This window comes from Myotis daubentonii, chromosome 2, assembly GCF_963259705.1.
Source record: "Myotis daubentonii chromosome 2, mMyoDau2.1, whole genome shotgun sequence".
In the NCBI taxonomy this organism is placed as follows: domain Eukaryota; kingdom Metazoa; phylum Chordata; class Mammalia; order Chiroptera; family Vespertilionidae; genus Myotis; species Myotis daubentonii.
Window position 1 is genome coordinate 83,656,371 of NC_081841.1, and position 60,948 is coordinate 83,717,318.

At 38.5% G+C, this 60,948-nt stretch overlaps 1 protein-coding gene across 1 annotated transcript; it reads right to left on the minus strand.

The window, feature by feature from the left end:
- Window positions 1-28,566: 28,566 nt before the first annotated feature.
- On the minus strand, window positions 28,567-60,526 carry RASSF9 (Ras association domain family member 9). Its single transcript, XM_059683730.1, has 2 exons — window positions 60,243-60,526; window positions 28,567-31,873 (listed from the first exon to the last, which is right to left on the minus strand). Exons 1-2 carry the CDS (start codon window positions 60,287-60,289, stop codon window positions 30,613-30,615), a joined length of 1,308 nt encoding a protein of 435 aa, XP_059539713.1. The 5' UTR covers window positions 60,290-60,526; the 3' UTR covers window positions 28,567-30,612.
- Window positions 60,527-60,948: the final 422 nt, after the last annotated feature.

A 60,948-nucleotide genomic window follows, 5' to 3' on the forward strand; every position in this document is an offset into this window, starting at 1 on the left:
TAATAGATACAGAGGCAGAGCTGCCTCAAACTGATTGTCAAACTGCAGCAGGAAGGCCGGGGAGGGTTGGGGGGCAGGAGGTAGGGGGGTAAGAGATCAACTGAAGGGCTTGTATGCATGCATATAAGCATAGCCAATGGACATAAGACACTGGGGGGTAGGGGAGGCCAGTGGATTGTCAAGGGCGGGGGGAAAAAAAGGACACATGTGTAATACACTTTGTAATACTTTAAGCAATAAAACAATAAAAAAATCCATTCAGCTCTTGAAAATATTTTTTAAAAAATGAGAAATCATTAATAAGAGAAATGGGCCCTATCCAGTGTTGCTCAGTGATGAGAACATCAGCCCATGGACTGAAAGGTCTCAGGTTCAATTCTGGTCAAGGGCACATACTGTGGTTGTGCCTCAATCCCAGGCCCCAGTCAGGGCGGGTGCAGAAGGCAACCAATCGATATGTCTCTCTCACATTGATGTTTTTCTCTCTCAGTCTCTTCCCCTTCCTTCCACTCTCTTTAAAAATCAATGGAAAAAATATCCTCACCAACAAAACAAAAAAAAAAGAAGAGAGATAGTAGAAAGTCATCTTTCTTCTTTGCCTGGAGATGGGAATTTTGATTTATTGTAGACTTAAAGTACACTAGAAATTTCAAGAAAGCTTGGCAACAATCAAGAGGTATCAAATTATTTGATTCAGATCACACATTTATTTTCAGGGATGAAATTTTACTCCACTTCTCATGAGCCAAGACTAGTAGTTTCTTATGTCATGAAATAAAAGAATGGACTTAGCTGATCACATTATTGTGTATACATCACTTACTTTCTTATATATTTTAAAGAAAGAGGGAAAATCCACCTCTTTTATTAAATTCATGCAATTAAAAATTGATAGCTAATCATATTTGGTATGGCTTTATAAATATTCTTATCTCTCTTTTGCTTTTTGTTTTTTCTTGCTTGACCTTAAAAAACAGCAAAAACCTCAGGCTATCTGATATTCTAACAATAAAGGACAGCTTGGACACAATACTGTCTCTGTAATTAAAACTTTAATTAGCAATATTAAGGAATCTTCAACATTACTTGCCACACTTAATATATAGTGTACATAAACCATTGTAATAGAAATTTAATTTCATTAGAACCTAATAACTATTTTGTATAAATCACTTTCATTTCTATCTGCTTCTTTATGTATATTGTATTTTCATTTAATTTTATACTTGATAAGATACTGGACCAAGAAAATGAAATTAGGGACAAGAGCAGAATAAATGAGTCAAGAATGACAATGGTTATAGCTTTGGTAACAAAGTCTTTTAGGCTTAGAGATTGGAAAGGGACAAAGTAGATGAGTTAGGAGAAACAGAGATAGGAGGGATATAGGCATATCATATTTTATAGCATTTGCTTTATAGTGCTTTGCAGATACTGCACTTTTAAAAATTGAAGGCAAGATCCTTCGACAGATAAAAAAGTTATGACTTGCTGAAGGCTTCTATGATGGTTAGCATTTTTTAGAAATAAAGATTTTTTAGATTAATGTGTACACACTTTTTAGACATGTTATTGCACACTTAATAGACTACAATACACTAGTAACATATAACTTACATGCCCTGGGAAACTTAACATTTTGTGTAACTCCCTTTACTCTGATTTTCACTGTATTGCAGTGGTCTGGACAGTAGCCGCAATATCTCCAAGGTATCCCTGAGGTAGGTTTACAGGTGAATTATAATGGGAACGGATTTGTATTCTTAAGCTTCCAGTGCCCCCATGACTGTCAGGTGGTAATGGCTAATAGGTAGTAAAAAATATAGATGTAGCAAGGAGAGGGAGCATGATGAAATAAATATGGTAAAACCTGGTATTTGAAGTTATTAGATTGTATTAAATTCTTTGCAGGAATCTTAAAAAGGGAGAGAGAAAGAAAAAAAAGAAAGTGAGGAAGAAAGAAAAAAAGAATGGAAAAAGCAAAGAAAGAAAAAAAGGAAGGAAGGAAGGAAGGAAGAGAGGGAGGAAGGAAGGAAGGGAGAACAAAATGGTTTAGGAGTCAGACTAAGATTAGGAGTCAGTTATTTTAAGATTAGGCCTAAAGGAGGACACAATATAAGAAATTTAATGCATGAAAATAAAATAAATGATTCATAATTTGTAAACAGAATCTGAGACTCAAGTTTTCTAGCAAAGAATATAGAAGAAGCAGTTCACAGGATTCATAGAAGTTTTGATGAACCACTGGAATGATCAAGCTTAATTTACAAGAATTGCAACTGTAAAATTTTAAAATCAGGATTCACATATTTCAACTAATGAATAGACTTAGGAAGATAAGAAATTGAGCCAAAAATGAGTTTAGAAAATAAGGAGCATAAAGATATTTATCAGAGAAATTAAGTTTCACCTTAGGGATTTAGTTAAAACAACAAAACAAAAAACAACTCTAGTGCAAATACAAAGTAAGCCCCTGTAAAGCCCCCCTAAGGTTCTCAATATTTTCCATTTTGTTTACAGTGAGGCTCTTTAAAGCAGAGATAAATATAGTTAAGTCATTTCAGCTGACAAATCTATAGAAGTGGGAAGTTGGGCTTAAGCACTCAGTCACAGACAGCTGGGGAACACAGACATGCCCAAAAGGAAAAATATTGGACCCAAACTTAAGGTGTAGGGCCTCAGGCTCGTCTTCTCTCAGGTTCTCTGCCGGGGTCCAGCCCCAGCAGGTCCAGGGGTCCCTATAGGTGTGGACGGAGTCGGCGAAGAAGGAATGACACAGGGACAGCATTCAGTTGATCAGCAGCCTAGCCAGGATCTCCAGCCAAGTTCTGGTCTCGATCTCCAGAGAGGTTCTGCTTAGGATCTCCAGCCAGGTTCTGTCCAGGCTCTCCAGTCAGGTTCAGTGTCCAGGTTCCAGTCAGGTTCTCCTGCCAATCTCTGTAGTCAGGTTCAGTCCAGGATTCCTTGCCATGTTCTCCCGCTAGGCTCTGTCTCTAGGCTCCGAGGCCAGTCCCTCTCCAGGATCCTCTGGCATGCTCTCTCCAGCGAAGTCCTTCTGCCTCTAGAGAACGTTCTGTGTAGGTTCTGTGCCTAGGCTCTGTCTCTCTTGGTCCTGTCTTCCAAGCCCTGTGTTCTGAGTTCTGTGTTCTGAGTTCTGTCTGTTTCTGTCTTGTTACAACTGTATTTATACCAGTTGATTCAATCCTATCAATCTCTATTACAAAGGTTAGGGCGTTTCTTATCTCCATTCCAGGGAGAAAAGATTATGTAGTTTAAGCATGATTGTTCGTAGTTAAAGGGATTAATTACCCGCCTGGCACTTAGTTGAGGGGTTTTATTCCCTCCCTAACTTCAGGGGAAAATCCCTACCTGGGGATTCAACCTTTCTCGGAGAGGTGACCTTGGTTAAAACACAGCACCAAGAAGGTGAGCAAACATATTAAGAACAGTATGCCATATATGCCAGGTCCCTTGAAACAGCAAGCATGGACCGGCTCCCGGCAGTTCTCCACTCAGATTAGTCATTCTTTTCCCATGGGTAGGATTAAAAGTCAAAAAGCACATTCCCAAGGAAGTCCCTCCACAGAAGAACAAGAGAATTGAGCACAAATCATTCTCCCCTAACAGAATACTAGAGGCTCTTCTTACAGAAGGAGTTACTGCTAAAGATAATGAGAAAATTCGATCATTTCCCCATATCCCTCTTTTAAAAGCTCCCCCACCACCACTACAAGCAGCTATGTGTGATTGAACAATGATTCCTCCCTTTTTGTACTGTTCCACCCAAAGCAGGAAGAGTGGGGTGCATGCTGCCTTCCACACTAGAGCTGAGGAAGAGCAAGGCAGTTAGGATTTTGATAAGAGGCTACATCTTGCTACCCTGCAAGTCACCAAGAGGCCACAGAGGGGGTTAGTAATAGCAAGAGGAGTATTTATTTTATAGTTGTTTCATTCTGATAGTAGGACAGAATCTGAGACTCAAGCTTCTAGCCAAGGTAGTAGGGCAGGATATTTCTCTTCTTCATCACCGGCTTCTAGGCACAAAATTTGAAGAAACATATATAACTTCCTCAATAAAGGTGGAAAGTGAGTGTAAGTAGATGACTGAGGGCCTGCCTTAGAGGAGAAACGAGCTAGGGATTTCCTATTTTCCCCCCAAAATCTTCCAGGTTCTATTTAAGTTGTTTATATTTACGTCTATAAAATATCCTCTCACCAGAAAAATATTATGTCCACTACCTATCCTGTAATGTTTTTTGATTCTGAGTTTTTGACTAAGACATCACTGTAGCCATTTTGCTGGCATCGGCCTCTTCCTAACCTGGGCTTTGGGCGATTTCAATCCACCATGGGGTATTTATCATATCTATCTCTGTGAGTTCCTTCCGCACCCTCTCAGCCACTGTGCATTTTACAGACAAAAGAACATTGTGAAACGATTTTAAAAATTAAATTTATTGGAATTCAATCCAGTATTTTTTTTTTTTTTTTTTTTAGTTTCCATGTGTAGCATTACATTCAAAAGTCCCTGGTAAATTAAATCAAATGGGCTTTTAATACTTCAAGATATTAAATCAAAGCCTCAGACATTTTCTCCTGCCACATTTTGCTACAGTTAGTTCTTTATCGGCTTCATAATTTATACTATTATTCTTTCAAGCAGTCTTCAACAATTTTTATTTAGAACGTTAGTTTCCTTCTTTGTAAAGTTAGCTTTTTTTCTTTTCATTTTTAAAAATATAATTTGCCTTTGGTGTTTTGGAATGACTTCATACCAATCAAGAGTATTGTATTTATACAAGAAGATAAAAATAGCACACATCTTATTGTAAGTTGTTGAAAAGATTCATTGTCACATGAAAAAGATAAGCAGAAGTTTATAATTTTTACACTCTGTTTTTTAAGTTCCGCAAAGGAGATAATGAAAATTAAATGAATAGTGATAGGCTAATTTCTAAAGAATTAAATGGATAAAAATATATAAAATTAAATAATCTAGACACTTTTATTCCACATTCATGTATTGATAGTAAATTCATTTACTTTTCACCCAACTCAGTCCTTTGCTATGATATCCTCTGTTGTTTCAGTATTACATTTGTGTCTGTATCAATGAGGAAATTTTTGTGTGTGGTTAAAGCAAATAGGATTTTTTGCGGGGGGGGGGGTGGTGGACTAGTAATAAAAGTCAAGAAGTAGATAATTGAGGTCCAGGCATTTAATTAAGGAAATCATCAAGGACCAAGACTCACACTGGCTTCCTGATCTGCCATCGTTAGCATCTAATTTTGGACACTTGCAGAGTTCTCGACCACACTGCAGGCAGAAAGAAGGGCAACCAGCAGTCTGTCTCAGCAAGGGACTTCCACTCATAACATTGGCTAGAACACAGCAACCCTCAATGAAATGATTTTTACATGTATGTTTTAACCAAATAAAAAAATGGCTTTCTTAGTAAGAAAATGATGTATCTATCATTGTACTGCTTTTTGACAGAAATGGGTTGCCACATTTTATAATGATTGCAGAATTTTTCAAACTTCAGAATGATTTAAATTCATCTGGAGAGTTTATCAAAGTTGTGGAGTTCAAGTCCTCAAAAGGACTGATTTTTATTCAGTGGGGCAGAGAAGGATCCAGAATTTCATATTTTAAACTATCATCACAGTTCATTCTGATGCAGATGGTTCATGGAGCATCCTTTGAGAAATAATGGCAAACTCTTGTAAAGTTCATTGAAGATCTTCTCCATTATGATTAGTGAAGTTCAAAGATAATTGGTGCTTCCCACTTATTTGAATGTTATGCTTCAACTTCTGGTAATTTTACTTGCTTACTTCCTCCAAATTTTTTCCATTTCTTTTTCTTCTTTCTCTATTTTTATATGTGAGACTATCTGACTCTTGCCCTTTGCAAACCTTGCCATTTCTAAAAATAACAATACTGATTAGGTGAATGTAAAAATTATTTTCTATCTCTATTGATTCTTAAGTCATAGTCAGTCTGGAAACTGTTATATACTTTTGGAAATAAACTCGTGATCCATTACTTAAATTTTCAGACATATTTGAAGATGTCAACATCTTGAGAATTTTTCAAGTTTGAGAGTATGCAAACATCAACTCCTCAGAATTGCTGGTGAAAGAAAACTCCTTTTCTATATCTTCCTTTTGATTTTGGTACTTTTGGGGGGCTCCTGGCAAGGCACAAGGGGCGTTCTTAAAAATATTGTCAACTGAACCCAGGGCGCAGGCAGAGCCATGCCCTGGAGGTGGTCCTAGCCCAAAGGCAAGGATGTCAATCAGTCTGACCTTTCCAGCCCAGGTGCTAGGGGGTGGATCTCACCATGTCACCAGAAACTCAAGGCCTACCCAGGTGTGATGTAACTTCCTGTTACTTCGAGTATAAATTAAACTTACTTCCGGTGCTGGGGACTCTGTTCATATATCAGAGGGCAGACGCCACACCCAGGCCTAGCTTTTCCCTTTATTTCTGTCTCAGTCTCATTTTTCATTCTTCCTTAGCCCTCATCGCATTCTACTCCAGATTCTTGAACCCCCGTGTTCTCTCTTTCCACGCTGGTCGCGGGAAGAGAGAACGTACCCCATAGTACTTATTTTAGAAAATAGCTTTCTTGGCTTTCTAATGAACAGAATGCGGTCTACCCTAAAGGAAGCAAAGGGGCTTAGTAGTTATAAATTACTAAGCAAATCCACCCCTCCTTGCTCATATTCAGTAATATGCTAGAGCAGGCTCCTGTCAGCTAGTTAAAAGAAATTGTTAGCATTTATTGCCAATTCCATGTCCAGTGATATCAGGTTGGCCTTGGAGGGTATATTTTACACCACAGAAATAAGCAAATGCTACAAACCAGGCTTCTGATTTGCTTTGTTTTTACTAGAATATCACTGCCTATAAAGTTACTTGTCTTTCTTCACCTTTAGAATTAATCTTGTTTTAGATAGCTAAGGAAGGTTGAAGGGAGAAAGTAAAGAAAGAGAGAAAGAGAGAGACAGAGAGAGGGAGAGAGAGATGGGGAGAGAGAGAGAGAGAGAGAGAGAGAGAGAGAGAGAGAGAGAGAGAAAAGGAGAGGAGAGGAAGGGAAGAAGAAAAGAAAGGAATAAAGTAAGAAAAGAAGACAGTGAAATCAATTAAAATCTGGACCTGCCTTGTTTTCAATTTTATTCATTTTAAAACAAAACAAAAAGAGGAAACATCAATTAGAGTCTGAAGATCTAAAATAGAAGTCTTCTTGATAAAATAAAAATAAAATTATTTTAATACAAATAACTAGTTTCTACTTAAAAGGTTCTGGTTACATTAAAATTGTTTTACTCATCCTTCTCCAAATAAAGAATCCAGGCATTTTTGAAGGATGGGGTATGCCCCAGGGAATAAAGGCATGGAATAACTCTAGAACAAAGTGAGTTATATAAATAAATGATTTACGATATTCTGTAGGATCATGGATTACTGAGATCATCACAATGGAAAATATTGATTTGCTTATAACAAAGTAGAAGGTCAGAATGACTCAAACCTCAAAGAATACTCCATTGATGCCCTATAAAATCCTACAAAGACAAGCTGCATTGTTTGTGCCTCCATACAACCTTGTTTTGCAAGATGCTCTTGACTGATTCATGGAGTCAGCTATCCTTAAATCAACACAGTGCATTATTAGCGAAGAAATAATTTTTAATTGCTTTAGTTAGTGGAAATTCTATGAAATTTCCAAGGCAAATTGCATATTGCAAAAGGGGTTAACTTATTAAATCAGTACTTCAAGATTATAGTCAAGAGGTGAATGATAAATGAGCTGTAATACATAAACTCTAGTTAAAAGTTTGTACCTTATAAGTCAATCTAAATAAGTACGGCAGTCCTAGCTGGTTTGGCTCAGTGGACAGAGTGTTGGCCTGTAGACTGAAGGGTCCCAGGTTCGATTCCAGTCAAGGGCATATCCCTAGGTTGCAGGCTCAATCCCGAGTAGGGAGCGTGCAGGAGGCAGCTAGTCAATGATTCTCTCTCATCATTGATGTTTCTATCTCTCTCTCCTTCTTCCTTCCTCTCTTAAATCAATAAAAAAAATATATTTAACTAACTAAATAACTAACTAAATATATAAATAAGTATGGCACACAAGATGTGAAAAATACCATCTCAACTAAGGCTATGCATTAGAAAGGCACACATACTAAGGAGACATTGAAAAAATAAAGTCACCACCCCTTCCGACATAATCGAAGGTTATTCTTAGAGTATCTAAATTGATAAATTGCAATATGAGTCAATAATTTCAAAATCAGAGAAAGCCTGAAATAGATATTTCGAGAACACATGGTTTTTCCTGTTCATTTCATGGAAGAGAATCACAAAGCCATGAGATTAAGACTTTGTTAAAAAATAATGGGAACAAGAATGCTCACCAGCAATGTTTTGTCCTAGAGAAAAAAGGAGTTATACCAACTGGAACTAGATTGGAGAATAGTTGATCAAACTCAGTTCTGGGAAGAAGGAGAAGTCGTTCTGTAGATAAGCAACTATTTGTTGATCAATTCAAATTTATGAAGAAAGGTGGAGGAGGAAAATTTATGGGCTAAGGTCATGTGTAAGTTAAGTGGGAAGGAATAGCTGTAGGAGGCAAGGACACGCAAAAACCACAGTGGAAAATCATGTCTTTCAAGGTTTCTTGCAATTTGATTCTACTTTATGGAGTATGGACTCATCTCTTATCACTTATGTTTGGGTAACATTGTTTAGTTTACATATCAATATAACATCTTATTTACTTACAAGAAGGACTAGCATTTTGGATTCTTTTCAAAAATAAATAATTTGAATTTAGCCTGATCAAAACACAAATCCTAACCAAAACACAACAAACATTAAAAACCTTCTTTTACTTTTTGTTACAAAAAATTAATAAGTATGTAAATAAATAAATAAGCAAATCCTTGATAGTTTTACTCTGTATTCTAGTGTAATATATAATTAGATAATGAAAAGTATGTAGGGCTTGTTTAATGTATTAGTACAATCTACACGAATAAAAGACAAAGATGCTAATTGACCGTACCTTTGCTATGCCCAAGCCACACCCACCAGCCAATCAGAGCACCTATATGCAAATTAACCAAACCAAGATGGCGGCTGACAGCCACTGAGCTGGAGCAAGCAGGAGGCTTGGTTGACCTAGCGATGAAGGAAGCCAAGCTTCCCACCTGCCCTGGCCGGCTGTGGCCTCTGCAAAAGGCAACAAAGTTTCAATTATAGAAGCTAAATAAATCCCAGATACCTGCTTCTAGCCAGCCTCCACTGGGAGTTTGGGTGGCTGGGGGCTGTGGCCAGCCTGCAAACAGCCATCAGCCCCTCACCCAGGATGTCCACACCCTCATGGGGTGAGGTCCCTGCTGGGGGGCTTGGCCAGCCTGCAAACAGCCATCAGCCCCTCACCCAGGCTGGCCATGCACCCCAGCAGAACCTCCCTCCCTGAAGGGAGTGTGGCCAGACTAAAAACGGCCCTCAGCCCCCTACCCAGGCTGTCCAGGCACTCCAGCGGGACCCAACCCTGACCTGGGACACCCTTCAGGGAAAACCAGCTGACCCCCATCCATGCACCAGGCCTCTATCTACACTAATAAAGGAAAAATGCAAATTGGTGTCACTCCGCTACCGTTCCCATTGGCTAATCAGAGAGATATGCAAATTAACTGCCAGCCAAGATGGCGGCCGACAGCCAGGCAGCTTGAACCGAACATGAGACTTGCCTGCTTCAGTGACAGAGGAAGACAACTTTCCCTGCCTGCAGCTGCCGGCCTCTGAGCTTGAGTTTGAAACATTGTCACAAATATAGAAGCTAAACAAAACCCCAGAAACCTGTTTTCAGCCAGCCGGGCTTCAGCCAGCAGGACCGCAACATTGTTTCAATTATAGAACAAACGCAGATCCCTGCTGGGATCTCAGAGCTGGAGTTGAAACAGTGTTTCGAATATAGAACCCAAACAAACCAGATACCTGCTTTCAGCAGCCGAGGCATCAGAGCTAGAGCCAAGCCTCAGAGCTAAAGCTGGCCCAGAATAAAAAAAAAAAAAAGAAAAAAAGGAGCAGTTGGGAGCTTCAGTCACCCTCCAGCCTGAAAACAGCCCTCAGCCCCTTACCTCGACGGGCCAGGCACCCCAGTGGGCACCCCTACCCTGAAGGGTGTGTGACCAGCTGCAAACAGCCATCAGCCCCTCACCTAGGCTGGCCAGGCACCCAGGGGGACCCCCACCCTGATCCAGGACACCCTTCAGGGCAAACCAGCCGGACCCCACCCGTGCACCAAGCCTCTATCCTATATAGTAAAAGGGTAATATGCCTCCCAGCACCGGGATCAGTGGAGCCGCAAGGCCTCCCGGCACCGGGATCAGCGTGATGGGGGCAGCGCCCAAACCCCCTGATCACCCTGCAGCTCTGTGTGTGACAGGGGGAGGGGCCACAGCCTACAGATCCTCCCTGCTCTGTGCCTGATAGGGGGGAGCTCCCCAACCCCCTGATCACCCTGCGGCTCTCTGTGTGACAGGGTGCAGCACCCCAACCCCTTGATCGGCCCAGCTCTGTGTGTGACAGGGTGTGGTGCCCCAAACCCCCCCCCCCCCCACAGGCCCTGCTCTGTGTGTGATGGGGTAGAGCCATAACCTCCCCATTGGCCATTCCCTGAGTGTGACAGTGGAGGCGCCACAACCCCCTGATCAGCCCTGCTCTGAGGGTGATAGAGGGTGGTGCCCCAACCCCCCCCCCCATGGGCCCTGCTCTGTGTGTGATGGGGTAGAGCCATAACCTCCCCATCGGCCATGCCCTGAGTGTGACAGGGTGCAGTGCCCCAACCCCCTGATCTGCTCTGCTCTGTGTGTGACAGGAGGTGGTGCCCCAACTCCCCTATCGGCCCTACTCTGTGAGGGACAGGGGGGAGCTCCTCAACCCCCTGATTGGCCCTGCTCTGTGCATGACAGGGGGGAGCTCCTGAACCCCTTGATTGGCCCTGCTTTGTGCGTGATAGGGTACGGAGCCCCAACCCCCCTGATGGGCCTTGCTCTGTGAGTGACAGAGGGCAGTGCCCCAACCCCCTGATTGGCCCTGCTCTGTGAATGACAGGGGGTGGCGCCGCAACCTCCCCATCAACCCTGCCTTGAGTGTGACAGGGGGCGGTGCCCCAACCCCCCAATCGGCCCTACCCTAAGTGTGACTGGGGGTGGCATTGTAACCTCCCAATCCACCCTGCTCTGTGCATGACAGGGGGCGGCGCCCCAATTCCCCAATCAGCCCTGCTCTGAGCCCAACCAGGGGCTGCACCTAGGGATTGGGCCTGCCCTCTGCCACCTGGGAGCAGGCCTAAACCAGCAGGTCATTATCTCCCAAGGGGTCCCAGACTGCGAGAGGGCACAGGCCGGGCTGAGGGGCCCCTCCTCCCCCCCCCCCCCGAGTGCACAAATTTTTGTGCACTGGGCCTCTAGTCCTATATAATAAAAGCCTAATATGCTAAGTGTCTGGTCATCCGGTCGGCTGTTCAACCAATCAAAGCATAATATGCTAATAATATGCTAAGGCCATTCAGCTGCTCGCTATGATGTGCACTGACCACCAGAGGGCAGACGCTCCAACCAGCAGGTTAATTTGCTGCTGGGGTCCGGCAGATCAGAACTGAGCCAGATGGGCCAGACATGCCCTGGAGCCTCCCAAGGTCCCTCCCCTGCTGGCCAACCTCTCATGTCCCTCCCCAACCTCGATCGTGCACCGGTGAGGTCCCTTGGCTTGGCCTGCTTCCTCTTGCAATCTGGGACACCTCGGGGGATGTCGGAGAGCCAGTTTCAGCCTGATGGTGGAACGACCAGTTGCTATGACATGCACTGACCACCGGGGGGCAAATGCTCAACGCAAGAGCTGCCCTCTGGTGGTCAGTGTGTTCCCACAAGGGGAGCGCTGCTCAGCCTGAAGCTGGGCTCACGGCTTGCGAGGGAACCACCTCCATAGCAGCGCTAAAGATGTCTGACTGCCGGCTTAGGCCCGCTCCCAAGGACATCCTCTGAGGGCCTCTGGAGAGGGCGCAGGCTGGGCTGAGGAACCCCCCACCTGAGTGCATGAATTTTGTGCACTGGGCCCTTAGAATATAATGTAATACAATAGTTAAAAGAATGAATTAATTTACCAATTTAATGCTAATTCATTTGATATCTATGTTACCTTTAAAATATATTACATGAAAAATAATATCAATAATTCTGTTCTTTGGAAACCACACAAAACCCTGAAAATGTATGAGAGCTGAATCACATTCATTTTGGAAATTTGTTTTTTAATACGGTATTAAAGTAGTGCTATTCATCATAAAATAGTCTCAATTGATGTACAGTGGGCTTTCTTGCATAATAATTATTGGGTAATACATAGATAACAACTAATAGCTGTCTACCAATGGTCATTGGTGCCAATTCAAAGCCAACAGGAACCCCCAGTTTGGGGTCTGAGTGATACAGCTTGGCTGGGCTGTGAAAACAGCATGGCTGTGTGACAGCTCTGGACCCAGGTGGCCCTGGGGCCAGGCTCTACTCCAGGTAGACAGTTCTACTCTGCTCCTCACTGGTCTGCTCTGTCTGCTCTGTTCCTGCAGGCATCTTTGGTATTTCAGCTTAGCCAGGGTAAGTGTGCTCCCCCAGCCCAAGGGAAGCTGACTTACATAGATCTAAGTCTCCACCCCTGGTCCCTGATTGCTCTGTCCTCATGGGAATGAAGACTCCAAATCTCCACAGTTTGATTGATCCAAAGGCACTGTTCTCATTGGTCAGAACGGAACTCTTCTGATTGGTTGGTGAAAACATTGACGGGAGCTGTGGCTGCACAGTTGGACTGGATGGGAAAAGCCTCCATCCTATGGTTGAAATAGGATTCCAGGAGCTTCTTCTAAAGAGCTGGATCAGATGACAGAAACAGTGCAGGCAGGCAGTTTAGGGAAGAGGCAGGCAGTTCAATGCCGACTTCTCCCTGAAGTACAGTTTGCATGAGAGACTCCTGTGTAGCAATGTCTGCTTGGCTCTGTCTTTTAAAAATGTGAGCCCAGTGAGCCACCAGAAGCCCTTCTTAGTAGGTGTCTTCTGTGTCCACACAGCCTAATTTGAAACTATTGATTGCTTTATTCTTGTGATTAAAATACAGTGGGGCCTTGACTTACGAGTGTCCTGACTAACGAGTTTTTCGAGTTACGAGCCGTCTCTCTCAGCCGATTTTTTGCTTTGAGTTGCGAGCTAAAATTCGGGTTACGAGCCAGCTTCAGATACCCCACTGCTAGTTGGCGCAGCGAACGTCACAGTGAACGCCACAACATCAGCCCAGCATCACGTGTCTCACTCGTTCACTGTTGATTTGACATACGAGTAATTTGAGTTATGAGCTCCATCACAGAACGAATTAAACTCGTAAGTCAAGGCCCCACTGTATGTCCAATCTGCTGTGTATTTAAATGTATCAATATGGTGACAAAACAGGTTTAGCTGACTTTTAAAGGTTCCCAGTCATCATCACAAAACAGCATGAAAAGAAAAGCAAAAAGCAGGACTGCCTTAGACACACAATGTGTTGATTTGACCCACTTATCTTGAGGTCAGAATGGTTTTGAAAACAGACCATTTGTATAAATAATAAACACAGTTGCCACAATAGATAATCTCTCTGTTATAAAAATAAATAAATGAAATATACTAGTTACCTCATTTCTCCCACAACATAATCTGGTGAGTATAAATGCTTCATCTCCCAATATTTCATTGACTATACGTATTTTAAATGAACATTAATATAATGTAGTGCCATTGTGCCAATCATACATAGGAAACTGTTTTCATAATTTCTGTAATTAAGGTTCACTCAAGCACAGCTGCCTGCCAGTGGATTAAACTGAAGATGTATAATAAAAATTATCTGAAGTAGGAAGTTTGTGACCAAATAGCTAATTTCTTGTAAGAGTAAATGTAAATGTTATCTTCTCTCCTAGCTGTGAGCCTGTCAGAAATAAATGCAGCAGGTCGAGTAATGTTAATTGCTTCACCTCAAAATAAACATTTTAAATGTGTCAAAGGCACAGGACACCCTTTGCACAGCCTTCTCCATCCTGCAGAAACCCACTGGCTTTACATTTCTGCCTGTAAAGAGGAAAATCCCATAGTGATTAGACAAATGGGTTTAGAGACAGCAACCTGGATTCAAACCTCAGCTTTACCACTAACTACCATTAGAACTTTTGACAAATCACTTAAACTATCTGCCTTTTTGTACTGACCTTTTCAAAAAAACAGAAATAAAATTCTAACTCAAAGTACAGCTTGATGTTTAAGTTGTTGGATATGTGCAAAACACTTTAGTTTGTGTTACAATATTATATTAGCTTCAGGTGTACAACATAGTAATTATACATTTATATAACTTATGAAGTCATCAACATGATGAGTCAAGCTCCTGACACCACACACAGTTATTACAATATTATTGACCATATTCCCTATGCTGTGCTCTACTCCGCGATTGTTTTTATCGCTGGAAATTTGTGTATTTTAATCCCTTCCCTCTTTTTACCTATCCCCTACCCACCCACCCCCAATCTGGCAGCCATCGAAATGTTCTCTGTGTCTATGAGTTGTTTCTGTTTCATTTGTTCACTTTTTTTTAATTCCACATGTGAGGTCATATGGTATTGTCTTTCTCCATCTGACTTATTTCCCTCAGCGTAATGCTCCCTAGGTCCATGCATTTTGTTGCAAATGGCAAGATTTTCTTCTTCACTAAAACCCTACACAACTGTTTGCCTTACTCCAGAAATGCTACATGTTCTCATGCCTTTAGTATCCTTTCTTCCTCCTCTTCATTCCTTAAGCTAAGATTCAAATACTTTCTCCCCTGAATTTGCATATTCTGGGTTAGCCAGTGGGGTAATTATTATTTTGTTTTTATCTGCTCAGATCCCTTTTCTCACCTCTCGCAAAAGTAGGAGGACAGCTCCTTATTCCACTGGCAATAATTACTGGCCTAGGACTGACTTAGCCTGTTCACTCAGAGTCCCTTGCAGATATATGTTTCACTGTACTACAGGAAAACTCTCTATTTTCTTCCCAGCACATAGAACAGGAAATGTGAGCCTAGATCAGCTAGTAGCCATATTCCCATCACTTGGAAAAGTCCCTCTGTAAGATAAAGAATGTTACCAAGTAGAGAAGAAAGAATAGTAGATAATATTGGCACAGTTGAATTCTTCTTCTAAAACCTGAGGATCCCAGAGATACCAAGGTTTCTATAGAACTTCGTTGAATTGTGATAATTTTTTTTAATCTTTTCAACATACCTCTGTTTTTGTATAACAAATTATTAGGTTTCTGTCACTGACAACCACTCCTAACCAATAAAAGTATCCACCCTAAACCACATATATCAGAGCACTCTTATTTTCTATTGCATTTCATTTGTTTATTTTATTCCCCAAATAGACCGCTTGCAGTCCCCCTGGAGCACAAGGGTCAAATTGCTTGCATGTCTCTGAAGTCAAGGGAGGTCCAGTCATACATTTCAAGCCCCAGAACAACAGCTTTCTACATGTATTAATTACCAAGCCTATTAATTATATATCTAAAGCTAAAAAAATGTTAACTTCTTGAGTTTCCTATTATTCCTTTTTAAATTCTTGAGTTCCCCATCACTAGGACTAATCCTCTGCATAGATTTTGCAGCTCACCATTTCTTACTTTCTCCTAAACACAATTTCTCAGTGTTTTATATACATCTTCAATCTGTCTCACAATCCTACTTCTTTTCGTTTAGTTTAAAATACTCATATGTCTACCATAACATGTTATCAAATTTCTTCAATTCATTTCTTTCTCTTCCTCAGCTCTCAGACCACTTCTTTTTCAAAGTGTTAATTTACATGAACTCCTTTTTTCAACACCTGTTCTCTCTGTCAATTGTAATATGACCTTTCCTAAATTCCTGAAACTGATTCTTCAATCAGGAGGTAACTTCCTTATCATAAACCTGAAACCTTTTTTCAGTCCTCTTTCTAATTGTGTCTGAACAGTTGGCCCATTGATTATGTCTTCTTATGTGACTTCATTACTTGGCCTTTGGGTTCTTGCACTATCAGCTGTGTCCTACCTGTGGCCATTTCTGTATCATTTGCTGACTCAGCATTCTCCTGGGTGAGTATTTACTCACCATGTGGTGTTCTCATCCATATTCACAACTTCAAATCTCATCCTCTATGGTGGTGCTTCTCAACCTTGGTTGCACATGGAAATATTTAAAAATGATTGAAGTTTAGCTGCACCCCCAATTATTATGATTTCATCCTTGCATATATATTGCGATCTTTAGAATCTTCTAAAAGTCATTACAACAAATAGCTAAGTTAAGGCCACTGCTCTGTGGATTTTCTCTTAGTTATAGCCACTAATTTTTAAATTCTAACAATATCTCAAAATCAGTGACTCAGAATCTTTATTCTTATCTGTTCTTAATTATTACTAAGTCCCAATCAATTTATAATTTTATATATTTTCTCTCCTTCTTCAATCATAACCCAAATTTTAAAATACTTCCCTACAAATAACGTTAAACATCTTTTATTCTTTTCCTCTATAATCCCATTTAGTCTCCCTTTTGTGCTTTATTGTCTCTTGCCGACTGTTGTAATAGCATCTCTTCATATACCCTTCCAGAATAATGTTCTCCAAAAATTATTGATCATGTTATTGATCATTTATTGACTATTTATATTCAAAACAAGCAAATGCAACATTTTTTATCACTTTTCTTTTTTTTTTAATCTTCATTGTTGAAAACATTACATAGGACTTCCTTTTCCCCTCATTAACCTCTTCCATCCTGCTCCTATTCCCTCCCCACCCCCCCCCCACCCCCCGCACCCTTTTATCACTTTTCTTGTCTGTTTCCTTTAGCCAGACTATAGTTCTAAGGTCTTTTGCTTATTCATTTATCATTTTATTCCTTTGCTAATGATGATCTTTTTCTCTCTACTTATAACTTTCCAAGTTCTTCATATTCCAAATTAAGATCTTTGACATCATGCATTTAGTTTCAGATCTCACTTTATTATCATGGGAACTTTGCTCCACTCTTTTTGTCTGTTTTTAAAATAGGTTTGTTGGAGATGATAACATCTCTCAGAGTTGTAAAACTGAAATAAATTAATCATTGTAAAGTCCCTTGTTAAATATATATTCTCAAAAATATTGGTTCCTTTCCTAGATAATTTTCCCTTCCATTTAGACCAGACTACACCCCTATCTTGAATCACACTTCTTATCTGTTCACCATAGTATTTACCCTGTATTATATTCATGATTGACATCATGAAACTTTTCTTGAATGGATTTTGCTAAGTAAATGATGAAATTTTCTATTGAAGTACAAATCAAACTCTTGCAAGTTTTAATTATGAAAAATTTCTCAGGAGTTCCTAATATTTAGATTTAAAAAGCCATGTACATTTCGGTATTTAACAAGAAAGAAAGAGGAAGAACAAAACATAAATGGAAATCTTATTGTTGAAAATAAAATGCATATACAGTTGAAGATTAGATACTGATACAAGTGAGCCAGAAAACTAGTTTTATTCCCTGCCTACAATGTTAATTATATGGTAGTGCTGGGAGGCAAATACTCTGATCTGCTTTTGTTTCAACATCACTAAAATGTAGGTAAATACACATTTAACCTCATCCATGTGAGTTGTGATGGTAAGACAATATCATATATGGAAAAATTAAGGGTTGTTTTTGTATAGCTTCAAAGAGCTACATATATAAAGTAAGATCATTGTTGCATATACTAGTACTATAGGTATTGTATAGGTGTGTTTCTTCACAGATATAGAATTTTTGATTTATTTTTATAATTTCTTCTTATTAGTCATGATTTTGTGTTTACATGTCATTCACTATACATCTGATCTATTCTTACTCCCCTGTCTCTCTTGCCAATTGTGCTACCTGAAGCTCAGACCTATTCAAATTCAGCTTCCTCACCCATCCTAGGGTTGTGTACATTAAGTTTCAGGATAACACCCAAGATATCTTTATTGTAATTACACTACTGTAAACTCTTGACTATCTACGATGATGGATGTCTGGGAGAGCCTGAATAAACAAATTGGTTTGGAGATTTGTCACCTTGAGTGACCTCTCCCATGCTGGTCCTTGGGAGTGGCAGAAAGGGTGAGAAAACAGGCACAGTGGCTGAAATTCCAGAGGGTTAGCTCACAGATAATTCTGGAATGTCCCTTGTCATTCCCCTCTGAAGGATGAAAAGACCCACAGAACTGAAGGCTTTTAGCGACAAAATTTGTTGAGTAAATAAATGAATGAGAGAGTCACTTAGTGTCTTCCACAGAGGACTCTTCTTCCACTCCTTCACAAGCTTGGAGTAAATAAATGAACTCAATAAACAAAGATTGTGGTACTGCACACTCTTAATTAAGGAAGCTGTACTTAGATGAGAGACATATCTCTCAAGTGTTCTATAAAATATGCTCAAACTATATTGCAATAAAGCAACATATAATGTAACATTTAAAAATAAATGCTAACTATAGAATAACATTTCCTTACAGATTGTCAGATATTTATAACACTCAGAAATAGTCTCTCTTCTGCCCTTTTGGAAATGGCAGCTGGTTTTCCTATAGTCAATACACGGGAAAGTATAAACTGCTTGTTGTGATAGGTGAGGAGGTTCATGCCTCATAATTGTGCAACGGGTTGTCAGATGACTGATGCAATTTGAACTCAGCCAATATTCATTGGATACTTGTCAGCTGTAGGCATTTTTCTCATGATTAGGACAAAAAGATAAACAAGATATGGTACCTGTCAATTTGCTTCTTCTAAGAATGTAAGGGGCGAGTTACAGAAGGATTTGAAGCTCTTCTGGAACTACATGGTACTTTCCTATGAGTTCTGCTGGTTTTTCCAAACAGGGAAATGACACAAAGGAAAGCTGCAGCTTAATTAGAATATCAGAATTAGAACAGCAAGTGCTATGTTCACACAGAGACTGTGGGGAATCCACTTTTTTATTAAGAGTTCAAAGGCCTGAGTATCTGTCCTATTTCCTCCATTACCTATCTATAAAACTCCAGCTGTGCATGAATCACTTTACTCTTTTGTAAAATGACATATTTGGACTACAAAAACTTTTCGCTTCCTCTCTGACTCCAGCTGCAATAAGACATTGATAAAAAAAAAAAAATGGGACTTTGAAAAATACATAGATGGCAAAAGCCATGGGACTTGAGGACACCGAGCATAGTGATTTGATATGAGGAGTCTAAGGAGATTCTAAGTATTTCAGTTTGGATCACTGACGTCTAGGTAAGTTTTAGAGAAGTTAGTGAACTGGTAACTCCCTCAAAATTCAGGCAACACAAGGAGAAAGCACCAGTCAGGATGAGTCACATATTCTACAATTGAGCACTGATTACCTGGGAAAGCTATAACCTATTTTCTCCCTCTTTCCCTGACTTGTGTATTCTAGTTCTAACCATCTGGAAAAATTCCTCTGGCATTATGCATAATAGCTCATTACTCACTTAGCATGGAGAAAGCACACACACTTCAAGCCTCATTTAGTGTGTGTGTACAGGGAATGATGAATGCTAAGCAGGGGCTCTCATTATGACTTTAAGGTAGTGGGTAAAGCACGAGGTGGTGCCCACCCATGATCCTCGCTAATGGCGGTGTCACATGCAATAAGGTGGAGACAGAGACTCACCGAGCCAGTTTCAGCTGCGCTCCCATGGCGACGGAGGCCTGCCTGAGAAGCAGTCTGTTTGGAATGACACATCACTACATCAGGCTTCAAGTAGTGAACTCATATCACATACTCCAACTCTGCTATACATGGAAAACTGCTTATTTATTTTTTAAACATAAACAAATATATTTAAAAAGTTTGAAAAAATTTAAGATCAAAATAAACAGATAATTTTATCTTTTTGTAGTAATTTGGGAATTCCTCACTCTCAATCTTTAAAACTGGTATTTAGTACATAAAGTTTTCCCCCTCTGGTATTATTATTGTTTATCTCTTCAATTCATTAGTTGCTAAAACAATCTTTTAAAAATTTTAGCATTAGGATAAATGTCAGATATGATATCTTCCCAACTGTATCATAACCATCATGTACTTCTTTATACAGCAAATTCAGTCACAAATTCAGTCTCCTCTCTAGCTCAACTACAGTGAAGTAAAATTAAAATCAACAATCTCTTGCTTCTTTTGGAAATTGGGACTTGCTTTTGTCATACTTGATGTTATCTGTTATTTATTATAAAATACAATGTATTATACATATAATGCATATTTTCTCAATAACAGGTTTGTAATCTTCACCTGAGGATATTTTTTCCATTGAGTTTTAGAGAGAGTGGAAGGGAGGGGGAGAGACACACAGAGAGAAAAACATTGATGTGAGAGAGTCACATATATTGGTTGCCTCCTGCACATGCTCCAACCCGGGCTAGGGATTGAGCCTGAAATCTAGGTACATGCCCTTGACTAAAATCAAACCCAGGACCCTTTAGTTCACAGGCTGATGCTTTATCCACTGAACCAAACCAGCTAGGACAGTAGTTTTTGATGAATAAAAGAAACTACATGCTCTAGCATCTTTAACCAACAATTATATCACTTTACTTTTCTGTTATAACAGTTTAGGTTTAGTCTTCCCATTAAGAATCCCTAAACTGTTCTACATCACTTTTGAGCATTGGAAATTATGACTAATTTATATGTTTATAAAATACTGATTATCAAAGCAAATAATTATGAACTTGATCTTTTTCTCTTGAGAAAAATCATCTATATATATATATATATATATATATATATATATATATATATATATACTAGTAAAAGGGTAATATGCTTATTAGACTGGGAGACCTTCCGGATGTCCTTCCAGACAAAGCCATGGTGGCGGGGCCGAGGCAGAGGTGGTTAGGGGCGATCAGGCCAGCCGGGGAGAGCAGTTAGGGGCGATCAGGCCAGCAGAGGAGAGCAGTTAGGGGGACCAGGCCAGCAGGGGAGGGCAGTTAGGGGGATCAGGCCAGAAAGGGAGGGCAATTGGGGGGAATCAGGCCAGTGGGGGGGGGGCGCAGTTGGGGGCAATTGGGCTGGCAGGGGGTGGTAGTTGGGGACAATCAGGCCAACAGGGATGACAGTTGGGGGCGATCAGGCCGGCAGAGGGGGACAGTTGGGATGATCAGGCAGGCAGGCAGGTGAGCGGTTAGGAGCCAGCGGGCCCAGATTGTGAGAGGGATGTCCGACTGCCGGTTTAGGCCTGATCCTGCAGAGATCAGGCCTAAACCGGCAGTCGGACATCCCCCAGGGGTCCCAGATTGGAGAGAGTGCAGGCTGGGTTGGGGGATGAATTTCATGCACCGAGCCTCTAGTATATATATAAAAGCCTAAGTGATTGGCTGACTGGCCAACTGGCTGACCAGCTGACCAGCCAGTAGCTATGATGTACAATGACCAGCAGGGGGAAGATGTCAATGCACAGGCATGGAAACATGGAACAGACTGATGAATCTCAGAGGGAAGAAGGGAGCAGGGAAGGCAGAAAGAGATTAACCAAAGATTTTATATGCATAATAGAGACCCTGCACCCTCTTGCAACCTGGGACCCCTCAGGGGATGTCGGAGAGCCAGTTCAGCCCGATTCCCGCAGGCCAGGCTGAGGGAACCCACCAGTGCACGAATCCATAGACCGGGCCACTAGTAGAATATAAAAAATCGGCATCTCTCTTCTGGTATAATTTGTTTTCTTAACATAATTACATTAAATATTGTTGGGAATGAACTTTTCCTGAAAATCAGTCAGATATTTTTGACAAATTGTTATTTGGTGACTGAGAGATAGGCTTCTTAACACATAAGTTACTCACCCTAACAATACCTCTTAACTTTGAAAATTCTGTGGTCTGTTCTGAGATGCTTGGCATTTTTACTGCCTTTAATTGTATTATCTGTTCTGTGAATAAGCAATCCCTTCATAATGTATTTCAATGACCAAATATAGTGCAACTTTTTCTTGATTTATTATATTTTGTAAAATTTTTTATTGTTGTCTTAAATTAAATATAAATACACAGTCATCTTCCAAGGAAGGGTGCATGCATTGCTTGTAAAACTTATATTAAATACCTCGTTTCAAAGCTCTATTTGTATCCTCTTTTTTCCCACACACACATTTTTAATTTTAATGCTGGATTGTAGTAAAAAAATATTAAGTGAGTTTTTATGATGTAGTACAAATTGTATAAAAATCCAGCTGAGCCCTAGCTGGTTTGGCTTAGTGGATAAAGCGTCGGCCTGCAGACCTAAGGGTCCCGGGTTCGATTCTGGTCAAGGGCATATGCCTAGTTTGCGGGCTCCATCCCCAGTAGGGGGCATGCAGAAGTCAGCCAATCAGTGGTTCTCTTTCATCATTGATGTTTCTCTCTCTCTCTCCCTCTCCCTCCCACTCTGAGTCAATAAAAATATATTTTTAAAAAATGGTGTTATTAAAAAAAAAATCCAGCTGAAATGGCAATGGGATACATAGACCGACCTTCTATAAATGATCCCACAACACTGACAATAAACACTGCAGCATAACTTATTTTCCAACCTGGTAAGCATTTAAATCTTTTTTTTGACATAAATAGAATGATCTATGTTTCTTTTATTATCATTAACATATTAAAAAGTAATAACACCATGAAAGTATTATAGCAATAATTATTTCCATAATAATAAAAGCTTACTATATGCCAGGTGCAATGCAAGTTTATTTTTCAAGCTACATTTCTTATCCTTAAAGCATCTCAAAAAGTCAGATATTATTATCTCAATTTTCTGAGTGGGGAAACTCAGGCACAACATGGTTAAGTAATTTGACTAAAGTCATAGAGGTATTAATAAAGGCTGGAATCCAAATCTGAACTAAATCTGTCTGGCTTCTTAAATGAAAACTGCCTTAGCTATGTTACAGGAGGAATCACATTTAATTTGAGCCAAGAAAACACAACACTTTTGGGCAGTTTATTAATCTTAATATGCAAGCACATCTCTGGCACATTTGAAGGAGCATAACATCAAAAATACCTAGAGCACTCATTTGGTCACAGTAGCCCCCCAATAGCCAATTTCTTCTATCATTTCTACTTCAGATTAAGCGCTATCTAGAAATAGCACAATAAACCTGTGTCCCTGGGCAGAAGTCTGCAGTCTTTGGAGCTGCTTTTTAATAAGTTTCTGTTTCCAGATTGCCTTTGGCTTCGGATCCTAGAACTGTTTATGTCTTTTCAAAGCCAACGACCGCTCTTGGTCATCTTGAGAATGCTTGCTTTTTACACTTCTTAATGTTTGCTTAGTAATGTCTTCAGTTACTCCCCAACTCTGCTAGAATCAGCAAACCACACTTGAATGCCATCGCTTTAAAAAGATTTGGGAAGCTATTTAGAGCACAAAAGTTGGGGCCACAGTCCAGAATTCTTCAATAGAATTCCCCAGGGTAAAATTCAGGAATCTGTATCTTAATAAGTACTCTTTGTGATTCTGTTGTGGGGACAGGTTTGGTAATTTCTGCAGAAAGGCTCATGGCTCAGGGTGGCCTAAAAGTTAAGTCTCCTATCCACAGGCATTTTCCTATCTAGGCTGTCTTTCTTTTGAATTACCAATCCCAGTTAGCATTACTATACACCCATCCTTAATAAAACTGCTGTTTCTCTCAGTATTTGACATTTGTGCATTTTATAATCATTTGGAAGATGACCTCAGAAATGGGTCTTGTGGGCTAACACTGAAAAAAAGGTAGATAGCTTTCTCTTTGAGCTTTCCCCCTTTGGGTAACTTGAATTTTGGTCAATGGTACTTGAAAAGCAGAAAAAGCACTAACAATCACTGTGTCAAACATCTACCCTTACTAAAGGAGAATGACTCATGAAAAATTCACATACCTAAAGGTAATGCTAAGAAACATTTCAGCCGAAACCAGTTTGGCTCAGTGGATAGAGCGTCGGCCTACAGACTGAAAGGTCCCAGGTTCGATTCCAGTCAAGGGCATGTACCTTGGTTGCAGGCACATCCCCAGTGGGGCATGTGCAGGAGGCAGCTGATCGATGTTTCTCTCTCATCGATGTTTCTAACTCTCTATCTCTCTCCTTTCCTCTCTGTAAAAACTCAATAAAATATATTTAAAAAAAAAAAAAGAAACATTTCAAAATCTTAGTTTTGGTTCTAAAAAGGTATAAAACTTTCTGTACTCTCTTATCTGGGTATGACAAATGCTACCAAGAGTGGAAAAAAACACCCCACTTTAAAAATAGGGTTTGGAATGGAAAACCTTATCTTGAATGTGTATCTCTATGAGTGCCAGTATATTTGTGCTGGGTGATAGATGATGCTATATACTTTCCCAACTACTTAAGTTATAACAATGAAATAATTAATTTACAGGAGAGGAAGAGGTAGTGTTTATTTTGAATATAGTATATAAGCATAGTTTACTGAACAGAAGCTTTATTTTTCTCTCATTTATATTCACAGAACAACTCATATTCTGGAAACTGCTAGCTTTTTCATTACATATCTAATTTTATTAGTGTGTATTTTTTTGGCAAATACTAGATGCAAATCTCATTTAGACAGTAGAGAGGTATAAAAATAATAAATACAGGTTACTTTCCTCCCTACCTCTATTTCCAGCATAGTTTTTCTGTTCTGGATACACTGATATTCTTTTTTCCTGGCCACATATTATTTAACTATCATAACCATGACTCATTTGTCTATCAAGGCTCATTCTAACCACTCTATAGCCCTGCCCTAACTAATTTGGAAAAATAAGAGATAAGAATACAAATGTTGACAGAGGCAGAGTTTTGAGTTTTACTCACTCTTTTGAGAGTTTTTGCACTACTTTATTTTAATCCTGTGTAGGCTCTACCAGAGATAAAATGAAGAACAATATGTACATAGCTAATATTTGTTGTGCATGTATCAAATCCATTGAATACATTAGCTTACATAATTTAACAAAGTTGAAAGGACCTTAAGAATTATCTAATTTATTTTTTAACTTTTTATTTTCTAAAAAAATTATTTCATTTGTAGAAATCTGCCCTCCTTGGATGCAAATTATAATTCTCCGTTTTGCCAGGCGTTGGAGACGAGTTAACTCTAGATTAACAAAATAATTGCTGAGTGTTTTCTCTCACTATTGAGATATACTAGCTAAAAAAACAGTGTTAACTTACTTCTAAGTGTTGTTACTGAACATTATAGACACTATTTATTAGAGTCAGTTTATAGTGATTTATAGAATGAGCAAATGTTTCCTTATTTTTAAATGATTTAGTTGTTAAACACAGACAAAATTAAAGATCTATTTTGAGAAATAAGGATAGTGACAAATTAAATAATAGAAGAAAAATTTACACTTGAATATTTTTATATTGAAATGGAGTGTATTGTTTTATGTATGTATGTATGTATTTATTTATTTATTTTAGTCCTCACCCGATGACATTTTTTCCATTGATTTTTAGAGAGATTGGAAGACAGAGGAAAAGACAGAGAGAAACATTGAAGTGAGAGAAGCACATCAATTGGTTGCCTCCTGCACGACCGGGAGATGTCTGCAACCGAGGTACCAGCTCTTGATCGGAATCGAACCTGGGACGCTTTATCCACTGAGTCAAACTGGCTAGGGCTGGAGTTTATTTTAGAAAGCAAAATACCAGGCCATAAACCCGGCCACTTAGTACAGCAGCCCCCCTTATCCACGGTTTTGCTTTCAGCTACCCATAGTCAAATGTTAAATGAAAAATTCCAGAAATAAATACTGTATAAGTTTTAAATTGCACAGTTCTGAGTAGTGTGATGAAATCTCTCACCATCCTGCTCCTTCCCACCCAGGATGGGAATCATGCCTTTATCCAGGGCATCCATACTTCATACACTACCTGCCTGGTAGTCCCTTAGTAGCTGTCTCATTTATCTGATTGACTGTTGATATTTCAGGGCTTGTGGACAAGTAACCCTTATTTTACTTAATAAATGCCCCAAAGCCATTCACATAACTTTTTTATTATAGTATCCTATATAATAAAAGGCTAATATGCAAATTGTCCCTTCCACAGGGAATTTGACCAGGGGAAGGGGCCTGCCAACCACCTGTAGCCCCTCCCCCAGGCCAGCCCTTTCCCTGCTTGCCCTCCCACCCCATTAGGAGGCAGTGCTGGCTCGCCAATTGCCTGTGGCCCCTCTCCCTGGCCCAGCCCTAATTGGGGTGGGCCAGCTTGACCCCACCCATGCATGAATTAGTGCACCAGTCTCTAGTATTGTTTTAATTTTTATTTTATTATTAGTTATTTTTAAATCTCTTACTGTGCCTAATTTATAATTTAAACTTTATCATAGGTATGTATGCTTTTGAAAAAACATAATATAAATGTTTTGGTATACTATCCACAGTTTTAGGCATACACTTGAGGTCTTCAAACATATCTTCAATGAATAAGGGGGAATTACTGCATAAAAGTGAGAATATTTTTTAATGGTAAATTGAAACAAATTTGTATGAAACCTAATAAAAAGTTTTGTTAGATCTTATTTGCTATACATTTATATTGTCAGAAAATACTATCTGATCTCAGATTGTGTGAGTTAGGTGAGCAATTATATAATTCCAACTGATATAAAAAAATTAATATATATGTATATATTTTATTTCAGAGAGGAAGGGAGAGGGAGAGATAGAAACATCAATGATTAGAGAGAATCATTGATCAGCTGCCTCCTGCACACCCCATACTGGGGATTGAGCCCACAACCTGGGAATGTGCCCTTGACCAGAATCAAACCTAGGACTCTTTAGTCCACAGGCCGATGGTCTATCCACTGAGCCAAACTGGCTAGGGCTAAAAACTTATTTTTAATATAGCCAAGTATTACACCCAGAAAGACAAACAATACCATGTAAAAGGGTACACTATTTCTTTTATTATTCTAAATTAGTTACACAGGAAGAAATTACATATTTTTTTATATTTGTCATGACAGGTTTGTTAAACCAATCAGGTAGTATGAAAATAAATAGACAAATTTTTTTTTTAAAAAATCTAGATCTGGATAAGAAGATACTTCTTTTGTTACTAGAAAAATACATTTTAAATAAAACTATAATCCTACTTTGAAAATTATAAAATGCAGCCACAGAAGTATATTTTGTCAGGTACAGTAAATGCTTAAATAAATATAAAAATAAATGTTAATGAATTAAAATAGCTTCTATGCATTAATAAGGGGCAATAATTTTTATTAAAAGAAGAAAATAGATTATTTTATTTAGGATATTTCAAAATTATTTTGTTTTCTACCATTTCAAATTCAATTATATATATATATATATATATATATATATATATATATATATATATATATATGTATTGCATATAATGCAGAGAAAAATGCCATAATTAACTGAGGGGCTTTTAAAAAGATATTATTTGCATTGCTTTAAACCAGTAAACTGCTAATTAGAAATAAAATAAAATAACTGATACCACATTAATTTTTTTCATAACAACATGAAGATTTAGTACTTCCCCCAAAGAATTTACAAGTAGAATTGCTGCTAATATTCTGCTAAAATGCATATGTAAAATGCACAAGCATCATTTGCCACGTATAAATTTTTTAAAGTTATAATTTAGCAATTGTAAAATCTTCTAAAATTTCAAAATTCAGTTAAAAAACTAAGTAGGGGCAAAGAGGTTGATTGGAGGGAGTAGGGTTAACAAGATAAAAGACAAAGTAATAGACAATCAAAAATACATTGGGGGAAGGAAGTTAGATAAATTCATAAGTAAATATAAGCTACGCCACAATATAAATGCTCCTCTCTAAATAGTACACCTAAAATATTTGTGGATTCAGAGATAAGGCATTTGGACTGGGAATGCAATAAATCTTTCCTAGAAGAGATAACATTACTGACTGAGAACGGGTAGGATTTCAGTATATGGCAGATGAAAGAAAAGAGACATTCTAAGTGGAATGACAGTCAAGGCACAGTAGGTGAAAATCTAATTTTTGTTATAAGAAGGAAGACTAGTCAGTTTTATTTGCTGATTCTAGCTACATAAAGCAATTGCATAGTTAACCTGTCAGGTTACTCAATAATTTATAAACACTTTGTTTTAAAACTTCTATAACCAATTAAAATATTACATTTCTGTCAAGTTCTGTATTCATAATTCAAAGTCTGTTAATTTAATAAAGAATAGTTAAGTTTCCAGAAATGAGTGCATTGTATTTCATTATTTTTATTTGAATTAGTATAGTACTCTAAATTAGAAATTCACCATGCTATCTGGGGATTTAATATAATAAACCAAAAGCAGAAATATATTTTCGTAACTAAAAAACAAATGGAAAATCTAGAATGAACTTAAATATAAACTTTACTGCATCCAGATAAGAGTTTTTAACATTATTTATTGTAAAAATGTGGAAGAATTGGTTCTTAGAATGCATCACTGTGCTTAACTGTATAAAAGCAAAAGTTAAGTCAAAGTTTCTAAAATAAATTGACCTGTCTGGTCCTGCTTCTATATCAGAATCTCTTTTTAATTCAGATAAGTAAGCAAATTTATAGCAGATAAGCACTTTTTAAAATTATTTTTTCACTAAAGTGTAATCCAGAGATTACTTTCACTTTAGAACAAGCATTACAATTTGTTTGTCATTGATGATAATCTAAATTTGATCCCCAGAAATAACAATAACACTATCTCAATAGCTTACCATTTTGCTGAATGATTTGATAGATTAGACAGATAAACTACCCTTTCTCAGATGACTATTCAATCCCTTCTCATTTTTTAAAAAAGTAAACCCATGTTAGCATTATTACTTACTCTTTATCACTGTACTTGTTCTGAAACAAAAATTCCTACTTTTCTTGCCAGTCAGCTTCATATAAAGCATTTAGCAATATATTGGTGCAAGAATTGATAACATAGATTCTTCCCCAAAGTGAAATTAAAAATATTTTCCCAAAGATTGATGAAAACTCTGGGGGATGGAGGAATAAAAGAAATAGATTAAAAAACAACTACAATATGCACTACAGTAAGCATAACAACAAACAGAAGAAATTCTGGGAATCTTAACCAATATTCATATATTAGTTATTCATATATAAGTAAAATAATATTTCTACTTACATGTGCTGTGGCATACAAGATAAATGTCAGCTAAATAAAAATAAACTGTGGCAGTATTCATTTAACAGTACAATAAAATTGTTTCCATATGATTTATCGTGTTCACTGGCCAGAAGCAAGGAAGTGAGAGGAGAAAGAGAGAAAACAGGAGAAAGACAGGAACTTCTAAACTAAAAACCAGGCAAAACCAAGTATAGTCTGGCACTATAATGATTGTTAGTCAAGGCAGGATGTAAAAAAAAAATTCATTTTATTTGTTGTATATTTACTAGCATGCTTGGGAGTAGGGGATTGAGCTAGTACTTTTTTTAGTTTGCACCTTACATGAAGTACAACAAAGATGATCTGAATTACAGTACAGCAGAATAAATGTGTTTTTGTCCATGTGAGTTCCTCTCTGCACTCTACATGTTCACAGATAAAATGGCCTATAGACTCTATTTTACCCATTCAAAGGACTCTGAGTTGCATCCCTTCAACTTTAGTTGTAAACAAACAGGACTACGACCATGTGATTTTCTCTGTAACCCACACCATACCTCCTTCAAAAAATGAAGCTGCACAGACCATTGGTGGAATCAGAAGACTGGTATTGCCAGCTAGAGAAAACATATGCTTATGTCTTAGTCACTTCAGGCTTCTTTAGAAAAAAAATTGCTGTTGCATGCAGCCCTTGGCCCTTCCCTCATCTCTACCCCCATCCGATCCACTGCTGGTCTTTGTACATGTCCCACCAGCAGCCCTTCCCACTTCCTGTTGTTTAAGTCCAGAAAGGTAGAGAGGGGTTCAGGAAGTGACAAAGATAATGTACATTATAAGTATCAATGAGATGAATCAAGATTTGAATTAATATAGTTACAATACAGTGCCTGTCATGTACTTTACAGATATAAAAAATTTCAATAATACAGCATCAAAAAAATCTATTACAGCATTTTAACTGTTCATGAGTGTAGCTTGAATAATATGACTGCCTAATATTAAGAATTGGTTTTATGTCATTTCTCATAGAAGTTATGGGAGGTTATAACTCCCATCAAATCATTTCTCTTATACGATTGCAAGCTATTTGTGCTGCATTCCTAATAAACAGTTCATCATTTGAACTAGTAATAATGAGGTCACCTTGGATATCTTTAATCAAAAACAAGCTTACACATTTCTCTAGCTTTTATTAACTAGTGAAGATTTTAACAGGATTAACTTTTTTTTTCAGCATGTAATATTTGAAATAAAGTTTCCTGGTAAATTAAACAAGCATGAACAACACGAAAGTAGGTCAAAGAAGACATTCCAATTACGTTGACAACAGCACCACATCAGCTACGGTGGTTTCTGAGTCCTGACTGTGATTGGAGCTGATGCCAGTGTCCGAGTCTGTGTCATTTGTGTACGTGCTAAATAGTCTTTGAGTAGAGGGAGGAGCCTCCCCACAGCTGCAGGGGGCCTCGGGCTCCTTCCCTCTGCTTTCCTTTAGCTGGCATCCATCTTTGTTGCTAATATGAGCTGAACTGAACTCCTTGGCCAGGAGCTCATATTCTTTTGCTTTCATTTGGAGCAATGAGTCACTGTATTTAATCTCTTTCTGGATGCCACTCAAGTGAGAGTGGATTTTCAAGCCAGCTTTCATGCTTTTCTCCAAATCACACTTAACGCTTTCTAAATTCAGGCTTTCAAGTTCACTTGCAGCTGCCCCTTCCACATCTTCATGTATCTCCATGCAAAGACTTTTGACCTCTTTTTCGATTTCAGCCGAGAGCTTATCAATGAGCATTCTGTAATATATGAGCTGTTCCTCCAGCTGCAGGATTCCATCACTTTTGCTCAGGTCCTCCAGAATCTGGTTTTCATCATACTGCAAGTCCAGCTTCTGATCCACGTCACTGAAACTGGGCACTAAGTATGCATCCTGGACATAATTTTCTCCATTACTTTCTACCCGCTCCAGGTGGAACTTAGCCTCACACTTTTCAATTTCCAGATCCAGTTCTTTCATTCTCTTGACTTGCTGATGAATAGTGTGGTCCTGGGAAATAATCAGATGAACTAAGGTCTCCATACTGTCTCGATCATGGGAAACTGTGTCCTGCTTAATTTTAGCCAGTTTCCGGAATGTTTTCCTGACTATTCTTTTTTGCTTATCTGGTGGTAACGTCTTCATGTAATTTGCAGGGCTGAGCTCCCACAGTTTTTCTGTGTTTTGTACTAATTTGGCTTCAGCTGTCCGCCACAAGGGAACTGGTAGAAAAGCATCGGCTTTAACCAAAACGAATTGCATATTGGGCCGCTCATCCCCCCATGCTTTCCAAAGCTTCAGGATTCTGGTTAGGGGAGGCAGAGCCCGTTCTGAGCCCCTCCACTTTTCTATGATGCAGTAATCACTGGGCTTCCCCAGAAGAAATCGTTTCTCTCCAAATGTAGTCTCGTGTTCTTCCAGCAAAGCCTGAATGACATCAGCCGAGGTGGTACGTTTAGTTAAACCACAGACAATCTTCTCTTCTTGGCAAACCCAAACCACAATTTCCTTCTCTTCCGAATCCATGTCTTTAGTTGGAGATCTGAAAGAAAAACAAAGCACATTATATTCCTGTCATCACCTGTGTAAAGTCAGAAAGATGGTTTAACTTTAATACCCTTAAAAGACACATATTTTGTGGTTGATACTACATAAGAATCAGAAGTTTTAGTGCATGAAAAAAATCTTAAAACCATGGGAGATATCTTAATTTCCTTTCTTAGTGGCCTCAGAAAGTGCCAATTCTCATCAAAAACAACTGAGGCTATTTTAATTTATTTTTAGAAGTCAACCACAATATAACTAAGTTCAAACTGCTAGAGTTAAGACAATCAAGACAATTATCAGAGTGAAGGTGAGTCGGAGGAGAAAGAAAATTTTCAGGGAAAATGTTTTTGGTATGTTCTTCCTGGAGTATTACGCCTTGAGGGTGCCCCATAAAGTGATAAATGACTAGCTTTCACAACAAGCCAATTACTACTCAAAAGTTTTATGTCTTCATAAATCATCTGGAGTATAATTCATTTCATTTGTTTCTTAGCATTGTTTAAAAGAGATATTATGACAGTCAATTTTATTTACAGTCATGATAGAACCTTAGGACTAGGGAAGGACCATGGAAGCAAAGGTAGAAATGGTGAAATTATATTAAAGTCATAGACTTGAAAACAGTCCATTTTTAAAATTGTCATTCTTTCATTCAACAAATGTATATTGTATGCTGACCATGTGCCAGATATTTCTGAAGATGCTAAAGATACTATAATAAGCAAAGGAAATGAGGACACAGACACAAATGTGTACTTAATATTAAATCAGACAGTGGTAAATGCTAGAAAAAATATTAAATGGATAAAGGGATACAGAGTGACTTGAAAAAAGTCTATTTAGAGTGTTTAAGACTTAAGACTTCTCTAAGAAGGTGATATTTGAATAGGAAAGTAAGTTATGAGAAGACAATCAGAGGCCTAAGGGAAGAATTCCAAAAAGAGTGAACAGACGTGCAGGGACCGTGAAATATGTTCCAGGGACAGAAAAAAATGTGACTAGAGTTGGAGGCTGAGGATAGTGGAGTCAGGGTTGTTGCTGGTGGGAGAGAGGGGTCAAATGACAGGTGATGAGATCTCGAAGACAGGCGTAGCCTTGCAGGCCATGATAAAGTATTTGGATTTTGTTTCAGTTTTAATGAGAAGCCATGAGAAAGTCTTAAGAAGGAGAGGAATATGATCTAATTTATGCTTTAAGTATATCTGGCTTCTGTTTATGGAATATACTGTAAAAAGGGCAAATAAGGCAGGAAGTCTCAGTTGAAAGCCTAGTGGAGTGGTCTGAGAAAGGGATGAGGACTGCCGGGACTAGAGTTTTAACAGTAGAGATAATAGGAAGTGGTTCAAGTTGGGACATACATATCAAGTAAAAACTTGATAGTAATTTCCTTTATGATATAGAGGTGCATGGGGGGAGGGGAACCGTTTTCTGAAGAAAAGAAGACATAGGTAGTGAAAGAACCAAGAAAGTTGCATAATTTCTAGGCTATACCTTTTGGCAAAGTTTTATAATCACATTTCTATCCTGACTAAATAAAAAAGGCTGTTTTTCATAATATCTCTTTAAAAAATGCTAAAAACAAGTAATATGAAATGAATTATAATCCATATGATTTATGAAGACATACGATTTTTGTGTAGTAATTGACTTGCTGTGAAAGTTAGTCATTTATCACTTTATTTATGTAGCACTTCAAAGCATATTACTCCAGGAAGCACGTACCGAAAAAATTTTCCCTGGCTTCTAGAATCATTTAACACTTAGAATTTAGTTTACACCGTTTATGTTTCAGTAGCAATAGGGATTGATCATATATTGTTATCTTTATTTTAAATGACTGACTCTTATACTTTGGGTATTGACTCTCCTCAGATCATAAAGTGACTACTAAAGAAGAAAGAACAAATTGGTGACACAAAGTAACATAGAAGATTAGATCTAGTTCAGTGTACTAATAAAATTTTATCAATGATTGTTCAAAAAGTCATTCTGAGCTGTAATTTCTCTCTTATAAAACATTTTACATTTAATGACAATATGGATTAATGTGATATCTGATATTTATGACACATCATTTAATAATTCTAAGCAGCATAAAGATAGGTTAGAAATTAAGAGAAAATTACTTTCATATTTCAATTACTAGAAAAATAATACACAAATATACTCTAAACCAAACAAATATGTTCTCCAAGTAATTAATTACTATCTGCTTTATGACTGACTATACAAGACATTACCTCTAAATTAATGCTTACTTTGATATGTTTTAAGCATGTATATAAAATATTCAAATTTAACAAACATTTTTATACACTGTGTAGTTAGGAGTTTACTAACTAACTTGGATAATTTGAAAAGAAGTAACACAAATTCAATGTACATACTGTATGTTAAATTACAACTAACTTCCATATGAATTTTTATAACTCATGGTAAAAATAACAAAATAGAATAATTGTCATAATTATTCATCTCATAAGATAATGGCAATAGCTATTATGTTATAACTAAGGACATCTTTATTTTATACTAGAGGCTTGATGCATGAATTCATGCATGGGTGGGGCCCCTCGGCCTAGCCAGCAGTGGGGGTCGGCCAGCGGCGGGAGAGGGAGCATGGAAGGTTGGCCGTGGGAGCACACTGACCACCAGGGGGCAGCTCCTATGTTGAGCCTCTACCCCCTGGTGGTCAGTGTGTGTCATAGCTACTGGTCGACTGGTCATTCAGTTGTTTGGTTGACTGGCTGCTTAGGCTTTTATATATTTAGACTAGGGGCCCAGTGTACGAAATTCGTGCACTGGGTGTGTGTGTGGGGGGGGGCAGTGTTCCTCAGCCCAGCCTGCCCCCTCTCACATACTGGGAGCCCTCAGGCGTTGACCCCATCACCCTCCAATCGCAGGATCAGCCCCTGGCCCAGGCCTGACGCCTCTGACAGAGGCGTCAGGCCTGGGCAGGGGACCCTCATTTCCCCCCATCACTGGTTCTGCCCCCAGCCCCCTCCGATTGCTGGCTCTGCCCCTTGCCCAGGCCTGATGCTTCGACCAGAGGCGTAGACCCCCATCACCCTCTGATCACCTGATCGGCCCCTTGCCCAGGCCTGACGCCTCTGCCAGAGGTGTCAGGCTTGGACAGGGGACCCCCATCTCCCCCCGATCACTGGCTCTGGCCCCCGCCCAGGCCTGAGGCCTCTGGCCCAGGAATCATGCCTGGGCAGGGGACCCCCATCTCCCTCTGATCGCTTGCTCCACCCCCCGCCCAAGCCTGACGCCTCTGACCCAGGCTTCAGGCCTGGGCAAGGGGACCATCATATCCCCCCAATCCCCAGCTCCACCCCCCACCCAGGCCTGATGCCTCGGCCAGAGGAGTTGACCCTCATCACCCTCAGATCACCAATCACCGGATCGGCCCCTTGACCAGGCCTGAGGCCTCCGGCAGAGGTGTCAGGCCTGGGCAGGGGACCCCCAGCTCCCCGCGGTTGCAGGCTCCGCCCCTGCCCAGGCCTAACGCCTCTGGCTGAGGCATCTGGCTCGGGCAGTGGGGACCCGCAGCTGCAGCGGCCCCGTGATCGTGGGCTCCGCTTTAGGCCCAGGCAAGGGACCCCTAGCTCCCGGGACTGCCAGCTTCGACCATGCCCAGCTCCCATCGCTGGCTCCACCCCTACTTCCTGCTGTCACTGGCCAGGGCGGCAAAGGCGCCTGCTTCTCCGATCATGGCTGGGGGGCAGCTCTTAGTTCCCCCCTGGGTTTCCGATCACTGTCAGTGGCAGGGGGCTTCTTCCTGCTTTCCCTTTCGCCTCCCTGCATTGTGCCTACATATGCAAATTAACCGCCATCTTGTTGGCAGTTAACTGCCAATCTTAGTTGGCAGTTAATTTGCATATAGCCCTGATTAGCCAATGAAAAGGGTATCGTCGTACGCCAATTACCATTTTTCTCTTTTATTAGTGTAGATAATGTTTTAGTCTTTAGTGTTAAACTCTAAAATAAATACTATTAAAAACAACAAGCAGCAGCCCTGGCTGGTGTGGCTCAGCTCGTTGGAGCATTGTCCTAGATATCAAAAGGTGGCAGATTCGAATCCCAGTCAGGGCACATACCTAGGCTGCAGGTTTGATTCCCCATTGGGGCCTATACCCAATTGATGTCTCCCCCCTTCTTCTCTCTCTCTCAAAAAAAGCAGCAATAAAGATTGTAATAATCAATTATAAACTTGTAATATATGCCAAGGACTGTTTGAAGCTCTTACATATATCAGTCATTTAGTCCTCAAAATTCTAAGGTAGAATTTTTGTAAGGTGGCAAATATTATCTATCTATCTATATATATATATATATATATATATATATATATATATATATATATATATAAAAGTGTAATATGCAAATCGACCGGATGACAGAACAACCAGTTGCTATGATGTGCACTGACCACTGGGGGGCAGACGCTCAATGCAGGAGCTGCCCCCGGCTGGCAGGCTCTGATGGGGAATGGGGAACCGGGGGTGGGTGGTGGCGCCAGACCAAGGCAGGTGTGAGCGAGCCAGGCCTGTTTGCCCCACCAGTCACCCCACACACAGAGCGTGACTGGTGGCAGGGGGCAGGGCCAGCGAGTGGGTGGGAACAGCCAACTTCTTGGTTACTCCCCCTGGCCGGCAGGCTCCGATCACCCGATGGGTAACGGGGAACAGGGGGTGGGTGGCTGCAGACATGGGCAGCAGGGGGCGAGGCCGGCTGTCGGCAGCTGGGGAAGATCAGCCCTGATCGCGGGCCAGACCAAGGGACCCTACCCGTACATGAATTTAATGTGCTGGGCCTCTAGTTTTACAGATAAAGAAACTGAAGCACAGAGGAGTTTAGTGACTGTCTTAAGGTCACACAGTTAGTGGTGCAGTGAAGATTCAAACCTAAACAAGAAAGCTGATTCCAGAATTGAGTTCTAACCATTACACAAGAAAAACAAGTTTACAAATTTGATGAATTAGATATGCAGATTAAATTGAAAAAAATCATAAAACAGACTTTATTTTTAGGAGAAACTCTATGACATAAATTAGCCTTTGGCAGCAATTGGAACTGTAGTGCCCTATTGGAGCACTCAACTGGTCAAGGAAGAATGTTTCCCAATGGCCAACCTTGGAAAAAAGTGTGTGGATAGGTGTTATCTTCTGTGCCTTTTTCTTCTTAATCTTATTCCTACTCTGATTTAGTCAAAGGGATTTCTGACTGGCCTGGTGCCTCCCTTAGCTGACAAAACTCTCATGTATATAAAAGCAGTTATTGTTATCTCCTTGGAGTAGTTCCTATATCTTGTCCTACTTTCTGGCTGGGAAACACTAGTTCTGGGTAAACTCAACCCTACACTATATCTGTGAAGAGGGCTGAGAAACAGAGGTGGATAGATTTTTTAGAATAACAATAACCACTTATATGACAACTCTCCAATACTTTCATGACCCCTATTCCAATTGAAATTCTTATTGTTTGGAAGGTTCAAGTTCTTGAATATTATGTCTTTCTCTAGAGATCTGTTAGTTTTTAGCTCATGTGGATAATATAACACTGATGGGTATTATTCACAATCAAGAAAGATATTTTTATTTCTATATAACATATGAGAAAGTTAGTGCCTTTATTAATAACCTCACAATCCTTTCCAGCCTTTGCTTTTAAGTCTGCCCTAAACGTCCTTATATTTTCTTGTGTCCGTTATTTCTAAATGTTTTGTGTAATTTTTACAACCATCATTCAAACCAGAAAATTTTCAGAAATTATGCCACTTGACTGAACATATTTAAAAGCAATGACTGTTCGTTATTCAATTTAGGGAATAAATCTTTCATACCTACTATAAGCTTCATCATTTTAAAATTCTGCATTGTTGCCCTACCTGGTTTGGCTCGCTGGATAGAGCATCAGCCTGGGGACTGAAGGGTTTCAGGTTTGATTCTGGTCAAGGGCATGTACCTTGGTTCAGGCACATACCCAGTAGGGGGTGTACAGGAGGCAGCTGATCGATGCTTCTCTCTCATTAATGTTTCTAACTCTCTATCCCTCTCCCTTCCTCTCTGTAAAAAAAATCAATAAAATATATTTTTAAAAAAATTCTGCTTTGTTAACATGTTTAGGATTTGGGAAAACTGTATTTATTTTATAGTATGGTCTGACTGAGTTTCTATTCATTCATTTGACAAATATTTGCTGAGCACTTCCTGTGTGTCTGGCACTGTCACAGAAATGTGGATTGTATAAAGACAATACTATTTATAAGACATTGTCCCTGGCCTATTGTGGGAAAGAGTGCTAGAGTTGGACAGAGAACACTTTAGTGTCAATTTTAGAGCTAAGTTTCTTATTTCATTAGTGCTTCCCAGAAACTAGACTGATAACCCTCAGCATCATATAAAAAAAAAGAACCTTCAAATAAAAAATATTCATCAAAATTAAACCAATTTATTGATCTTAATTACAATATTTAAGAATTGTTTTTATTTCTTCATAGACCTATGCAAATCTAGTCATCTGATATAAATAAAGAATTTAACACTAGAATTGGGACTAAAAATAATGTTTCCTTCCAAACCAGTGGAAATTTATTATCTAGTATAAATAATGACATCTATAAACACATACGTAATAAAGGTTAAAAATACAAACTTATACTACATAAATTGGTTTGTCATGTAATATAATTAACAAACAGCTCTTACCTAATGATTCAAATCTAGTAGTTAGACATATAACTTCCAATTACAATGCAGCAAAATAAAAATAAATACAGACACTGTATGTCTAAGAGTATTGTTTTTGTTTTGCTTTGCTTTACTGTATGTTTGTTGGGGAGAAGTGATAAAAATTTTACTGGATCTTAAACTTCACAGAGAATGTACTTTAACCATGTAAAAACTGAAAAATCATAGAGCTTTATAAAGTTTTATCTCAGCCATTCACTTCAATTTTTAATTTTATCCCAGTATTTTAGTTCCATTCCTCATTGTCAATTTGATTAATAGTATTAATTCTTTTCTTTTTCTTTTTAGCTCCTCATACTCTGCCCTTGCTCACTTGATGTTACTTAATAGTACAATTAAAGTTTTTTTTCTGTATAATGAAGACGTTTCTTGATATTTACTATTTCTAACTGAGCTAAGTTACTTTTTATTTTATATGTTTCTTGGTTTACAGCATCCTTTGACTTTAAGAACTCATGTATGTGGTAGTTAAGAATATCATCTCCATTTTACAGATGAGAGGACTGAGACAAAGCGAGGGCAAGTAACATGCCTAAAGTCACAAAGCTAGAAAGCAGACATGTTCCTTCCAATTAGATGTTACTTTATGTTTAGAACTATTCCCTAAAAGTCATTATGGCTATCCACCTACAAATAGTTTTCAATTTATGAACCGCTTTTATTTCAAAAGTTGTTTTTAAATTAACTGCTTGAATCTCAATGCATTTTCACCATAAAATTAATGACCCACCTGTTTTAATCAACCAAGTTCCTGATTCGATTAAAATTTGCCTTCCTTAACTTTCATTTAGACATCTCTCTATATAAAAGCACAGTGACCAGAATGGCAGAACGACCAGAATGACTGGAACAACTGGTGGCTATGACGCGCACTGCAGCAGCCAAACAGCCTGATCTGGGCCCCGATTGCCTCCCTCCCCTCCTGGCCCGGTCCCTGATCAGCCCCCAACACCCTGATCAGGGGTGAGGCCAGCCACCAACAGTGCACCGCCCTTCTACTCACATGACCCCACCCCTGATGGGCCCCCAACACCCTGATCAGGGGCGGGCTGGCCAGCCAACCACCTGTGGCCCCTCCCACCCACCATCCTGACCTGATGAGCCCCCCATAGGGGCAGGCCAGCCAGACCCCACCCATGCATGAATTCTTGCACCAGGCCTCTAGTCCAGTATAAAGGCAAGTACTGAGGGACTTCTATGTATCTGACTCCATAATATTAAGGCAGTAGGGACAAAGAGAATGGCAGCATATGGTAAGCTTAATGTGGATGGTAGAAAAGCATCGGCTTTAACCAAAACTAGAGGAGATTACCTGGCTTATAAATACAAATGCAACATTCATAAAAACATTTCTTCAACAAACCTCAATTGAATAAATATTATTCACAAAGCATTAGGGAATACGTAAGCTATTTAAATCTATACTTAAAGCTATTAATATAAAATACTGAATGATATTTCAATGCTAATTTGAAGATCCCATCAAATGTATATTTACAGAAAAAGGATTCCTTGTAATGACAGAGATAGATGGGCAATATTTGTCCATGTTTACTCACTTGTGGAGAGGAAAAAGGCACTGAAGTTGTAAAGAAGGAGTTTCAATAAAAGAGTATCATTACTTTATTGAAAATTGATATATAAAATTATCAAGACAATATTTCATATTAACTCTACTTTTAAAAATAGAAGAATCATTAAAATGAAAAATTATTAAAAATAATTACATTATAAGAAATGCCAGTATTTGAACATCAGAATGCAAGCTATAGATACTTATGAAAAATACATGGACCTTTGTATGGACTTTAATCTTTAGAACCTATGTAATAATGCAGTCCTATATAATAAAAGTCTAATAGCCGAAACTGGTTTGGCTCAGTGGATGGAGCGTCAGCCTGCGGACTGAGGGGTCCCGGGTTCGATTCCGGTCAGGGGCGTGTGCCTTGGTTGCGGGCACATCCCCAGTAGGAGATGTGCAGGAGGCAGCTGATCGATGTTTCTCTCTCATCGATGTTTCTAACTCTCTATCCCTCTCCCTTCCTCTCTGTAAAAAAAATCAATAAAATATATTTAAAAAAAAAAAAGTCTAATATACAAATTGTCCCCTCAACCGAATTTCAACAAGGAGTTTAACTGGGAGTTTGACCAGGGTGTGGGCCGGCCAGCCACCACCCATATCCTCTCCTCCTGGCCGGTCCTGCCCTATATCCCCCCCCAGTCAGGGGCGGGGCCTGCTGGCCAACTGCCCTTGGCCACTCCCCCTGACCGCCCCTTCCCAATTGGCCCCAATTGGGGCAGGCCAGTCAGACCCCATTCGTGCACCAGGCCTCTAGTTATAAATATTTATAGAAAATATTTGGATGTTAAAATGCATTTTTCCATAGAATTTATGACATAATTATTTCCAGTCCAGAAAGTATGCTACTGACACAATCTAGCAGCCATGTATAGGAGCTTTTGTTGCTTAGCTCTGCAGAACCACACTTCTGATTTAATGGAAGGATACATCAGAGTGAAGGGTAAAGAACTATGAAGCCTTAGGGGGAATACCTGAGTCCTGTCCCACCACCCAAAGGCTCTGGTTTCCTTTAAATTACCATTACTTATTCTTTAAACTGAAGGTTCTCTTTTTCTAAACCAATGATTCTCTACCAGGGATGATTTTGCCCCACCCCAGGGGGGACTTTTTGAAATGCAGAGACATTTTTGTTTTTCACGTTAGAGTCTAGGGGTGCTACTAGCATCTAGTGGGTAGAGGCCAGGAAGGTAAACATCCCCCCATGCACAGAGCAGTATCCTCACAGCAAAGAACTATCCGGCCTAAAATGTCAGTAGTCATGCTGTTGAGCAATCCTGTCCCAGATTTACAAAATATACTTGCATTTCAGCTTCACCTTTACTCTTTTGTTTCTTTCATCTTGAGAAACTAATAGTAAAATATATGGAAACAAATTTACAAGAGAGACATTTCTAATCTCAAGTAGTCTAAAATTAATGATGAAAGTTGTCATTCTACTTAATGGAATAAAATGGAACTTTTTTTCTCTCCTCTCACCCCATAGCCAATTGGTATGCTTGTTATTATTAATCTTGCACAACTGGACTTCCCTCCTTTGATACCAGAGCTGGTCCTAAAGAATACTGATATTTGCATTTAGATGTGACAGAAACACAAACCCTATTCAGAATAAGGTTATTTTAGCACAGAAAAAAAACTTACATCCACAGACTAGTAAATCTCCCTTCTTCATTAAGAAATAGTATTTGCCCTGACTGGTTTTGCTCAGTGGATAGAGCGTTGGCCTGTGGACTGAAGGGTCCCAGGTTCGATTCCGGTCAAGGGCATGTACCTTGGTTGCGGGCACATCCCCAGTAGGGGGTGTGCAGGAGGCGGCTGATCGGTGTTTCTCTCTCATCAGTGTTTCTGACTCTCTATCCCTCTCCCTTCCTCTCTGTAAAAAATCAATAAAATATTTTTTTTAAAAAAAGAAATAGTATTTGAACATCTGGCTGCCAACTTTGGGGAGGGGGGTAAAAAAAAGTGTATTTAGAATGACACGATGGGAATGGTCAAGGAGACAGTGGACGGGATAGGAAGTTGAGAGTCAGCTGAAGGGATTTCCATTGTATCTCTCGTACTCCTTCTTTGCAGTCCATTCTGCCCTGAACAGAGGGGACAAAGGATTGGAGGTTTCTAGAGGAAGACAAGATAATACCTGCCTTCTTTACTGGATGAAAGAGAAGGTCCCAGAGATAACTGGGAAATGAGAGGAGAAAAAAAATCATTGCTATCACCTCATAAAGGTTAGGGGCATTGCAGGCATGGAAGCTATGCCTAGGTAAGTCAGAAACAGTATTTAAAAATATCATAGGGGGGACAATGGGGGGATTAGGACACATATGTAATACCTTAATCAATAAAGAAAAAATTTTCTTAGCAATAAAATAATAATATAACAATCTGCACTGTGATACATCCTGAAATCACTATTATTCAAATGCATTGGCATGACAAAGATATAAAAAAATCTAGTTATTTGTACTTTCTCATTGCTGAATACAAAGCAAGGGCTACTAATATTTTAAGTTTTATCAGCCTTTTGGCTAAATAAAGATATTGTTAAATTTTTCCCATGCAGTTGAAAGTAAATAAATGCTTTTCAGTCAAACTTCTCATTCCATAAGGAAATGAGAATTGTGTCCCTAATATTTTTTAACACATCATACAAGGGATGCCCTTCAAATTTTTAGTTAACCTCAAAACACATTTATATTCCTCAAAAGATAAAAGTTTATTTTACCCTAATATCACATTACTATGTAATCCAAAGCAATATCAAAAAACACAGTCAGAATTAAATATCTGTTATTTGTTTATGTGTCCTGTATTTTGATGAATTTAATAGAAAAAATAGTGAAAAAAATTGTTCTTGCACAGATATTCTGATCCAGCTGGAAACAGATTTTAATCCCAAATAAATTATCCATTTTGAGTTATGATATATGAATTTTTATGAGTTGCTTTACCATTCATTTGTCAAAGGAACAATAATTTTAGCAAATGTGAATAAATGCTGAGGATAAAATTATATGGAAGATAAGATTATCCTCATCTTCTGGAATTTGTCATACAGCTAAGAGAGAGAAAAGATATCTCAGAGAGAGATTTTAAAATTTTAAGACCATGTTAAACACTTTTTAAAATCATGAGATATACTCTGTACAAATGTGTTATAAAGTTTCAAAAAATAAAAAGTAATGGCATTAATAAAAGTTAAGTAATATTGAATACATAATAAAAATGACATAGAAGTTGACCTCAATGTCTTCAATTCATTCTGAATTCCCATAACCCTTTGTAGAATGTCCGATTACATTAAAGAGCCTCAAGAGATTTAATTGATGCTGATTTTGGAACCTGCCTGTAAGAAGACCCTTTGACATTGTGATTTAATATTATTATGTGTGGGCCTGGTAGTTAAGGAACAGGTACTTAAAAACTAATAAAGTGACTGGGGAGAAGAACAGTGGAGTCTGTGTAAAAGGATTCACTGGATAACAAACATTTATTGAGTGCTTAGTATGTACCAGACATTGTTATACATATCAACTCATTTAATTTTCATCACAACCCTATCAGATAGGTCCTATTGTCAAACTCATTTTACAGATTAGGAAACCGAGGAACAACAGATTAAGTACTTGTTCAATACTACCCTCAGGTAATAAGCGGGGGGGGGGGGGGGGAAATAAAGATAACAAGGAAATAAAGAAAATAAGGATAATATGGATAAATAAGAATTGAATAAAGTCATTGATCAACTCTATTAAGTCTAATATAATGATCAACATATTTCATTGTTTTCTCTTCGAAAACAAGATAGGAATCTGAGTCAGATATATGAACCTATTCAGAAACAGGTTTAACTTAGTTGACCTTCTTGGCATGACATCTCACAAAATTCATGACTTACAAGAAACATTTACAATGCACAAATTCAGCAATTTTCTTTACTATATGAAATAAGATGTCATTTTTCTCACAACAAGCCACCAGTATTTAATAAAAAATTAAAACAACATTTCTCTCATGTAACCAAAGCATGACATATATATTATATACTAGTGGCCTGTTGCACGAAGATTCACCGCAGCAGCGAGGCTTGGCTTCTCCACTCTGGCTGCTTCCAGCCCCTCCTTTTTTTTTTCCCCCAGCTCCTCGAGTGGTGGTCAGGGCAGGCTGGAAGCCTGGGTCAGCCCTGGCGATCCAGGCCCCCAGCCCCTCCTTGAGTGGAACCCAGGGCAGGCTGGAAGCCTGGGTTGCCCCCAGCGACCCAGGCCCCCACCCACTCCTTGAGCAGAGTCTAGGGTGGGTGGGAAGCTTGGCTTCCTCTGTCGCTGGGAGCAACCCAAGCCTCCTGCTCACTCCAGCTCCATGGCCGCCGCCATCTTTAGTCATCTTCAGTCTTCACTCTGCGCCTGTGTATGCAAGTTAACTGCCATCTTTGTTGGGTTAATTTGCATAGTCACTCTGATTGGCTGGTGGGTGTAGCAGAGTGAAACCAATTTGCATGTTTCTCTTTTATTAGTGTAGATATGGTATATAGTAATGGGTTCTCTTATATAAAACATTCTAATTTTTGAAAGAATAGATGTTGAATAACAACCTAAAAGAGTTTCAGGTTTCTTTAAGTCTCAGAATTGTTCATGAATGTTATTTTTTTTGTCTAAGGTATTGTGTGTTTCCCATTCTTTCAGCCTTTGAAAGTTATGTTGACTTTTTAAATCTATTTGAAGTTTCTTTTGGCTATTTTCTGTACTTAAAAATTGATCACCTCAGGAAGACTGATGGCATTTGGAGTAAAGCAAATATACTACTAGTGGGATTCAGGACACAATAGCCCTAGATAAGGCACCTTTATATGCTGAGTATTTTTAGCTTACAGAGGGAGAAAATGGGAGAAGCAGGAAGTTCATTCAGACTTTCCACACACGCCTCTTTCACGAAACAGGTCATAACACCCTTACGCGAGAAGTGCCCTCCCTACACCTGGAGGGAATGAGCACCGTTATCTCTGAAGACAGAAGAACAAGAAGAATCCAACAGACATGACTTTCTAAGTTGCCTCCAGTTTACTACATTACCTGTCGCTCTTTATCAAAGCTACCATAAAAATATGCAGGTTTAACCTTTTTTTTTTCTCTTCATTTCCTTAGAAAGGCTCCCAAGTCATGTAAAACTTATAATAAACGTGTGTGCTCTTTTCCTGTTATTTTGTGTCAGTTTAATTTTCAGACCTACCCAGGGCCCTCAAGAAGGTTGAGGAATTTTTTTTTTCTCCCCTACACTGTACATAAAATTGAAAAGGGAATGTTAGATGACCATTTTGATTGTCTTTCTTTAAAGTGTGTGAGTGCGTGCATGCACACACACACACACACACACACACACTCTAAAGTTTATTAAAATTAATAAAGCAGGCAAATAGTGAGGCAGTTCTGGGCCACAAGCTCACTCTGGTTATTTTAACCAGAGTGTGGCAAATGGCTTCTGAAGTCACATTTTGGGGACCACAGTGCTGTCGTCTGGGGAAGAGAAAATCACACAACCTTTGAGCCATAAAGAATGCGTCTTTCTCAGGTCACTAAGAAAATTTGAATCACTGTTTTAATAAATGAAGCATGAAAGTAGTTCTAGCAAATAGTTTTCACTAAACATAAACCATTAACTTTTATTGTAATAGTTTTCAAATTGGGGTGCTTCAGAAAATGTTCTATACATTACTGCAACAGTGAAAAATAATAATTTAAGACACACTGAAAATTAAAATTTCATATATATGTATATATGCATATCTATAGAAAAATTCACTATTATATGCTCTATTAATAGCAGCTTAATTTTCTAGAAAGTAATAATATATGCCAGTCATGGAGGATAAGGAAAACCCTAGATGTTCCATAACTGCAGGGTAGCTCTAATACATAATTCCCATTCACAGAGAAAAGGGAAGGGAATGTGTAAAGAATGTGTATTGGAGACTACTGAGGGTTAAGTAAACTAAGCTCATAGTTCAGATTCCAGAAATTGATTATAATCAAAATGCAAATATTTAACATGTTGTATTTGCCAAATGAAATGCTGAGAAAATAATCTCATTGGAAATTCTAGTGCTTACTTCCCAGTGTTACCTGTACTAGCAAACACCTAAAGTTGCTTATTGATTTCCACTTTGTAGAGAAATATTTCATAACAACAAAGCATGAGTATATTTATTAAAGGAAAATTCCCTAGCCTGAGTATTTAGTGTAATGATTGCTGTAGTTATATCAATGATTAGCATTTGTTTTCCTTTTGGCAGCTAAGTCCACAATTGGTTTTGGTTCTCAGTGAAATATATTCCCTAGTGATGATGATTTTCAGCCTGTATCTGCCTGCAGCCACCTGCTCTTTCCTCTCTAAATGTATTCTCAGATATGTTGGCATACTTGAATGGCACTAGAAATATGTATGAATTTGAATTATACAGTAGGATAGCTGAAGGCACCAGATAAGCTTCTTTATCCCTGATTTTCTGAACATACTTTGTAATAAACTGTAATAAAATATGACCTCCAATTGGAAACTTATCTAAAATAATTAGCTCTTCACATTAGTCATAAATAAATTACCTAAAGGGAAGCAATAAATTAGTAACTTGTAGAAACAAGAATACACGAGAACCTGTCATATAATTTTGTTAAGGAAAAGGAGATACTTGAAAACATCATCTATAAGAGAAAAACACTGGTTATCTATATCAAAAGTATCTATGTCCATTTACTTCCCAATATCTTAAACTCTTTAATATGCTCTGAACTTCACTGCCTCCACCTCCTCGTGGACTTTGCTTTATGGTTTATTCATTCTTAATCTCTTTTTATCTTCTCCCTTTTCCTCTGGTCCTTCCTACTACCCTGTCACATAGCCTGAATATGAGTGACCACATATTCCACTCAGTTACCTTTCTTTACCAAACACCAATAGCAACCCACAGTTACTTTCTCTAGTTCATCACTTTACAGAAGCAACAATCCACCATAATAAAAAGACTTCCACCCTTTCCCACCTCCAACCAACACAATTCTTATTTATCAGAACTCTCCTACCTGTCAAACCCAATAGCCATTTTTGGCCCTGATCTGATTTGACCTCTTTGTTACATTATGCATTGTGACCTTTCTCTTCCATCTTTGCAGCAATCCATTGCTTGACTTCTTGACTGCACTCTCCATGGTTCTTTCTTTACTTTCTAGCTCCTGCGACTCAGTTCCTGCATGGGCCTCACTTCCTCTGCACATTCTACAGATGTAGGTGTCATGCAGGAATGGCCACAGATGCTTTGCAGCAGAACTGAGGCTGTTGTTTGATGAAAAAGCCTGAGATGGAAGACTATATGGAGAGAGACCCAGCCATCTGTTGTCCCTTCTGACCCTAGTCCTCAGCCAACGTACTGCTCACGAGAGAGCCAGGTGAAAGCAGAAGAACCACCCCAGTTTATCGACAAAATCTTGACAAATAATAAATTTTTATTTTCAGCTACTAATTATTAGGATGTTTTATTATGCAGTGATAACTGATATAATTGGAACCCCTCAGGTTTCCATGACTCATTTCTTGTTTCACTACACACATTTTATGAGTGATTGTAATATCACCCACAAATTTATCAACCAAGTGTATGATAATAGTTCCCAAATCCAATTATTTTTCCCTTCAATTCCATACCCATGTTCCCAACTTCCTTTCTTTGCTTATTTACTTGATATTTACATTTGTATAGCCCAAGGCGTTTCAAATTTGACCAATCAAAAACTAATTCATCATCCAATCCTATCATATCCCAAACTATTCCACCTCCTGATTTCCCATCTTACTGAATGTAATCACTATCCCCGTGCCCCTTTTTCAAGCTTGAAAACTGGATGACTTCCTCAATTCTTTTCTCTCTCTCTCATCCCCAGTAATATTATTCTTCCTTCCAACTGTCACAAATATGTGCCCTCATTTCTATGATTACTACTTCAATTCAGACAACTCTATTTTACAATAGATTACTGTAGTAAACTATTACAAATTATATTATAAACTCCTGCCCATTTCACTTTTGTGCACCATATTGCCAGACTTTCCTTTTAAACTGCAATTTAATTGTGTATCTTCCTTAATTAAAATTTTAAATAGTTTCCAAGTCCTTTATTTTTAATCTCTTTACCTCTCTTCCTCTCCAATTCACCCTTTCTCCTTTATCTCTCATGCAAACCTCCCCCATTCAGCCTCTCTCTCCTGTCTGCTCCTAGGATTTCTTCTATGATCTGTTTTCCCCAGCTCATAACCAAGCACATTCATCTAGCGATTCCTAATTTCTTGCTGATATCTGACAGGTCTAACATGAGGGCAACCTGACTTTCACATATACCACCCTATGGATTACTAGACAGAATTGAACTGTATCTGCCATATTTTTGTTTTCACTCTGGGCTTTTCTACAATTTGTTCCCTTTGTCTGAAAAACCCTTCTACGTCCTTCTCCATTGGATTAACTCTACTTCAAATATTGCTTCCTCTAGGAAAATTCCCTTACCTTCTCTGAATACCCTACCCTCCACCACCTCAGACTGAAATGAGTTTGCATTCTTAATGCTTCTACAAAACCCAGTGACTTTAAGTAACAGCATCTCTAACTTTTATTTTTTGGTAGTTTTTCAGTCAGGTCCTGGATTGAGTCTTTCATCTTTGAAGTCTAAGTGTCTAACTTAGTAGATGTTATAAATGTTTCTTTTAATTTTTGGAGTAGGGGTGGGGCGGTAGATGGGGATGTGGGATTACACAGTGGGGCCTTGACCTAGGAGTTTAATTCGTCCTGAGACCGAGCTCATTAAGGAGCTCGTTAACTCAAATTACTCTATCAACTCAATGCAAAAAATCGGCTGAAAAACTCGTTAGTCGGGACACTCATAAGTCAAGGCCCCACTGTAATTGGGGTGGGAGACAAATGAAGGGAATTTCTCAGTCAATTAGGGTCTGGTGGTTACAACTGTCCCACCACCTGTTTTTGTAAATACAGTTTTCTTGGAACCAGTCATGCACATTTAATTATCTATTGTCTACAGATGTTTTCACACTACATTGACAGAGTTGAGTAGCTGAGAGGGTAAGATTATGGCCCCCAAACACTGAAATAAATTTAGCATGTGGCCTTTTACACACAAAAAAATTGCCAACTCCTGACCTAGACGACGTCCCTGCACCAAAAATCTAGATTTTTATTTATTTAAATATGAAAATTCTTTGAACTCCATTGTATACACAATGATTCTGTATCTGACTCTAAGGGATAAAAAAGGTAATAAACACAAAAAATTTGCAATCCCATAGAAGTGATGGCCCTGTTTAGAAGTAATTTCAACCAAAGGTAATGACTGAAGGATCACTAAAGGAGTGGTTACTAAATGCTCCCTGGAAATTGGGTGGGTTTAATATAGGGTTAGTCAGCTTGAAAGCCCTCTCTGGGAAACCAGTGTGTTTTGTCTTTAAAGCCCCATTCCAGGTGCTGTATGTTCCACACTAATCAGCCCTCTGTGGACATCTGGAGGTATCGAAGCAGGTTGGATGAAAGGCTGCTTTCACAGTCCCATCTCAGGTGCAGCATGTCTCAACACCAGGTGGTTGGAGGTGGAATATTTGGAAACATTCAAATGATACCTTGCATTTTTTCACTCTTCACCCTGATGTTCTTCCCTCCCCAAATTAACCTTGCCATTTTTTCTGTTCCTCATGATGACACACTATGTTCCCAGTTACTCAGATCCAAAATTATTATTATCAGTGACTCTTTTTCTCCCATCATGACACTTTCTACTGCGCTTACCAACTCAATTTTGAATTCCCATAAATTCTGTCTCCCGAGTGACCCCTAATAGTAACCAATATCTAAAATGTCTTGTTTCAAACAGTATTTGAAACAATAAATTGTTTCATTTATTGTTTGTTTATTGTCTGCTGTTTACCACTGCACTACAAATTCAGTGAGAGTAGAGACCTTGACTATCTCATTATGCTACCTCATTATAAAATAACATATGGCACATATTAGGAAGTAAATATTTATTGTTGAATACATAAATTTTATTATGATACTTTAAAATGTCTGCCTTGCATTTTAATTATTTATGTATGTCTGTGTGTCCACTAATCAGCAAATTCTTTCAAAGTATGATCTATATCTGATTCATCTTTACTCTCTCATAATGCCCGCCAAGGTGTGGGGTTCATTTAATAGTTCTGTATTTTTAAAAGTCACCAAATAATCATCATTTTGTGTCACAACAAGCCAGATATATACAAGTAAATGCCAAATATGACAGAGTGGGATAGTTCATGAATGTTTTGTTTTTAGGTGCCAAGATAGATAGGAAAGCAATACTAAAGTCTACCCAGACTTCATAAAGCATTACATAGTGCAAACTGCCATTTTACTTAATCCTCTAAACTGTGATTACAGCAAAAAATGTAGGACCACTGAAAATAATCAGCATTTAAAAAAAGTAAGTTGGTCTAAATTTCATGCCTATTTTAGTAGTCCTAGGAATAAATTCTTTCACTTTTAATACTAGAGTAGACAAGCAGGCAGTCAAGAAACCAAAGTTTATACATCCTGGTCCCATTGCTGTAAAGTTCCTAACTGCCTGCACTGGTAAAAAAGATGGAATCTCAAAGGCTCACTATAGCTTTATACAGTACGGGATTTCTCTAATTGTGTAAAGCTCTTTTCTTCATGTGAGATTATAGTTATTATATGTCTAACTGGTGGAAACAGACATGGTTTTAATAGCATCTCTCGAGCTTCCAGGCAAATGTAAGGTCTTATGTGCAGAGCTGAAAATAGGTATCCTCAGACTCTACTATGAAAGACTGTGGTCTCCCCAAATTAATGCCCTGCTACTAGATCATAAGTACCCTCAGTTATCCATACTTCAGGGAATTCCAGGAGGATTGAAAAAAGTCAGAGTAAATGAGGAGCATGAGAGTAGCCAAAGGCATTTGAGGTGACTATCACTGTCCTAATCACTGGTTGAGAAAAAAGCATACACTGCAGTATACCAATAAGCCTCAGACACCAAACTCCTATCGTTTGCTGAAGTTAGACCACTATATGCACAAATGGAATTCAACTCCAAGAGATCCACATAATAGTAGAATAACTCAATTCTATGAACTGATAACCTGACCAATTTAATATGATTATTAGAATGAACAGCAATTAACTACAGTTGACTAAGTCTAATATGGTTTGTCATAAACACATCTTTAACATTTTTCTATACACTTCTTCAATTGTAAATGTTGTTTTCTACTAACATAACCAAGATCATGGATTGTCGCCACACTGATCGTATTTCTGCCTGCTTCCGTATTCCTCTTTTTTGATTATCCTATCTGAGCCAGTCTTAGCTTTGGGTGATTCAGCCCCCTCCTACATACTTTTATACATCTTATTGTGTTCCCTTCTCTTGTCCAAGCTTGTCACCTAACTGTGGGAGTTTAATAAATGCTAATTATGATGATGCTCTTTTTGTTTTCCTGTACCTCCATTTACTTCTCTGTTATATACTTACACTTCAAAAACATTTATTGAGACCTACTCTACAGAAAAACAGCCTTCTCTAACTCCAAGATACTAAGCTTTTATTTTCTTAACTGTCTGATAAAGATTGTGCTTTTATCTACCCTGTCAAAGGTAGTCGCCCATGAAAGAGTGAATTAAAAATAAGTTCATTCATGAGATTTGAACTATAATGCTGTTTTCTCAATTAGGAGTTTAATCTCTTAGGAATGGAGGTGTGTCTTTGCATGTCTGGTACAATACCAAATCCAGAGTTTACCGGTCCTAAAGAAATGTAATAAAAAAGATAACTACTCTAAGGAGTTTTTTAAAAAAGATAACTACTCATAACATTCATGTATTTGTATTACTAAATTTAAAATTATGGTTAGCAGATAGAAAATACTCAATAATTCTTAGATATTTTAGATAAACAAAATAATTTATAAACTAATCACATGTGATTATAAGTAGAAAAAAGCACGTTTGACTTTTACCGTAATGCTACCTCTCATGGTAGAGGCTATGTGACAATGCATCACGTGTCTTAGGTAAAATGAAATCACACTAAAATAAATTTCTCCTTATAATTCTATTTTCTAAAGTTATCTTGAAAAGGTAAGCAAAGGGGACAAGAGAATTAAACTCTAATTTGCAGAGGGTTCTTTAGAATTATAGAAGCTTAGAACATTAAGGGGACCTTAAATATTCAATCTCTCTTTTTATCGAAGGTAAGGTTAAAATATTTAAATTATGTTTCCCTTCTTTTTATCAAAACTTCACAAAAACAATAAGGAAATATCCCCTAACTATGTTATGCATTGCAAAATCATTAATGGTCTTACAATTTGGCTCAAAAAAGTGGTTAAACCTAAAAGATGTCAGAATTCATGTTTTCATCAGGATTCAAAGATAGTTTTATATAACATTTATAGATTCACTTTTAATTTTATTAATTAATTTATAATCGACTTCTCTATATCCAAGGAGGAAAAGAAATCAGTGGTGATACAGAAGTTTTAGAGTGTGAGGATTGACATTTCAAAACCCAAAATATCACACCATGTTTAAGTATTAAATAGCATTTTTAATCCAACAGGATTGAACAAGGAATAAGTATTTATTGAAATTTTATTATCTCCTAGTATTGCATTGTCTTTAACATAAAATCAGATTTCTTGATGGTTTAGGATTAAGTCTATTTTAGAGATGACAAAATTTAGTCCAAAATAAGCCATATACCACAATGGTTAAAAGCATAAATTTAAATCCTGCCTCTGCCACTTAATTGTTGCACTCCTCTGTGTCTTTAGTGCCTCAAATGTAGAATAGAGAAAAAAGTAGCTCCTTCTTCACAGCATTATTTTAAGTATTATGTAAATTATTTAAAGCAGTTCTTGGCACGTCATGTTATAAAAAGTATTAGCAGAGGTGGATTTACCCTGAAACTAATGAAACTTAAGCATAAGGGCTGCCTTATTTGCACAGTGACCTTCCAAGACCCGAGAATGACCTTAGCAATATTTTTATTCATAATTGTGTATTATTTACTTAAAGAGCACGTCCTCTAATTATCAAACTTGGATTTACCTTTGCATGTTGTTATATTAGAAAGATTAAGTATTTGCCACAGGGCATACAATTAGTAATAGCATATCTGAGATATGACCTAAGGTCTATGTAAATAAAAAGCTGGAACTCTTAATCAAGATATTTTTCTTCCTAACATTTTCCCTTTGTCTCATAACTGTGATTATCTTATACAAAGAGCATAAATTATCATTTCATGTGAGAAAATAAATGTTTCACAATCATATTTCCCTCTTATCTAAAAAGAAAAAGAAAATGCTCACATTTAGCAGTGGTGTATAGAGTAGCCATCCATCATTGTCTGCCAAACCTCACTCACACATACTCAGTTGTGTTCAAGGAGATGAAGTTAAATACGAGTATCAGGGGTGAAGAATGTGTTACCTTGGTTTATTTGCTACCAAAAGCCAAGCCATATTTCTAAAATATCTTTTACAGCATTTTTGTCAGATATAACCCTTCACCATTTGACGGAAATAAGTTATTGAGCCTAGGACCAGAGATATAAAGAGGTGAACCTAATGAACAAAATAAATTGATGAACAAAATAGATGCAGGGACATAGAAGCATGGAACAGACTGTGGAATATCAGAGGGAAGACGGTGTGGATGAATGGGTGGGGAGAGATCAACCAAAGAACTTATATGCATACTAGGGGCCCAGTGCAAGAATTCGTGAACCTTGAAAGGAACTGTGGGCTGTGAGGCTGCGGTGGGCACAGGGGTGGGACTCGGCCCATCCTCCGTGCCCATGCCCAGCCCCTCCTGTTATGGCCCCTGGCCCCTTGTCTGCTGGCAGCCTTGCTCCTGCCACCGCAGCTCCCACGGGCTGACGACACCAGCCCAGCTCACACCTGCTGACGGCGTAGAACTATTGGGGCCAGCGCCAGCAGTGGTGTGAGTGGCAGCTGCCAGCCCCAATCGCCCCTCAGGAGCAGAGGGAGGTGGAGAGGCCGTGAGGGGTAATCATTGAGGCTGGCAACCGGTGCTCGCACCCCCTGACAGTCCTGAGCGATCGGGGCCAGTGCCAGGCACTGTCAGCGGGTGCGAGCGGCGGCTCTGGTGCTGGCAGCAGGTGTGAGCGTTGAGCGGGACCACGGTGCACGGGAGCAAAGAATTTTCAGTAATCACCAGAGGCTCGCCGAGATAACGGCATCCGGTGCCCCACCTTGGCCTGGCACCCCTGCTCACCTGCTCCATAATCCCACCACAGCCAATGCCCACCATGTTCTGCCCACTGCAGCCTGATGCCAATGCCTGCCATGTTCCGTGTGTGCCCCCTGGTGGTCAGCACACGTCATAGTGACCAGTTGTTCAGTTGTTCCGCCGTTCAGTCTATTTGCATATTAGCCTTTTATTATATTGGACTAGAGGCCTGGTGCATGAATTCATGCACGGCCAGGGAGAATGGCTGCGGGAGGTTGGCCGCCAGCCCTGTCCCTGATCAGGGCCCAATGGGGGCTGGGCCAGCCGAGGGAGGGCCGCGGGAAGTCAGCTGGCCCCACCACTGATGGGGGAGTTGCCAATAGGGTGGTTGGCCGGCCGCAGTGGCGTCACAGCGACCAGACGTTCTGGTCATTCTGGTCACTTGGCTTTTATAAATACAAATATAGATATACATAGTCCATGGACACAGACAATAGTGAGGTGAAGGCCTGGGAGGGGTGGGTATGGGTTGGCGGGGGTCAATGGGGAAAAAAAGGGGGGGAACATCTGTAATACTTTCAAGGAGAAGGACAAATTAAAAAATAACATTATTTAAAAAATTTAAATAGTTACATATTTTGAACTACTATTCATTCAAATGCAAAAAAAAAAAATAAAAAAAAAACCAAACCAAAAAGAAAAAAAAGAAGTCAACCTTGAATTTCTAGATTCATTCTTTAAGTTGCCCATGCATCAAATATACTGCTCTATTGCTGTGACCCAAGTTCTGTACAGAGATCAGCTGTATTTGGAGAGTATATATTGAATCCATTTATTCAATCAACAAATATTTACTGAGCACCTATTCACTAGTTACCTAGAAAGGAACAAGATAAAGTCCTGCTCTCACTAAGCCTATACTCAATGATAATTTTTATAGCTATTTTCAGTTACTTAATTTATAAAACACACACACACACACACACACACACACATACAAAACAAAAAAACCCCCCCAAAAAAAAGGGCTTTATAGTCTGCAGATATAAGCCTTTCAGGATAATTTTGTCAGCATATTTAATTCTCATTGATTATCCTTATCCTTAAAATATCTTGCCAGTGCTAAGCATCTTCCCAAGGCTCTATTCAATTCATATAAAGTAATAACTTTACCCCTGCATGACTATTCACATTAGTAATTGCTTTACTTTATAATAAACAACTATGCAAACTTCCTCTAAAAAGTAGTATTACAACAGGCTCCACAGGAATGGAATCAAAATATATTTTAAATAATTGATTCTTGAGAAATCAATAGTATATGTGTTGTGTATATTTATTTAGCCAAAAAGATGTCTTTAAAAACTCCTAAGCAAACATACATTAAAAAATATTGGAACACAGAAGTATGCTGAACTTTTGATTTTCACATGTACCTGGTGCAGATTATTGCCTCACTTCAGAAAACTAATATGCTAGAGACAAAGAGATTGCTTTTCCAGAACTGGGATCCACATGCACCTGAAAGAGGTAAACTCAGGCCCCCACTTCAACTTTCTTCCACCTTCAGAATTAAAATAAAAAGAGCCACGTTCTGTGAATTACTTAAAGCTACTATCAAATTTCCTCATAAATAAAATCGTTCACCAGCTACAGCATTTTTATAACGTTTTTTCCCAAAAATATCCACTTAAGAGCTTTATACCTTGATGTTTCATGAATTAGTACAGGGCATAATAACACATCTTATGTGGTGGATTTTAAGTTGGCTTATAGTTGTTTGAGTAACAATTCAAGATTTAACCTAGAGCTCAATTTCACCACTGCTACTGTTCTCAGGAAATTTTTGCCAGGAATAGAGCATTCCATTCATTGTTCTGAATGGGCTGTCTGCTGCCAACTAGTAACTACTTAAGTTACCAGGTATTAAGGGAGTTTTTTTTTTCAGGAACTCCTGGGAACTAAGAAGATGTTCATACTCAAATATCTGGCATTTCTCAATCCAGTTTTGGGGCCATTTTAAATATTCATTGAAAGTCAAACAAAAGATTACATAATAACTTCCCATTCTGCAGAATTCACGAATTACCATACTTCTAATTACAAAGGGAAAATATCTATCCTGCCAGCAAAACTTAATTCTTCTAACCACAAAACTTAATTATTCCTTCTGATGAAGCATTCATGGCATGATGTACTTATTGGAGCAATATAAAGCACCTGGTTTTAAAAAGCCTAGCAGATATGTTCCAATTGATTCAAAAGCAAGTTTAAATGCAGATTTTATGTATCAATTATAAACAAGATAGCTGTATTTTATTTCTAATATATTTATTACAAGAACATTTTTGGAGACTTTTAATTTCAAGTTGATATTAAGACAATATTTCTTATCACCTGCAATAGACATATATCCATAGGTATAGGGAAAGCCAAAGGAAAGTCAAGAGTGGACTAAATAGTGCTTAACAATAATTATAAGGCCATGTTAACCAGATTAGATCCTATCATAATCACTGTTAATTTCCTTTTACAAATCACCTAAATAAATATTCTATTTTAAAGTTCAAATAAACATATGGGATGCTGCTTTACTATGACAATTTTCTGCTTCTAGGAAAGTTTAGCAAAAGGTCCAAGCAACTCTCTGACCTCAAATTTTATTACTGAAAACCCCACGGAATCACAACTCACAACCAAGTATCCCTAAAAGCTTTACCAGTGGCATTCTACTTCTCTGAACTTTCAAAAAAGTTGCTGGTTGCTATTTAGTAGCAATATTTTTTAAAACAATCATTATTTTGACCATCAAATCTACTATAAAAATGATCAGGATCACAAATGGAACCTATGTGAATATTTGAAAAGGCTAATAATCTAAATCCCATTACTAAATGTCCATATGAATGCCAAGTCAAGTCGGCTTCACCATTTGCTTCTTTGGCTTTTATATGAGAAACAATATCTATCTAGTGACTTTTAGAAAGCACTTTCAGAATCTTAGTTTATTGCAAGGAAAATATCTAGAATCTCCAACATTTTATTCTTCATGTTGAACAAGAAGTTGCATAAGGTCTTCATGGATCTTTAGGATTCAGTCACAGAATATTCTATTATTCTGGAACCAAAGTAAACGACCCATCTTCTGAGACTAAAAGCTCTTCTGAAAATTACTCTCGCTATTAAATACTAATGAGTTAGAAAAATGTTAAAGGTTAATTCTGATTGTAAACAAATAATTTAATATTGGCTCCACTCCTTTTATTTATATGCAACATAGAACTGAAAAGCATAAAAGGTTTGCTGGCCCAAAGACAATCATTTTGTGACCATATATTTTATTCTCAAATTTCCTGCATACTGTTTCCTAAAATTTTTTAATTATTTTTTTAATTTAGAAGATGATCTGGTAGGGTAAGATTAACTTCATGTCCAAATCCATATAATTATTTGTCTATTTCCCTGGGTTTTGCATTATATCAAATATCAACCAGGTTTTTTCTTGTTTTTTGTTAATCCTCATCCAAGGATATATTCTCCATTGATTTTTAGAGAGAGTGGAAGGGAGGAAGGTGGGGGAGGGGAATAAGAGAGAAACAGGTGGAAAAGTGAAACAGAAGAAAACAAAAATATATCATCAATAGCAATATTAAACACTGAAAAAATAAATAGAAAATAATTATATTTCAATACTCTATATGGCTTATTTACTGCTTAGTTTGAAATACCCCTATTTTTACAGACTCGACTACCACTGTGGTTTACATTTTTCTTAAGGGTTAGAAGCTCTCAATTATAAGAGGAAAATATCACTTACCACCTTTACGAAAACGCATTCATAATAAAGCATCACCTTTTGGAGCACCATTCCATTTACTCAGAAAAACTTGAAATACTATGAAACTCCTCATTTTTTATTGTTCTTTCCACTTTTTCATAATTTTGCACAGAAAATGTTATATTAAAAATGTTTCTATACTCACCTCCTTGAACGAAAATTAGTTTTATGGGCAGAGTAGATGGAGCAGTAGCAAAACTGAGGTAATGAAAGTGGACACGTATTCCCCTGAGGGAAACTCAGAGGGGTGTGTGCAAAGCCTTATTGCACTGTTATTTAGCATACCAATGACAGAATTCTTGAATTTATAATAAAAAAACAAAAGACAAACACATGCGCATGCACACAACAATCCTAAACTACCTGGGAAGTATTCAAAATATCAGTATGGCAGAAATATATCTTGTCTTATAAAACCATCAACTTTCCCAAAGAAATTTCTATATATTTTTACAGCATTTTTAAAAAAACATACTCATAAATAATACTACTGAATAATTATTTAAAAAGTAGTAAGGATTTTATTTTGAAAAGGGGAGTATTTTAGAATACTTTGCATGTATAAGATACAAACCTATTTTTGATAACCATCACTAACATTTTTTTAATAATACCCAAACACATTTACTTATTTTAACACAGTTTTACCGATTACCAGATATACCATATTTGTGGTATATTGTAAGTTATTAGCAAATAAAACTGGTTCAGAAAATTTTATAGTATAAATTATTGCTGTTTTAGTTTCTTAAGCAAACTTAGTCAACCGAATCGTGAATATATTTGGAATGAGTTAAAAACAGAATGTTTCAAATAGACATTCATATAGAATTAAACTATGGAGATTTACTTAAAAGTTGTCTCACTCCCATATTGTTATGCAGACACTTTAAAATAATTGTATCATTTCCTACCATCTAATTGTATGCTTTTAAATTTACACAAGTAAATTACAAGTACAAACAGGCATGACTGAGAGAAGAGTTGTGGAAAAGCCTTTATGCCAAAATAAATATATTAAAAAGTAAAGCCCATGTATAAAATTATCCTCACATTTTTGGCATAGAGATGTAACATTGAAGGTGTTAATAAAACATTTAAGAGGACTGAAACACACATATTGGCTCAAAAAATCTGAGAAAGAGAGAGAGAGAGAGAGAGAGAGAGAGGGAGAGAGAGAGAGAAGGGAGAGAGAGAGGGAGGGAGGGAGAGACTGAGATAAAGAGAAATTATTTACATTATGGGCATTGCAGGCTTGAAAGTGCAAAGGAAATCAAATCAAAGTAAAATATTAATAATAAGGATTAAGGAGGACAGCTGTTTGAATCCTCCTAAAACCACCTAAAGTTCTGAAACATTGGCTAAAGAACCAGTTCATGAAAAGTTTCTCTACAGAGCATTTTCCCTTCAGGAACTTTTCAAGTTTCAGGACTGCCCTACTTTAAGGAGAGCCAAAGCATTGTTTCAGGATTGTATCAGCAGCCGTGTTTTTCATTCTAATTAGTGGTTAATTAATTTTACTTATGTCTTCATAACAATTTAACTCTTCCAAAAACACATTAAATTTTTGTCTAAAACAAAATGAAACTTGCTAGCCTACTACTCTCAAATATGTAAAGCAACACAAAGAGAAATTTTGGTGTTACTGTGGTACAATGACTGGCCAAATGCGGAGGGAAATGAGTTAAAAAAAAAATCATTATTTTCAAAGATCCTTGACCTGGCCACTGCAGTCACTGGTTCTGAAACAATATCCTCACCAGTTAGGTACAAATACAAGACCTCACTCCCTAGGGCTCTGCCCCCAAAGAACAATTTTCACCAGAACCCAACTGCAACAAATCGCATACTTTCACACAAACTCCGGAGCACACAGACGTCGGACTTTACCTATTTTTATGCCGAGTCTTGAGCAAGTTTCTTCCAAAGGGAGCCATGGTCGCCAGGCAATTGAAGGGCAAGGACTTCTATCTCAAAGTTATCTGAGGATGGGAGGCAGGAGTGCCGGCTGGCTCTGAGGAAGGGAGGCAGACTGAGAGCCTCCTGCTCACCTCCTTAGATGTCCCTGGCTTTCAGCTCATTAGCAGCAGGCGAAGGGAGCTGCTGGAAGTTGTGCAACTGCTGCTTAACTTTGAACTGCGGGATTGTTGTGGCTGCTGCACCTTTGGAGACCTGCCCAGCTTCAGCCTCGAAGAAAGCATTTGGAAGCAGGAAAAGAAAAAAAAAAAAAAAAGGGAGAGGAAGGGAGGGGGACTCTATTGTGTTCTGTACTTATTTGCAGACTTGCTAAACTTTAAGAACTGCCAACCCCGCGGGCAGGTTCATGCCCATGGAATGAGAATTCCACTTGGTTTGGAAACCCCCTCCCTCCTTTCCACACCCAACCACACAAGGTGAGCTGAACACACATAAAAGGATTAACAGTAAATCCCCCCACCTCCCAGCAGCTCCGGTCGGTGAAAATCATCTGATCTGGCAAGTGGGAGTGAGGGCCCAGAACTCTGCCTGCGGATTCCACACCGAAATCCCCTGCCCGGGGTGCCGGTGCCGGGAAGCGTGCGGGGGAGGAGCGCAGCTGGAGACGCAGTGCGGGTGG

Coding starts and splice junctions, on each gene's coding strand:
- RASSF9 (XM_059683730.1), bottom strand. CDS start 60,289: ATGGCTCCCTTTGGAAGAAACTTGCTCAAGACTCGGCATAAAAATAG. Junction 31,874..60,242: donor AAGACTCGGCATAAAAATAG/GTAAAGTCCGAC, acceptor TTTTTCTTTCAG/ATCTCCAACTAAAGACATGG.